A 72,089-nucleotide genomic window follows, 5' to 3' on the forward strand; every position below is an offset into this window, starting at 1 on the left:
AAGACCAAAAAAAGGGGGTGACTCCGAGAGAGTGCAGCCAGAACTCTCTGGCGGGAAATTATAGCCACTAGAAAGAGTCTTTTCTGTGAAAGATGAAACAAAGAAACCTCCCCAAGAGGCGCAAAGGGGGGTTTCCGGGAACCGGGAGGACCGGATTAAGGTCCCAGGTCTCCATATGCCGCCGGAAAGGCGGAATGATGTGAGATGCGCCCTTAAAAGGAGCGCACCGGAGCCAGCCGGACGATACGCCGCTGGCACATACTGACAGAGCCGAGACCTGTCCCTTAATGAGGGATAGTCCTAGCTGTAGACCGGACTGTGGAAGGGACAGGAGGGTCGGCAAGGCCAAAAAGGTCAAAGGACACTTTGGAGCTCGAGTCATAGTGGAGATGACTTCAGGACGGATATCAGAAGTCGCCAAGATCCAGGACTCAAGAGCTACGCCGTCAATCTGAGAATCCAGAATTCTGACGGGAAAAAACGGACCTCTTGAGAAAAGGTCTGAACGGTCCGGAAGATGCCATGGCAACCCCACGGACAGAAGGAGCAGGTCAGAGTACCAAGCCTGCTTGGGTCAGTCTGGAAGAATGACCCGACGGCCCCCTTTACCGATCTTGCGCAGGACTTTGGACAAGAGGTAGAGGGTGAAATTCGTAGAGACAAAAGCTGGGATCAAACATGAACCAGTGTGTCTACCGCAAAACCTGAGGATTGTGGACCACGGTTGGACAGCAGAAATAGCCTGCCTCGTAGTGTTCACATCTAGGATGTGGACTGCGGATACGGTGGACTAGGAGTCCCTTGTCCACTGAAGAATGTTGAGCCGCCAAGATTGCCAGGCGGCTGAGTGTCCCGCCCTGGAAGCTGATGTAGGAAAACGCTGTCACGTTGTCCGACTGGACTCAAATGTGCCTAGCCGCCCACAGATGGTGAAGGCTTAGAGAGCCAGAAATACAGCTCTGATTTCCAGCACATTGATCCAGAGGGCTGATTCGGACAGAGTCCAAGCGCCCTGCGCTCCACGGTGGAGATATACTGCTCCCAAGGCGGATAGGCTAGCATCCTGGTGAGGATCACCCGGGACGGGCCAGAAAGGAGCGCCCCTGAGACAGAGTGGCCGAAGCCACCACTGAAACGAGCCCCTGGTCAGAGGCGAAGCCACCACCCCGTGGGAGGAGTGAGTTCGCTTGTACAGCGGAAAACATCCAGTCTCAGAGGACGCAGGAGAAACTGGGCAAGGAACCGCTTCCATTGACGCCCTGAGAACCTCTGGTTCGAAGTCAGAGTGGACTTGGACAGAAAGACAAGCCCCCCGAATAGGTCAGAGTGGCGAGAGTGAGCGAAGCACTCTGCTAAGAGTCAGCACTGGATGAAGCCCCGACAAGAAGGCCGTCCAGGGCAAAAGATCACTGCCAAACCCTAGGGGGGCAGGACCCTAATCACAGCTGCCCCAATGAGAATACTCGAGGGGCCTTGGCTAACCCCAAGGGAAGAGCCACGAATTGGACCACTCCGATTGTCAAAACGTAGTCAACGCTGGTGTGAAACTGCGATTGACTCCTGCCGATAGGCATCTCTGATGCCGATGGCTGCTAGGGAATCTCCTTGGGTTCTTGATTGATCCGGTGAAAAAAAACACACGGAACAAAACCGAGACTCAATGTGAAAACGCCACACCTGGCTATGCTTGAAAGCTAAAGATCCAGGTCGGAAGGCACCGCCCTCTTCGGGGACTAGGAATAGATTTAAGCAAAAATCTCAGAACCGTTCCCAGTCGGGAACCGGTACAATTACTCCATTGGCCTGCAAGAAATGCCACGGCCTGTGAGAAGGCGGCGGCCTTGGAGCCGGGAGGAGCAAAAAATTTGTTTGGCGGGTGGACAGAAGTCCATCCTGTAGCCAAGGGAGATATAATCTCGCCCCCACTGAACGGAGACATGTTAGAACCCTACGTCGCCAAGTGGAGAGAGCCTGCCACCGACCAAGGAGGTGGTTGGCGTGGCTAAATAGCTCGGAGGAAGCTGACTCAGTGACAGCATCTCCTGCGGTCTTCTGAAGACGCAGCTTCGAGCCATTTGGTTCTATGAACCTAGGCCGAGCTAGAGGACGATCAGATGGAGGAACGGAAACCACCAAAACCTCAACTGATTCCTGCCCTGGACAGGTTCCCTGGTTTAGGTTTGTGGCAAGGAAGAACACTCCCCGCCAAGAGCTTCCTTAATTTCACCCAGTTGGTTCCGAGGAAACTGGTCCCACCAAGGGGGAGCCCAGCAAGGAACCTCCATAGAGGCATCTGCCTTCCAATTCCGAAGCCACAGGAGCCTGCGGATAGCGAGGAAGGTAGCCCAGACCACCGCCGTGCGGCGTCCAGCATGGCAGACCTGGCATAGGATGAAAAGACTGAAGACTGGAAGTTCAGGCAACCGTTTTGGGCATAGAGTCCCTGTGAGGGAATGCATCTCCTCCAGAGAAGCAGAGAAGGTATAAAAAAAAAAAAAAACCGCACTGCTGTAAGCTGAGGAGAACGAAGCTCCTGCCGCCCCCATACCGACTTGGCCAAAAGGACAACCGGGCGGACCGCAAAACCTTAAGTGAGGAGCCATCAGCCACTGACATAACGGTCCGGGCTGAGCCACCTGAGGTGAATGAGCCCACTTCTTGACCACCATTGGTGGACAGGGGAAACACAGTCCTCAGAATCACGCTTCATGGGAAGCGACTGTCAGAGCGGACCCTGGGCTAGTCACAGGGGCCTGAAAACTGGAGTGGTTAAGGAACACACGTTGTGTTCACCTAGATAAGGTAACACCGGCGGATTGAGGTCCAGTACAAAATTAATGTACCGTAGGATCCATATAGAGGTGCCGTCAGCCACTGATACAACTATCCGGGCTGAAAGTCTAGACACCGGAGTGGCTACCCTTGGCGAATGAGTACACTCCTTGACCACCTCTGATGGGAGGGGGAGACAGGCAGCAGAACCCCGCTGTGGGGTCTGCAGGATAGGCTGTGGGCTTGGACGCAGCGGGCTGAAAACTGGAGTGGTTAAGGAACACACTCCTCGTCCTGTTAAAGGTATACTGATGCCTTTCTGCCAGCGGGGAATATTCCCCTGATCAGGCGGATGGAGGTCCAGTACAAGAATAATGGACGCAATCCAATCATTCGCATCTGCGTCACCTACGGACGGATCAATGTACATAAAGTAGCGTCCGAGCCCGTGGTAGAGACATCCTCCTCGTCCAGTGAGTCAGCTCGTAATCGGAGCTGCGGGACGGGGAGGACAGGGGACCCTGCGTCTCCCTGTCAGGAGGACAGGGTCTGAGCCCAGAAGGAGAGTCCCTTGTGAGCTTTGCTGAGCGAAGCAGAAAACGCCCTAAGGGGGCTGCATGCTCAGCAGATGCCGGGACAGCCGACCCCTGGAATAGGATTCCCACGGGGGTCAGCCACCGAAACCGGAGCAGCTGGAGGGACCATTAATGAGCCCCGAAGCTGAGGGGCCACAGTGGTTATGAGCTCGGTATAGCCGTACGAGACTACCTGCAGTGGATAATAAAAAACAGCCTGCAGCCTCGCTCTGTGAGACATGCTGCAGAGGTGGGGGCTCACCCAAGACAGGGGTTCAGCCTGGGGAGACTGCCGGCTGAGGCATCTTGACCACCATCCACCACATAAGAACCCTTACAGTGTGCCGGTTCAGGCAATATGAGGTTACATGCAGAACATGTAGTGTACAGCCTTGGAGCTTTGCTGCTAGAGTGAGACATGCTGCTGAGGAGGAGGTTCTATGATAAAGAATTAACTCCTTCAGAATGCCCTGAGAGTGTATAAAAGTGCACAACCAGAGGTTGTGACTTATCAGGCCGCTATTATGAGTGCCATCCGAATTCCAAGCCTGGACCCCCAGCCAGATATTCACTCCCTCTGCACTGCAGAGCAGCCAGCGCCGACCAGTGTACTAAGACGCTGAGAAAATGGCGCCAGAGTGAGGGGGGGGGGGCGGGGGTTAACCCAGGAGCGGGAATCGGAGGGCGAAGGAGATGTACAGGGGAGGGAATCATCTCCTCAAAAAGGAGTGTCCTCCCCTGTGCAGAGCGGCCGGCGGGCGGCTCTGCAGTGTCCCCCTGCATGACTGACATGCAGGGGAACGAAACGAAACTAGGCCGCGGCTGAAGCCGGGGCCTAGAGTTATGCATGCGGCCGAGAATCAGGCATCATCGGCGCGGTTCTCAGTAAAAAGCGTGGAACCGGCCGGAAAAACAGTAAAAAAGCAACATTATCAAGCAATCACTGTCCCCCCCAATAAAAGTGCCCCACATTGCAGAAGGACCCTCTGAATAAACGTCTCTATACTTAGCTTTGAGACGCAGGGCCCAGTCCCTGTGGGGTGGGGGTCAGTGCTCCGTCCAGCAGGGTCCTGCAAAAGGGCTGCGGATGGAGGCCGGTCTCCTGCAAGGCAGTGAGAACCGTGTTGGCTCCAACTTCAAGCCAGAGCCCCTAAGGGATGGTGAAGGAGCGCGGCATGAAGGGCTCCTGCCCTGAAGTCAACCTTAACAGCACCGCCGCCAGGGGGGTGAGAAGGGACATGCCGGGAGTCCAGTGGACCCGCTTTTCTTCCAAATCTTTAGAAAAAATGAAAAATCAAAAAAGGATGCATGTGTGTGTGTGATCCTCCTGACACAAAGCAAGAAACTGGCTAGATCTGGCTAGCAGGGGGTGTATATGCTAGGAGGGAGGAGCTACACGTTTTTGAGTGTAGTAACTTTGTGTGTCCTCCGGGGGCAGTAGCTATACACCCATGGTTTGGGTCTCCCATAGGAACGATAAAGAAATTGAAGCTTCTTCACCAATGTTACAGACGACAAAAATCATGGACTAAGCTTCAAATACACAAAAAAGCAAACACTCTGCCATGTTTATTTGACATAAGGAATAGACTTTTTTTTAAACATACTAGAAAATAATATAGTAAGTATATGAATTAATCATGTTTATATTGTTAATCAGATTCTTCTGGTCTTCCCAAGAAAGGTGGGTTGCAAACAAATTAGTGCTCCCAAAGTTCCAAGTTGACTCAATGACCATACCTAAAAACAAAACACAAAAAAACAAAGAAAACAAAAACACACTATTAAAATACAAACTGCCACTCACCCAACAGGGGTGCACACATTTTCTGTCACCAGCAGCATTGTCAACACAAAACCATAATCATTTATAATGGCAAATTATAAAAAATTGTGAGGCTTAAAAGGGAGCCTGTCAGGTCCCCTATGCACCCAGAGCCACAAGCAGTTCTGGGTACAAGTCTAGAATCCCTGCCTAACCGTCCCTGTATACACTAGCATAGGTAAAGAGATTTACAGAAAAAGTGTTTCTAAGGTCCTGTGCGCACTAGGCGTTTCTACCCGCGGTTTTGCTGCAGAAATTTGAGAAATGTTTGAAATCTTTCTGCAGACATTTCCCAGTAAAACCTATGGGAAAAAAAATAGCTGTGCGCACACTGCATTTTTTTCTCAAGAAAATTCTTTGTGAAGATTTTCTTGAGAAAATGTGCATGTCACTTCTTTTCCGCAGGTATTTCACTCCATTCACTGTAATGTAATCGCGAAATACCGCAGGTAGCAAATGATGTGCGGTATACCCTCGGTATAGCCGCGATTTACCTGCGTTAATGTTAATCGCTGCCTGCGGTTTTGCAGGAAGTGATGTCATTATGCCAGGAAGAGGAAGTGGAGCAGAGTAAACACACACGTCACACTCCCTGGACGCCGCACAGAAGCACTTCCGTGTGACCTCCAGGTGCCCGTGCAGTCTGTGTCCCACTCCAGCCCAGCGGCTGCCCGCCCTGCAGTGTCAGTGTCTGCCCGCAGTATCAGCAGCTTGTCAACCTGCAGTGCGTGCAGCCGAGGGGATGACTGGCGCTGCTGTCAGGAGGTGAGATGAGATCATTACCTGCGGTGACGATTTCCTGCCTACTGACGTCACCGCTGTCACTGCCGTCTAAGCCCACGGCCCGAGACTGTAACTAGCGGTGATGTCACGGGCTCTCGCGATACTGCTGAGAACGCGGTGGGCATAGAAGGCAGTGATATTGCTGACGTCACCAGTGCAGGAGATCATCACAGCAGGTAATGATCTCATCTAACCACCTGATGGCAGCGCTCGTCATCCCCTGCAGTGACCTGGGCTGACCTATTGATGTTAGCTCAGGTCACTGCACTACTCTCCCAGCCAATGGGGAACATTCTGTTCTTCATTGACTGGGACAATGACAATTGTATGGATCGTCATGGGAACCCCTTATTGGATTACGCTGGACATGGAATTGATTGTTCTTTTCAATAAATTGGTGAAAGAGGGAATGTTTTTTCAAATAAAACTTTTTTTTTTGTCTATTTTTTTATTTATTACTGACTGGGTTGGTGATGTCTGGTATCTGATAGACGCTTGACATCACTAACCCCAGGGCTTGATGCCAGGTGACATTACAAATCTGGCATCAACCCCATATATATTACCCAGTTTGCCACCGCACCATGGCAACGGGACAAGTTGGGCAAAGCACCAGGATTGGCACGTCTAATGAATGCGCCACTTCTGGGGCGGCTGCGGCCTGCTATTTTTAGGCTGGGGAGTGTCCAATAACAGTGGACCTCCCTAATCTGGGAATATCAGACCCCCAGCTGTCCGCTTTACCTTGGCTGGTGATCCAATTTGGGGGGGACCCCACATTTTTTGTTTTAAATTAATTAATGTAAAATAACAGCGTAGGGTGCCCTCTTTTTTGGATTACCAGCCAAGGTGAAGCTGCCAGCTGTGGTCAGCAGGCTGCAGCCATCTGCTTTACCCTAGCTGGCTACAAGATACGGGAACCTCACGTCTTTTTTTTTTTTTTTAATTATTTATTTATTTTTTGGCTAAATACATGGCTAGGCACCCTTTAGTGCCACATGAAAGTCATTAAATGGTGCCAGCTTAGAATATGCAGGGGGGTGGGACATTATATAGGTCTCTCTTATCTATCTATCCATCTTACCCTCTATCCATTATCTGTCTATCGATCTATTATCTATATTATTTATTGCAGTTCAGCATAAAAAAAACGCAGGGACCAACCTGCAAAAAAACTGCGGCAAAAACGCATGCGTTTTTCCCGCGGTTTTGGTGCGGTTTTTTACCGCAGGTTCGGTAATCTTCAACTCCCAGAAGTTTCTCAAGAAATTTTCTTGAGAAAAATCACTTTTCTAGTGCGCACATAGCCTAAAGATCCCTTATGAGATGCCATTGAGCTCGGGGATTAGTCGCAAGGGTGTTATTTCCCCCAACTAGCTCTCCCTCTTAGCATGTTAACACGCCCCTGTGGGTGTACTAACATGCTATTCAATGCCCTGCGTCATCGGTATGGACACGCATGTGTACCTGTCAGTTGTCACCGCCTCAGTCTCTGTATTTAAGCTCGGTGTGCATGCTCAGAAGTCCTGGCACTTCCGGTCATACACACTAAAAGCCAGGTGTACATGTCCCAGCTTCAGAGAGGTCTAGTGCGCATGAACTGAGGTGCCAAGACTTCTGATCATGCACACTGAGCTTAAATCTGTGTTATGCGTCTGAGGCATTGACAACAGACATGTACGTGCGTCCATGCCGATGACGCTGTGCATTGAATAGCATGATAGCACACCCAAAAGGGCGTGCTACAATGCCAAGAGGGCAGACTAGTCAGGGGAAATCACGCCCATGCGACTAGCCTTAGCCCTCATTAACAACTCAAAGGATCTTTAGAAATACTTTTTCTAAACATCTCTCTATGTATAATGTATATATGTAAATGCTGGGACAGTTAGGCAGGGTTTACCGATATGCACCCAGACCTACTCGTGATTCTGGTTGCGGGCAGAGGGGACCTGACAGGTTCCCTCTAAGGCAAATTGGTTAATTAACAAAAAGATATTTTGGAAAATGGTCACTTCCTCTCCTTTATATCCAATTCTAAGAACTTCAATATTGGTGAATGGCAGCTTTTTTTTTTTTTTTAATTTTTATTATTAGGGAAAGGGGGGTGGGGTGGAAGATTTGGACTGATAAAATCAGATATAAAAGTATGTTCTGAAGTTTGGATAGCTGCCTATATGTGGTTTTCTTTAAAGAATGGGAGAGCTTTGATAGTATTGTATGAGATCTCATCAAATATTAAACCAACATGGCAGAAATGAGAAATATAGTTTTACATACTTCTGGAATTCCCATTCTCTGTTATCCAGTGGACAAACTTGCCGAGTTTTCAACCAACGCGAGATGCAATGGAAATGGAATGCATGCTATAGAAAGAAAAGGAAGATGACAATATCATTGGTATTTATTAGGTTAAAACAGTTGTACCCTTCTTCACACAGTACCATTTTCTTCAAATCTGAGAAGTCACTTTATGTAGTAATAAGACACTGCAGCACAGAACTGTTAGTGATAACTTCAGGTTGGTTATATTTGTTGTAAACCAGAACATGAATGAAAATAAACTAAAATGTTTGACACTTTATAATCTTTCAAGTTTTCTCTTTACTGCCTTTACCCTGTTTGCACTGCAGCCGGTGTTTTCATTTTATCCTCATCTTCTAAGAGCCATTACTATTTTCCCCTTAAGGCCAGAATCACACTTGTGAGAGACTCGCGCTAGTCTCGCATCGCATCACCCGGCACGGCCGCACACTCCCCAGACAGGAGCAGGTCGGCTGCATGTATTTCTATGCAGCTGAGAAGCTCCTGTCCGGAGAGCATCAGGCCGTGCCGGGTGATGCGATGCGAGACTCGCGCGAGACTCTCACAAGTGTGACTCCAGCCTTACAGTCATGAAGGGGGTATTTTTTTGCAGGACAATTTGATTATAAAATTACTTAAAGGGAAGGTGTCGGGTTTTTTTTATCTTTATATTAACCCCTTAACGACCGCAGGCCGTAAAATTACGTCCTAGCGGTCATAATGTTACTGCCCGCGGTCTGCTGGCGGCAGCATGCCGCGATCGGCACACATCTCAGCTGATTTTCACAGCTGAGATGTGTGCCTGCTAGGCACGAGCAGAATAGTTATCTCCTCGTGCCGTTTAACCCCTTAAATGGCGCTGTCAATATGTGACAGCGCCATTATAAGCGCGATCGCGGTAAACTTTTACTTACCGCCCGATACCGGAAGTCACGTGACGCGAGCACGTGACTTCCGTTAGTTGTCATGGTAGCACAGGGTCATGTGATGACTCCTGTACTACACATGGATTGCTTTCACTTTCGCTGTGCCAGCGTCACAGCAAAAGAGAAAGAGCGTATCTGCTGTTTACAGCTGTATAGCTGTGATCAGCAGATAGCATTCCGATCGCTCTGCACTGATCGCAATAGCCCCCTAGGGGGGAGTAGGAAATTTAAAAAAAAAAAAACCTAAAAAGTTCAAATCACCCCCCATTCGCCCCATTGAAAATTAAAGGGTTAAAAAAATAAAAAATACACACACATTTGGTATCGCCGCGTTCAGAAACGCCCGATCAAAATATAAAAATTAATCTGATCAGTATACAGCGTAGCGGCAAAAAAATTCCAAACGCCAAAACGACGTTTTTTTGTCGCCACAACTTTTGCGCAAAATGCTATAAGAGGCGATCAAAACGTAGCATCTGCGCAAAAATGGTACCGTTATAAAAGTCAGCTCGAGACGCAAAAAATAAGCAGTCACTGAGCCATAGATCCCGAAAAATAAGAACGCTACGGGTCACTGAATATGGCGTAAAACGTGCGCCACTTTTTTCGGTCAAACTTCCGATTTTTTTTTAACCCCTTATATAAAAGTAAACCTATACATGTTTGGTGTCTACGAATTCGCACTGACCCGAGGCATCACACCCACACATCAGTTTTACCATATAGTGAACACAGTGAATAAAATATCTCAAAAACAATAGTGCTATCGCACTTTTTTTGAAATTTTTCTGCATTTGGAATTTTTTTGCCGTTTTCCAGTACACTATATGGTAAAACTTATGGTTTCATTTAAAAGTACAGCTCGTTCCGCAAAAAATGAGCCCTCACATGACCATATTGACTGAAAAATAAAAAAGTTACATCTCAGAAAAAGAATGGCGAAAAAAAAAACGGAAAGCGAAAAATCGGCCGGTCATGAAGGGGTTAATAATAGTGATTATGAAATCTAGTATTTTTAATACAAAATTAAAAACTCCCTGTTTATTTAATTCTAGTTTTACTGAAGCCCTGGAGGCTGCCATCTTGGATTTGGTGTTTGTAACAACAGTTACTCACTCCTTTATGGCAGCCCTCAGGGCATAGAGGACAGTGGTCGGGATCCGACCCCATTTTATTACATACAGAAGGAGTGAAATGGACGCGCCCCCTGGGCTGTCCCGATCACAGCAGAGGGAGGAGATAAATGCCATCCTTGTGGAGTTCACAACGTGTGCACCTTCCCCGTCATCCGCCGGGATGGATGGGGGGAGTACCAGCAACGGGCAGCGGTGATTGCACTGTAACTGATCCTGGCGCGCTGCTCCCCATTTTCCCGTGACCCCCTCCCCCCAGCACTCTTCGACGAACCCCCCTCCCTGCGTGTGCTCACTTAGGGCTTCCGCTGCTCGTACGGCGATGTCTGACAAAACAGGCTTCCGAGGCGCAGGTCTGAGGTGAGTGCATGCGGCATTGGGATACAGTCAGTGAGCTGAGCGAGGCATTGGGAAACAGTCAGTAGGCAGTGTGGGGGCATTGGGATATAGTTAGTAGGCAGTGTGGGGGCATTGGGATACAGTGCGGCACAGGATACAGTGGCGCACTATGCAGCTGGCCTTAGTGACACTTTAGACATATTAGGGTCACTCTGTGGTCACCAACAAAATGGCTCTGCATTGTGTCCCTACATTTCATTCTCTGTTATCCTTTTGGAAACACCCAGATTGGGAGGGGGAGGAGACACCACACACAGGAAAGCAGATTCTGCCCACTTTTACTGCAGCTGTAATGTGAGCTATTTCTACAGTCGGATTTCAGCAGCTGCTCCCCCTAGTGTTTAAGAATATATCAAACTTTAAAAAAAATTTTTTATATTTTTCCTCAATTAAAAACAAATAATTTTATTAAAACATAACATTAAAACAATTAAATAAATTACATTTTTCAGTTATTGAAATTTTTTTTGTTAACAACATCTTCCCTTTAATTTTTACTATATGTGCTTAACCCCAGGCTTATGGAGATAAACGGCGGCAGAATAAGGTACTCATTCTGATTCGCTGTTTATAAACGGCAATCAGAAAAAAGTAAATAGCGCCCCCCATTGTTGGAAAATCTCTGGAGACCCTGGAGATCACTATTCGGGCCGGTTTTTCCGGTTCCCAGTCACGTGATCAATTGGTATACACCGTATAACGATGGTCATGTTACAGTAAATGGCGGCGCCGACAAAAAATGATTCATCTCCCACCTGCCATGATCAAACATGTCAGATGGGAGATAAATCACCTCCCCGGTCCCCTTCGGTGTCGCCAAAGTACCCCCCCACCCCCAATCCACTTTCCATAATCCAAGATGGCAATGTGCACAATCAGTGCTCCGGTCGCATTCTTCCTCCTCCTCGGATTTCTGTTGCATTTGCCACTGTGCTTTTCTCTGTAGCATAAACTGACCCGTGGCTTCCTGAGCCTCAGCATGTCAATTTATGCTGGGGAGACGAGAGTGTTCTCTGCAGGGAGAAGAGAGCTAAAGTCCGCAGCAGCCTGAACCCGGATCGTGGTACAGGCAGCTGTGTTCTCCCGTGGACAACATTCACATATCCGCAGGAGGGCTGGCACTATGCACTAGATGCAGTGTCGCCAGATCGTGGGCACATAGCCTAAAAGTGAGAAATTTGGCACTACAGTAACATTTTTAAGTAGCTGTGGATTCAAAATGCTCAATATAGCCCTAAATAAAATCCTTGAGGGGTCTAGTTTCCAAAATGGGGTCACTTGTGGGATTTCTACTGAATAGGTACCTAGGGGCCCTGCAAATGCGACATGGTGCCCGCAATTTATTTCAACTTTTCAAAAATTCAAAAAGGTGTCTTGTTTCCAGAATAGGGTCACTTGTGGGGGGGGGGGATCTCCACTGTTTAGGCACCTTTGGTGGCTCTCCAAATGTGACATGGCGTTTGCTAATGATTCCAGCCAATTTTGCAGTCAAATGGTACTCCTTCCCTTCTGAGCCCTGCCGTGTGCCCAAAAGGTTGATTTCCACCACATATAAAAAGGTATCAATGTACTCAGGAGAAATTGCACATTTTGTGTTGCTTTTTTTTTCTGTTATTCTAGTAAGAAAAAACAAAAAAAAAATTATATATTTTATATATAATTTCATTGAAGTAACAAGGCTATGGTATTTTTTTATATTTTCACAGCTCAAAATTATAAGCTTCCTGCAAATGCAACATGGTGCTCGCAATCTATTTCCGCCAAATTTGCTTTACACAATTCAAATATTGCACCTTCTGTTCTGAGCCCTCCCATTTGCCCAAACAAAGGTTTCTGACCACATGTGGGGTATCAGCGCGCTCAGAAGAAACTGGGTATCACATTTTGGGGTCCATTTTGTTGTGTTATTTCTTCTAAAAGTGAATAAATTGGGTCTAGAGCAACAGGTTTAGGTAAAAATTTTTATATTTATTTTCATTCCACATCGCTTTAGTTCCTGTGAAGCACCTGAAGGGTTAATAAACTTCTTGAATGTGTTTTTGAGCACTTTGAAGTGTGCAGTTTTCAGAATGGGTCATTTTGGGGTATTTTCTTTCACCTTGGCCTCTCAGTCATTTCAAACACGGCGTGGTCGCTAAAAAAAAAAAAAAATAAATAAAAAATGGGAAATTGCTGATGAATTTTGAACCCTTCTAACTTCCTAACCTCAAAACATTTTGTTTCAAAACTTGCACTGATGTAAAAGTAGACATGGGTTTGTATCCCACTTGGTGTTTACAGACAAAAATCCCCTTTGTTCAGGTTTTATTTTACCGTTTTCATTTTTCTTTATCCTGTTCTTATTCTCATTTTTGTCTACAACCTGAGAAAGTTTAATCAAATATGAAAATGTATTTTATATATGCATCAGACACTGCAGACTATATGCCCCTTTTCACCATTGTCATGTTTCTTGTTCTGGCGTTTTTTTTTTTTTTTTTTTTTTAAATAACCAGCAGTTTATTTATGGCCTGTTATTAACGTTGTCTGTCATTCTGGTGGATTTCCTGATTAAGTGGGGTTACACTTCGAACCGCGTTTAATTAAACCACCCTGCATTACACTTCTCCTGGATGTGTGTCGTATCCAGCAGCGCAGTGGTAGATCCACATTTTACAGTGTTTTGGGCTTTTGGGCTTTTCTAGCAAGTGGACTCTGCAGCAGCAGGTTACAGGCTTTATATCAAGTTGTGTAATACACAACTACATAAGGTGAGTATATTCCCTTATTTATTTGCACTTTATTTTTTGGCAAAACCCTATTGCGCTTTTTTTTCCCCCTCCAGCACTTGAGCCTGTACTGTGGACTCTCTGATGTTGCAATATGAGGAGCGCAGGGGCGACCTGGGTCTGTAGAGCCATCCACTTGTGATCCTGGTCAGCTTTACAGCAGTGGTAAAGAGCATTAAAATACTGCACTCATTGGGCCCAATTTATGACGACGTGGGCTTTGTCATGTGTCACTTTGTCTTGTGCCATTTAGTTTTTTGCTTATGCAACCTCAGAGGGATAGGAAGAGAAAAGAGGCAGGGAGAAATTAAAGAAGCACTTCCATTACATTCATCAAGAGGACAAAAATGTTAATCCATCATATTATATGACCTTTAGGCTATGTGCACACGTTGCTTTTTTTCCGTGGAAACGCTGGGTTTAGAACCGCAGCGTTTCACTGCCAAATTGCATGCGTCCTGCTTCCCCAGCAAAGTCTATGAGAAAGCCGAAAAATCAATGCACACGCTGCGTTTCTAAACGCAGCGTTTTGGATGCCAAAAATCGGTGCGGATAAAAAAGCAGCATGTCACTTCTTGTGTGTTGTAGCTGCGTTCTCCACCCGTTGAAATCAATGATGTGGGTCAGGACGCAGCTACACCGCAGTTCGCTGCATTTTTGTTGCGGTCCGCATGCTTTATCGGCATACAGAACGCAGGCATTTACCTGGAAGTGAGGTCAAGAGGTTTCCTGTTGACCTCACTTCCTGGCAAAGTTCAGGAAAGCCCCCGGTGTCCCCCCGGTATTCCGTACCTGTCCTGTCGCAGCGCTGATCCCACGCGGCCCCCTACTCCTTCACAGTGCATGACGGTCACATGTGCCGAGCAGCTGACAGCTCAGCACTGTGCTCAGACGCTGGCCGGCTGCTCAGCACACTGCAGCTGTGACCCGGGGAGGGTGGGTGCAGATTCTTTGCACCCACTCTCCGCAAATGGAGGGTCTGCACTCCTAGAAAATAGGGGACACGTTCCCCGAGCGTGCCCCCCATATTCTAGAAGGTCCGGAGTCGACATGGGACGTCCAAAATGGATTACAAGGACCCTTTTTTTTTTTTTTTCTTTTCAATAAATTGGTGAAAGAGGGAATGGTTCGGGAATGTTTTTTCAAATAAATTTTTTTGTTAGCAATTTTTTTTTATATTGTTTACAGTCAGTTATGTCTGGTATCAAATAGACGCCGTGACATCACTAATTTCTGGGCTTGATGCCAGGTGACATTACACATCTGGCATCAACCCCATATATTACCTCGTTTGCCACCGCACCAGGGCAACAGGATGAGTTGGGGCGAAGCGCCAGGAATGGCGCATCTAACTGATGCGCCAATTCTGGGGCTGCTGCGGCCTGCTATTTTTAGGCTGGGAAGAGTCCAATAGCCATGGCTCTTCCCATCCTGAGAATACCAGGCTGTCAGCTTCACCTTGGCTGGTGATCTAATTTAGGGGGACCCCACGCTTGTTTGTTTTTTTAATTATTTATAAATAAAAAAAAATCTTGGGGAGCCCTCCAAATTGATCACCAGACAAGATGAAGCTGCCAGCTGTGGTTTGCAGACTACAGCTGTCTGCTTTACCCTAGCTGGCTATCAAAAATAGGGGGGACCCCATGTCATTTATTTTATTTAGTTTTTTTTGGCTAAATACAAGGCTAGGCACCCTTTAGTGCCACATGAAAGGCACTAAAGAGCGCCAGCTTATATGCACGGGTGTGGGACGCTATATATATATATATATATATATATATATATATATATATATATATATATATATATATATATATATATATATATATATATATATATATATATATATATATATATATATATATATATATATATATATATATATATATATATATATATATATATATATATTATATATATATATATATATATATATATATATATATATATATATATATATATATATATATTATATAACGCTGCATTGTGCAGTAGAAGCACAGTGGAAAGATTTTTAGAAATTCCATGCAGCCTTAACCCAAATAGTGGGCATGAGCAGCTGCATTCTCCCGTGGACAACACTCATATCTCTGCAGGAAGGCCGGCACTGTGTACTAGACGCCGTGTCGCTGGATCATGGCCACATAGCCTAACAGTGAGAATATTGTTGCTACAGCAACATTTTTGTGAAGTACCTGTGGATTCAAAATGCTTACTATACTCCTAAATAAAATCCTTGAGGGGTCCAGATTCCAAAATGAGGTCACTTGGGGGGGGGGGTTCTGATGTATAGGTAATTTATTTCAACTTTTCCAAAATTCAAATGGTGCTCCTTCCATTCCAAGGTTTTTGGCCACATGTGGGGTATCCCTGCGCTCACAAGAAATTGGATAACCTGTGGGGTCCACGTTTTGTTGTTGCCTCTGAGTTCTCATCTATCTTTTATTTTCATCTCTCTATTTATCAATCCTTCAATGCTTTTCTTTTCTGTTTATCCATACTTATTATAGTTGTCCCTTTTTTTTTTTTTTTTTATTTTCCAGCACATGGATGTTATGATTTCATGTCCGTCACTATTTTCTGTTTATTAGGTGGAGTCTATGCCTTGCTTATGGCACTGATACCACAATGGAGAATGTAGAGAATGTGGAGAAGGAAATGACATTTAAAAGTTTTTTTTTTTCCCTAAAGTCTGTGTTCAACCAACTTTATTAATCACTGAAGAGTGTTCAAAAACGCACCTAAAAAAAACGCATGGAAAATGCATGCGTTTTTGATGCGGTCTTTATCAAAGCGCATTGTTTACAATTGTACCCTCTGCCAGAGGGTGCGTTTTTTCCTGCACTGAAAAAAAACACAACGTGTGCACATAGCCTTATACTACTCACCTAGGGGGACGGCCTGCTCTGACAGGTGTCACTGCTCTGTCCGGCGCCTCACATCTTGTGCGATAGTTTTCCTCCTGCCCAGCCTCGGAAATGACGGGTCCTATTTCATCCAAACAGAACGCCATTGCGCTCCTGTGCATTTTGAGCTGCCCGGCTGAGTGCAGATCAAAGTATTGTAGTGCTTATGTGTGGGCGGTCTGTGACCTTTCCTCGCGCCTGCGCATTACAGTACTTTGTGATGCCCTCTGCCGGGCAGATCAAAGTACGCAACGACAGGAGCGCAATAGAGGCCTTTGTGTGAATGACGCGTGATCCACACGGGGCTCGCCAGGAGGACGGCAACTGCACAGGATAGAGGAGCCGCCGGACTGTGAGCAGCAACCACCATTGGACCGGACCACCCCCTAGGAGAGTATGATAAAGGTGTTTTTTTTTTACATTATATAGAGCGGCCTGGGCTCTTTTATATACAGTATTCTAGAATACTGTATATACTGTACAAGTAAGAGCTCACTGGTGGTGGCTGCAGCTCAAAGGAAAAAACCTGGTGACAGGTTCCCTTTAAGATGATCAAAACAACTTTGGTGGGAGTACTTTAAGAAAGTTTGCATTTTTACTTGCTGTATGATGTCTACTAGCCTTTAATTCTTTATCTTTAAATGTGAAAATAACCATTATATGGTTAAAGGAGTGGTCTACAACCGCTGCTTAAAGGGAATATGCCATGAGGTTTTTTTCTACCTCATCTGAGAGCGGCATAATGTACAGACAGAGACCCTGATTCTAGCGATGTTTCACTTACTGAGCTGTTTGCTGTAATTTTGATAAAATCGATGTTTTCTCTGCTGCATATCTAACAGTTATACAGAGCTCATGAATATACTGGACTACCTGGCAGCATAACAAGTAGTCCTCTAATGATTATCTACTTCTGATTAAATCACTGATTTAATCAGAAGTACACTAAGCAGCACAGTAAAAGGTGCTTTAAACGCTGCGACATCGCTAACGATATATCGTCGGGGTCACGTCGCTAGTGACGCACATCCGGCGCCGTTAGCGACATCGTAGCGTGTGACGCCTAGGAGCGACGATCAACGATGGCAAAACCGCCAAAAATCGTTGATACGTCGCTCCTTTTCATAATATCGTTGCTGCTGCTGCAGGTACGATGTTAGTCGTTCCTGTGTCACCACACATCGCTACATGTGACACCACAGGAACGACGAACATCTCCTACATGCGTCAGTCAGGAAGGAAGGGCTGTTCCGCCCGCTCATCTCCGCCCCTCCGCTTCCATTGGACGGCTGCCGTTTGTACATCGCTGTGAAGCCGCACGAACCACCCCCTTAGAAAGGCCAGAGCGACGTTGCAGGGAAGGTAAGTCCGTGTGACGGGTGTAAGCGATGTTGTGCGCCACGGACAGTGATTTGCCAGTGTCATAACAACCAATGGCGGGGCGGGTACGCTCGCTAGCGATATCGATACAGATATTGCAGCGTGTAAAGTACCCTTAAGTGACACATCACTGGAATCAGGATCAAAAACCTGGTGACACATTCCCTTTAACCAATTCAGGACCAAATTATTATTCCAACAAATTACTTATGTAAAATTTTAACGAACTTTCAATATGTTGCAACCATCTTGTGCCACTGTGGGATATGGGGGTGGGGTGGGGTTGGGAGGGAGAACAACTCTGTTATGATGTCTCTCCTGGGTTTAAAAAAAAAAACAAAAACGTGCATGTGGTCTAAATCATCAGTTTGTGTATACATGGCAGGCCTCGGGGAAGAAAGAACACTACACACATTTTAGTGATTTACACAGCTTTGGGCCAACTACCTTTTTAAAAGCACTGAATAAAAGGGTTGTAGTGGTATATTAAAGCTATAAAATTGCCCGACATATTGGAACCACGCACCTCCAACTTAAGTAGGTTCTCCTAGGTCTACCTATGGATGTAAACCGTCATTATAAAGACACACCGAGGAGCTCAGAAAAGGACAGAACACCAAAGGCCCCTATTAAGCCTATAGTATGGGGTATGCTAGTAATAATGAATTTTATGCATTTTACTCCTGTACACCCCTTAACGCCTTCACCCCCGGGCGATTTTCTGTTTTTCTGAGGGGTTTTTTTCTCCCCTTCTTCTGAGAGCCATAACTTTATTTTTCCGTCAATCTTGCTATATAAAGGGCTGATATTTTGCGGAACAAGCCATATTTTTAAAATGAAACCATATGTTTTACCATATAGGGTATTGGAAAACAGCAAAAAACAGTGCGATTGCACAATAGTTTTTGAGATATTTTATTCACCATGTTCACTATGTGATATGTGATAAAACTGATGTGTTAGTGTGATGTCTCAGGTAGGTACGAGTTTGTAGACACCAAACAGGTATAGGTTTACTTTTATCTAAGGAGTTAAAACATTTTTCACAAGTTTGTCCAAAAAAGTCGCACACTTTTTGCACCATGTTCGGAAACCCGTAGCGTTCTTATTTTTCGGGATCTATGGCTCAGTGACCTCTTATTTTGTGTATAGAGCTGACCTTTTTAATGATACCATTTTCGCACACATGCTACGTTTTGATCGTCTCTCATTGTATTTTGCGCAAAATTTGTGTAAATAAAAAAAAAAAAGTGCTTTTAAGCGTTTGGAATTGTTTAATTTAATTTGATTAATTGATTTTATATTTTGATATATCAGGCGTTTCTGAATGCGGCAAAACTCAGTGTATTTTTTATTTTTTTAAACCTTTAAATTTCAATGAGCCGAATGGGGGGGGGGTGATTTGAACTTTATTTTTAAACTTTTTTCTTTTTCTTTTACTAGCCATCTTAGGGGACTTTAACGATCAGCAGTCTGATCGCTCTTCCATTTCTCCAGATCATAGCTACACAGCTGAGATCTGGAGAAAAACTGCTTGAGGGCTCTTTTCCACTTGCGTACCGCTTCTGAGGCAGGAGCATCGGAAGCAATATACTAATGACCCTCTGCTGCGGGTGTCAGCTGTGGGTCATGCGACTGATGTGATCTTCAGATCGCATCACAGCTACGGAGAAGATGGAGGGAGCACTTTCTCCCCATCTCCTCCGCTGACTGTCTCTGCATGCACCACACTGCGAGTGTAGTGCGATTTTACACACACGTGAGCCGATACTGTGTGCAAATCGCAGAATGCTGCGATTGTACCAAAAGCCCGATTCGTGTAGAGAAAAAAAAAAAAAAAAAAGAAAAACACGGGACAGAGGAAACTGTCTTATTGTTTAACACTGGTGCGAGTGCAATCCGATTTTTTATCGGATCGCACTCGCACCAGGAAAAGCGCCCTTACTCTCACACTGCAGTCTGCCGGCAGTGAGAGAAAGTGACTCATGATAGCTACAGGTGTTATCACATGACCCTGTGCTACTATGCCAACCACCGGAAGTCACGTGATCACGTCACGTGACTTCCGATGGGGCTGGGTAAGTTATGCTTACGGTGGCGCCCTGTTACGTCTCGCTGTTAGATTTTGACAGGGAGATGTAAGGCGTTAATAGGTGCGCGTGGAACATGATTTCACACGTGCCTGGCAGGCACACATGTCGGCTATTGAAATCAGCTGACATGTCTGCGGATTGCTGCAGACTGCCCACGGCAGGTGGTGGGGATTAACCTCACACGATCCATGACGTACCCAGTTCGTCATGTGTCATGAAGAGGTTAAGAGGTGCATGGCAGTTGTGGCGCATAAGGGCTCATTCAGACGTCAGTTTTCATGGATAGCGTGAGTAACTGTGTGTTACCGTATTTTTCGGATTTTAAGACGCACTTTTCCTCCCAAAAATTTGGGAGGAAAATGAGAGGTGCGTCTTAAAATCCGAATATAGCTTTAACGAGGGGGGCTGTCAGTGCGGCGACCGGGTGCGTGCGGCCGGGCGCACCTGGCTGCGTGCGCAAGGGCGGCCGGGCGCACCTGGCTGCGTGCGCAAGGGCGGCCGGGCGCACCTGGCTGCGTGCGCAAGGGCGGCCGGGCGCACCTGGCTGCGTGCGCAAGGGCGGCCGGGCGCACCTGGCTGCGTGCGCAAGGGCGGCCGGGCGCACCTGGCTGCGTGCGCAAGGGCGGCCGGGCGCACCTGGCTGCGTGCGCAAGGGCGGCCGGGCGCACCTGGCTGCGTGCGCAAGGGCGGCCGGGCGCACCTGGCTGCGTGCGCAAGGGCGGCCGGGCGCACCTGGCTGCGTGCGCAAGGGCGGCCGGGCGCACCTGGCTGCGTGCGCAAGGGCGGCCGGGCGCACCTGGCTGCGTGCGCAAGGGCGGCCGGGCGCACCTGGCTGCGTGCGCAAGGGCGGCCGGGCGCACCTGGCTGCGTGCGCAAGGGCGGCCGGGCGCACCTGGCTGCGTGCGCAAGGGCGGCCGGGCGCACCTGGCTGCGTGCGCAAGGGCGGCCGGGCGCACCTGGCTGCGTGCGCAAGGGCGGCCGGGCGCACCTGGCTGCGTGCGCAAGGGCGGCCGGGCGCACCTGGCTGCCTCTCTCTGTGTGTGGCCTGCTGGATGCCACTCTGTGCGTGCAGGCGGCTGTGCGGCAGGTGTCCCAGTGTGTCTGCGGTCCCAGTTACAAATGATGGCGCCGAGAGTCAGCGCGTGCGTAGATGGAGCCCTTGGGGGAAAGCTGCATCTGCGCATGCGCAGCTTCAGGCGCCATCATTTGAACCGGGACCGCGGACAGACTGGGACACTCACCACCGCTGCCACTACTGACCCGCCGCTGCTGCCAGCACACCCTCAGCCTCCTGTGACCCCGCTTCACCACCACTGCTGCCCCCCTCCGGTAAGACAACACTGGAGTATAAGACGGACCCCATTTTTATTACCTTTTTTTCTCTCTAAATTTGGGGTGCGTCTTATAATCCGGTGCGTCTTATAAAGCGGAAAAACACAGCATATATTTTTACAGTTACTTTCATTTTTTGGACAATACTGCCTAAATGGCTGACCAAAAAAGTGGAATAAAGCACTATCAAAAAGTCAAATGCAAATACAAAAATTGTATGGCCGAAAAGATCTTGTCCTGCAAAAAAAACAAGTCACCATATAGCTTTGTCAGCGAAAAAATATAGCTCTCAGAATAAAAGCAGTAGAAAATACGTAATTACTTACCGGTAATGTGTTTTTTCAGAACCCATGACGGCACCACGAGAGAGGGGATCCGCCCTTCAAGGACAGGAAACCTCCAGAATAAAAAGGTGCGGCACCTCTCCCCGCATCAGTTGATTACCGAGCATGACAGGCCCTCCGAAACAAGGAACATCGTTAAAAACATATCCCGCCACCATAACCGCCCAGTGAAGAGGAGTGAAAAAGGAAGCAAACTAGCAACCCCCAAGTGCAGGGAGGGAATGTAAGGGTGCCGTCATGGGTTCAGAAAAAACACATTACCGGTAAGTAATTACGTATTTTTCCAGCACCCATGACGGCACCACGAGAGAATTACAGAGAGGAAGACCTAGGGAGGGACAACAGTTTGTAGAACCCGCCTCCAAAAAGGTGATGTCGGTGAACGACAAATCAAGGCGATAGTGATTAAAAAAAGGTGGACGGAGAAGACCAAGTTGCCGCCTTACATATCTGCTCGATGGAGACCTCCAACCTCTCCGCCCAGGAAGATGCCATCGCTCTCGTGGAGTGTGCCTTCAGACCAGGAGGTATGGCGTCACCCCCGGCCGTGTAAGCAACAGAGATGGCATCCCTGATCCACCTGGCCAAGGTGGATTTAGAAGCCTTAAGCCCCTTCCTACAACCCTGGAAGACTACAAACAGAGACTTATCCCTCCTCCCTTCTGAGGTGACCAACAGATACCGTAGAAGACAACGCCTAACATCCAGGCAGTGCCATCCCATCTCCTCCGGAGTAGAAGGGTTGGCATAAAAAGAGGGGAGCACTATTTCTTGTGATCTATGGAAGTGGGAATGCACCTTCGGCAAATAGGCAGGGTCAGTTCTTAAAACCACTCGGTCATCAAAAAACTGGGTATACGGAGGAGAAATGGATAAGGCCTGAAGGTCACTAACCCTACGGGCGGAAGTGAGCGCGACCAGGAGAATCGTTTTGAGGGACAGATGCTTGAGTGAGATAGAATCTAAGGGCTCAAACGGGGGCCGTCTTAAAGCTGAAAGGACCAAGTTAAGGTCCCAGGACGGGAGTGGCATGTTGCCCCGAGGCTTAGACCTAGTACAGGACCTAACGAACCTAGACACCCAGGGATCTCCGGCCAGGGCCTGGTTATACAAGGCGCTCAGTGCGGAGATTTGCACCTTTGGGGTACTAACCAACAGACCCAGTTCCCACCCCCTCTGGAGGAATTCTAGGACAACCGGGACAGAGGGTGGCTTAGTAGGATCCGCACCCGTAGAGGTCAGGAATTTGGCCCAAATGCGCTCATAAATACGAGTAGTGACAGGCTTTCGGCATTGCATCAAGGTGGAGATCAGACCCTGAGAAAACCCCTAGTTGCCTAACAGTGACCGCTCAAGTGCCACGCCGTCAGGTGTAACCTGGTGTTCTGCGGGTGGAAGGCTGGATCCTGGGATAGGAGATCCGGTAGGTCCGGGAGAACCCACGGATCGGTGATGGACAGATGCGTCAGCCAATAAAACCAAGGTCTCTTTGGCCAAAAGGGTGCTATGAGAATCACGGCTACTTGATCCTCCCGTATCTTCCTGAGCACTGCAGGGAGGAGGATGATCGGAGGGAAGGCATATGCGAGGTGGAAGTCCCATCTGAGTAATAGGTCGTCCACAGAGTGGGGATGATCCCTCGGGATCCAGGGAACAGAATCAGGCCTTCCTGTTGGTTCGTGTTGCAAAGAGGTCTATCTCGGGAACCCCCCATATCTCCGTTATCCTGTCGAAAACGGACTGATTTAGAGACCATTCACCTTGGTGAAACTGGGTGCGACTGAGAAAGTCCACCAAATTGTTCTCCTTCCCTCGGATGTGCACTGCCGACAGGGAGCCCAGATGAGCTTCTGCCAGAGACATGATCCTGCTGGTGATGGACATGAGGTGCCTGGAGCAAGTACCCCCCTGGTGGTTGAGATACGCTACTGTCGCTTGGTTGTCCGACAGAACTTTCACATGGCGACCCCGTAACAACGGCAGGAAACGACCTAACGCCTTTTCCACCGCCAGCAATTCCCTTGTATTCGAGGAATTTTGAGCTTCTCCTCCAGACCATCGTCCCTGAATGAACTGAGTGTCCAAGTGTGCACCCCAACCGTAGAGACTGGCGTCTGTGGTTACCACCACGGGCACCGGCGCCATCCAAGGCACCCCTCTGCCCAAGTGGACCGGATCTAGCCACCAATAGAGGGACTGCAATGTGCGATGGTCGAGAATGATGAGTCTGTCCAGATGATCTCCGTGAGCAGTCTGATGCTGCAAGATATTCCACTGCAGGACCCTGGTGTGTGCCTGAGCCCATCAGACGGCCGCAGTCAGGGAGCCCAGGAGGGACATCGCACCCCGGAGAGACATGCGCTGGTGCCGCAGAGTCCGGTCTATCTGGGTATGGAAGGCTTCCACTTTGGAAGGAGGCAACCGACATAGATGAGTGTTGGAGTCCCAAGTGAGTCCCAGAAACAGCTGAACCTTGGATGGGATTAATCTGGACTTCTCCTCGTTGATCAACCAGCCCAACTCCCGCAGGGAAGCTTGCACCTGCCGTAGAATGGCCGCACAATGTCGAGCTGAGGCGCCCACAATCAAGAAGTCGTCCAGATAAGGAATCAGAAGGACCTTTCTCTGACGCAGATATGCCGACATTTCTGCTATTATCTTCGTAAAAATTCTCGGGGGCGATGGCCAGACCGAAGGGGAGGGCTTTGTATTGAAAGTGGCAGACCCGACCGTCCATGTGGAGGGCTATTCTGAGGAAGCATTGGAAGAGAGAGTGGATTGGGACATGATAATATGCATCGCGCAAGTCTATGACAGCCATGTGACAATGGGGATACAGATATTTCACGATGGACCGCACGGACTCCATCTTGAAGCTGTCTATTAGAAGGAACCGGTTGAGGGCTTTCAGGTTGTTTGTGCGATAGGAACCGTCGGGCTTCCCCACCAGAAAGAGGGTGGAGTAGAATCCTTCTCCTTGTTCCCAGTGCGGGAACTTCCATTAGAACCCCCTTGAAGAGGAGGTGACGGACCTCTGCTTCCAAAGCCAGCTGTTCCGCCGGAGAACGACGCAGAGGGGTAACCAGGAATCGGGGAGGAGGCGGGGGAGCCGGAGGCCTGAGCGTATGAGGCCCAGGATCCATGCACTGGATGAAATCCTTTCCCAAGCCGGAAGGAACTGAGAGAGCCTCCCTCTGACCTGGGAAAGCGAGTCACTTGGACGACTTATTCTGATCTTTTGAGGGGCCCTTGAACATGAACCCCTTTCCCGGATTCTTTCTATCGGACCAGGTATTCCGATCCCGTGGCCGGGTGGGACGGCGAACTGGCTTCCTCCGAAAGGACCGCCGTGAAAAAGGAAACGATGGAAAGGGAAAGCCGCCTTTCTTGTCGCTAGCTTTTTCCAGGATGTCATCCAGGACCGGCCCGAACAGATATTCACCTTGACAAGGGATATTGCAAAGTTTAGACTTAGTTTGCAGATCCACCGGCCAGCATTTCAGCCAGAGAGCTCTTCTAGCCGCATTGGAGAGGGACGCTGACTTTGCAGCCAACTTAGTGGAGTCCGCTGAGGCGTCAACAAGGAAGGCCGCCGCCCCCCGCAATTTGGAGAAGGAGGAAGCAAACTCCTCCTTAGGTGCTCGTGATCTAAACTGGTCTTCCAGTTCGTCTATCCATATAGTCAGGGATCTAGCCGTACATGTAGCCGCAATGGCGGGTCTCAGTCCTCCGGCAGAAGCTTCCCAGGTATTCTTCAGGAAGTGATCAGCTTTCTTATCCAACGGGTCTTTCAAGGAGCCCATGTCCTCAAATGGCAAGGCAAACTTTTTGGACGCCTTAGCGACAGCCACATCCAATTTTGGCGCCTTATCCCATGTGGAGCAGGAGGCCTCCTCAAACGGATATTTTCTCTTAAAAGGCGCCGGGAAGGGAATGCTTCTTATCAGGTCTCTTCCATTCCCAGGCAATTAAGGCCTGTACTTTATCCACCACCGGGAAGGAGCGACGTTTTTTCTGCTCCATGCCCCCGAACATCCTATCCTGGATAGATTTTTCAGGTTTCTCATCCGGGAGACCCATAGTGGTCCGCACCGCCTTAACCAACTTCTTCATATTTTCGATTGGGAAGCACTGGCGACCCCCTGAGTCGCTATCTGAAGAGGAGCGGGAAGTAGAGCCAGAGGAATCACATTCCCCATCAGACCTATCAGAGTCCTCGTGGGTAGGCGAAGGGGGCCTAGAACCCCCAGCACTCTGCGCCCCCGACAGGGATCGGAGGGAGTCCCTGACCTCTTCCCGTATGATGGACCGGAGATCGGAGGCAAATCCCGGCTGTTCCTCCGACAAAGTCTGCTGAATGCAGCCTCTTAGTCCAGGAACCAGAAAGTTCTTTACAGCACAAGGCACATTCCTTATGTCTGGCTTTAGATAAACACTTCTTAGGTTTACTGCGATCCTATAAAAAAAAAAAAACAGACAAGACGACCGCCGGTTAGAAGCGGAACTCATGAGGTAGCACTTACCCACAGATGCAAGAGGCTATACCGGGTCAGCAGGGACATCATCTGACTTCCCTCCTTTAGAGGGCCTTTTTCTGTCAGGAGAGTCAGGGTCCTTCCGCTTGGAAAACCGGTCATCAGTCATCCCATGCTTGACCCCCGAGCCGGTGACACTGTCATCCTTGCCACCTCTCTGCTGCCGCTTCAGGGAGGCAGTATCATGATCAGAGAGGCTTCGGGGAGGAGGGAGGCGAAGGAGACGCAGCTGACTGTTTGTCAGCCATGGTACCGAGCACAGGTACCATAGAGAAGATTGCCGCTCTGATTTTCAAAAGAAACCTTGGCAACTCCGCCCCCTATTTCCGGTGGATGACGACCCATCCGTGCGACCAATAGGAAAAGGCGCGCTGCGCATGCGCACAGCTCGGACATCCCCACCGCCACACACAACATGGCGCTCCGTTCCGGAAGCGCCATAGCATCTGCCGCCATGAGGACGCCCCGCAGGGAGCGCAGCAGCAGCCACCCTCCTCCCAGCCCCTGGTGCCGGTACGACGTGGTAAGGAGGGGGGGGGGGGGGGGACGGGAGTAGGGAGGGAAGGAGCCCGCGCACAGACAGGACCCCCGTGGGTATGCTGCGTCGGGAGAGCCCTGCGGCCGACCGGACTTACCTGGTCCCCGCAGGCTCCTGGCGCTCCTATCGGGCGCGCTGCACGCAATCCTGACCCCCATGGGTCCGCTGCGGCAGCTCCACAGCACCTCGGCCGACCGCAGCAGGACCCGTGCCGCTGCCAGAGTCGGCCAGCCGGGCGCCGGACTTGAATCTTCGGCCCATCAGGACCTTCTTGGATCCAGTGGATCCCTGGAGGCTCCCTGTTCAAGGATAGGAAACCAACTGATGCGGGGAGAGGTGCCGCCCCTTTTTATTCTGGAGGTTTCCTGTCCTTGAAGGGCGGATCCCCTCTCTCGTGGTGCCGTCATGGGTGCTGGAAAAATATCTATTTTTTTTTATAAAAAGTTTTATTATGTAAAAGCGGCAAAACGCGTGCAAACAAAAAACAACCACACTGTATAAATGTGGTATTGCTGTTTTCATAGTGACCTGAAAAATTAAGTTGACAGTGTTTACAACAACAGTGTATATAAAAAAAAAAAAAAAAAAAAAAAAAAAGAACATACTTCTAGTATTGCTATAATCATACTGACTTGAGGAATAAAGCTGCCCTGTCACTTATACCGCAAGCCAATTCTTAATCTGCTGTTTATTTGTTCATTCTGCCTCCCAAAAATAGCTGTGAGGCTCAGCTCACATTATTCTTGCACTCCACAACGGCGCGTTTAGGTAGGGGTTTCCGTATAATTCTCTGAAAAACCGTAATTCAGACAAAATTCACAATGCAAAAAACACTGTAATGAGGCAGAGGAAGTTGCTGAATGTCTGTCTGGCTTGTAGTCTGGTGGTGTTCATCATTTTAAGGGTCTTTTTAGGAGTGCACAAAAGTGGAGCAACAGTTTTGCGCAACTTTGAAAAGAAGGACACTGTTGAACAGAGGCCAAATGGACTCCAGAATAACTCTGCTGCCTCATTAGTGAGTGGATCTTTCTGGGGTTTCACCTGAATCACGTATTTCGAAGATGTAACTGGAAACCCTAATGTAGGTGCTCACATAGAGAACAGGACAAATGTTAACAGATTCAAAATGTTCTGTACCTCCAAATTGCCACCAATAGCATTCAACTCGAAAATAATAATATATATAAAAAAAAAAAAGAAAAAACCACACACACACACACACAAACACACCAAACAAACACACACCCACACACAAACACCACACGTCCGTCTTCTGTACTTTCAATAACGTGGAAGCCTCCCTATATTTCTGTTAGTCTCTACAAAAGCGCTGTGGCTCCTCGCCCCTCCTCTATCCCGAAGAGGAGAAATCCGACAAAATCTGCACTACTAAATCCAATATGCCACCAATGACACCAGGCATTTAATAGCATGTTAGCACGCCCCTGTGGGTGTGCTAACATGCTAAGAAAGCAAAGTGACCGCATTAGCATGTCATAAAGGATCTTTAGAAACACTGAAGGATCCAGCTGCCAGATATTATATCATCCCACATCATGTTCCCTGAGACCAGTGTGACATTCCCTTGTGAAGGCCTCTTCTAATGAATATGTAGCTTTTCAAACACCAGAAACATTTATGCAGTCCCATCACCATCTTTCCCTGTAGGCACCGTGCATTTTTCTAAATTCTTTTTTCTAAATATGTGGTCCCTAAAGTGGAACATGGTAGTGGCAGTGTCGTCATGTGGAGCTACATTTCATTGATGGCATCATGAACTCACAGATGTCCTACTCTATACGAAAAGAGAAGATGCTACCTTCATTTCACTCTGTGCCCTTGGTTGTACACGCTCTCAACATGACAACAATCAAAAACCCAAATTTTAAGCCAGTGATGCAATTCTGAAGAAAAAGGCGAACGTGATTCAGCAGCCAAATAGATCTCCTGATCAGAATGTTATAATAATGTTAAGCCGTGGGAAAAAAAATAAATAAATAAATACCTTTTTGACCACAAAACTGTTTCTTTATCACCAAATCTTATTTTCACAAGGGTAACAGGAGAAAATGCACCATAAGTGGTGGAAATCTACTGTTTGGGCGCAGAGCAAGGCTCGAAAGAGAAGGAGTGCCATTAGATTTTAGAGCGCAAAATTGTCTAGCATAGATAGCTGACAGCATATTGCGTTTGGAGACCAGAAGAGGTGCCTAAACAGTGGAGCTCCCCCACAAGTGACCCCATTTTGGAAACTAGACCCTTCAAAAGAAATCTAGATGGTTGGTGAGCACCTTGAAACCCCAAGTGCTTTACAGAAATTTATAATGTTGAGCCATGAAAAAAAAAATAACCCCAAATTTGTCAAATTCACTGGGGTAACAGGAGAGAATGGACCCGATAATTTGTTGTGCAATTTCTTCTGAGTACTCCAATACTCCATATGTGGTTGAAAACTAACTTTTGAGGGACAGTACAAAGTAAAGATGGCTAGGAGCAACATATTTGAGGTCAGATTTAGTTGGAATGTCTTGCAGGTACCATGTCACATGGGCAGAGCCCCTGGAGGTGTTAGAACAGCAGACACCCCCCACAAGTGACCCCATTTTTGCAAACTGGACCCCTCAATGAATTCATCCAGGGATGCAGTAAGCATATTGACAATGCAGATGTAAAAAAATGTTATACTATGGGGCGGTGAACAAAAAATAAATTACATTTTTACCACTAAAATGTTTTAACCCCAGATTCCCAATTTTCACAAAGGGAATTGGGGGGAGGGGGGGGGCCTCCATAATGTGTTACACAATTGTTACAGAAAGTGTTATTGTACTGTTTGGCCGCACCACAGGGTTTAGCAGGGAAGGAGCACAATTTGATTTTTGGAGCACAGATTTTCCTAGAATAGTTTGCAGACTCCATTTGCAGAGACCAAGTGCCAGAACAGATGAAACCCCTTAAGTGACCATATTTTGTAAATCATGCCCCTCTGGGAAATCATTTAAGGGTATAGTGCCGATTTTGTCTTGGAAAAAAACACCCATGGTGTCAAACGCAGTGAATGTTCCAGAATTAAAAAAAAATTGCAAATAAGTCCTTGTTGTGCCAGAGCTTTATCTGGATTATAAGATGCATCCCAATTTCCCCCCTCAATTTTTGGGGAAAAGGTGTGTCTTACCAGAAAAATATGGTACATCTATGGAATACGCGATTCAGGTGAAGCGCCCGATGAAATCATTCACTAATGAGGCAGCAGAGGTAATCCAGAGTCCGTTTTGCCATTCAGTGGTGTCCATCTTTTCAAAAGGTGAACAAAACTGTCAATGACCGCACTTTTGTGCACGTCTGAAGAGAGGAGCAAAAAGATGGACACCGCCGGACCACAGGCCAGATGGTAGGTCAAAGTGACTCCCTCTGCCTCATTACAGTGAAATTTCCGTTGGGAATTTTGTCGCAATCACGTTTTTCAGAGCTTTACATGTAGTCCCCGATGTAAGTGCTCATACGAGCTGCACCACACTGCGATCTTTGGGAGGCACAATAAACAAATGAAGAGCAGTTAAAATATTGGCTTTAATTTTTATCTTTTTTTATGCTGTTCACCTTATGGTATACGTAATTAAGCGGCATTATTCCTCAGGTCAGTACAATTACAGCGATACTAGATTTATATAGTTTTTTTTTTAGATTTGGCAACTATCACACTAAATGCTTTTTCACAAAATTCACATAATCAAATTTTGAAGGCTATAGTTTTTCGTATTTTCTGTCGAGTCATGGGAGGGCTTGTGTTTTTGCGGGATGAGTTGGAGTTTTTATTAGTACCAGTTTGGGCCACATAATACTTCTCTTTTTAGTCTTCGTTTTGTGAGGCAGAATCAAGAAGAGACATATTCAAGTCAGGATCCCCCCCCCCCCCCATAGTTCACCGTGTTGTACAAATGATAAGACAGCTGTATTCTTCCCGTCTGCATGGCAGCTTGCTTTTTGCGGCACAAAATGATGTTTTCAGAGATACCATTTTTATTTATATATCACTTTCTGATCGCGTTTTATTCCACCTTTTTTGTCAGCTGTTTAATGAAAAGCTTTTTTTCCTGTGTTTTATTATTATTAATTTATTTTCGTTTCCCGGTGTTGACTAAAGGGGTGACAGTTTTATAGATTGAGTTGTTACGGACACAACAATACCAAATGTGTTCACTTTTTGTTTATTTTTACACAAATAACTACTTATTGGATTATTATTTTTTGGTTCTTTATTTTGTGATTTTTTTTATTTACATTTTTTTTTTTTTAACTTCTTTTTACTTCGTCCTTTTATGGGACATTACCCTACAGTGCTCTGATCGCAGATACACTGTACGGCAATGAGTGATCCCCCTCAGGATTCCTGTAGTCCGGTCACCAGGAGGTTGTCATGGCAACCTTGGATCATCATAACAACGATTGGGCCTCTGCAATTACATTGCAGGAGTTCTGATCGGAGGGGAGAGGGAGCATCCCTTTCCCAATCCTTTAAGTGCCGTGATTGATATCGATAGTGGCATTTAGAATGTTAAACAGCCAGGGACGGCACGGAGCCTGTCCCTGGCTGTAAGGGCCTGGGCTCAACCGTCAGGAAAGCAGAGTCCCCGTAGGCGATCGTGCCGCGCACAGCACCCATGCTCGCGCAATTGCTAGGACGTACATATATGTCCTAGGTCAGCAAGCACCTCCAATCTGGGATGTACCAGTACTCATCGGAGGTCTGCCATTGTGTCCTGAGGGCCAGTGAAAGTCAGCGTAAGCACCCCAGCAACCACTTTACTGACGTGCAGCTGACAATTTGTTAACCATTTAATGAGTCACTTTTTTAATGCAAGTATGCTTCAGATGTGATAAACATCTACATTGACAATCTAAAAGGCAAGAAGTTTGTTGAAGTGACAGGAACCACTCATGGTACTTACATTGCACACTCCCCATGCCACAGTGCACTCCTCTGAAGTGGCCGACGCTTGGTTCGCTTGACATTCTATACCTAGAAGATATCACAACACTTATATTAACAAGTGGATTTTGTAGTTCTCACACCAAGTTACGCATCATAAAACTTTATCCATTAAATGGAACCTGTCACCAGGTTTTTCCCTTATAAGCTGCAGCCACCACCAGTGAGCCCTTATATATAGTATATATAGTATTTTAGAATGTGGTATATAAGAGCCCAGGTCGCTCTGTGCAATGTAAAAAGCACCTTTATTATACTCACCTAGGGGGAGACTGGTCCAATGGGTGTCGCTGGTGTCGGGCCTTCTCTATGCTTTGCAGTCGTCATCCTCCTTCTCAGCTCCGTGTGGATGACATGTCCTACATCATCCACACAGAGGCCTCCATGGAGCTCCTACGAATGTAGACTTTGATCTGTCCTGCTGAGAGCATAGCAAAGTACTGTAATGCACAGGAGCAAGAAAAGGTCAAAGATCGCCTGCGCACTACAATACTTTGTATCCACAGAGGGTTGGCCAGAAGGACAACGATCACACAAGATGGAGGAGCCAGACCAGAGAGCAGTGATGCCCATTGGACCGGTTGCCCCCTAGGCGAGTATTATAAAAAAGAGAATTTTGTTACTTACCGTAAATTCTTTTTCTTATAGTTCCGACATGGGAGACCCAGACCATGGGGTGTATAGCTACTGCCTCCGGAGGACACACAAAGTACTACACTAAAAGTGTAGCTCCTCCCTCAGAGCATATACACCCCCTGGATGACAAATCCAACCAGTTTAGTGCAAAAGCTGAAGGAGGACATCCACCCATAAGTAGAGATAGAGTAAAACCCGGAATAACCGGAACCTCTGTCTACAACAACAGCCGGTGAAAAACACACGGAACAAGAAAACTGCCAACAGGCAACAGGGAGGGTGCTGGGTCTCCCATGTCGGAACTATAAGAAAAAGAATTTACGGTAAGTAACAAAATTCTCTTTTTCTTCATCGTTCCTTATGGAAGACTCAGACCATGGGACGTCTCAAAGCAGTCCATGGGTGGGAAATAAACAGAAACTGAGAAATAGGTAAAACCTAACTTCACAAATGGGCGACAGCCGCCTGAAGGATGCGTCTGCCCAAGCTCGCATCTGCCGAAGCATGAGCATGCACTTGGTAGTGCTTCGAAAAGGTGTGCAGACTAGACCAAGTGGCAGCCTGACAAACCTGCTGAGCCGTAGCCTGGTGCCTGAAAGCCCAGGGTGCACCGACAGCTCTGGTCGAGTGTGCCTTAATCCCTGGCGGTGGGGGCACCTGAGAACATTGGTAGGCATCGGATATGGCCGACCTAATCCAACGAGCTAGGGTCGGTTTAGAAGCCGAGACCCTTACGCTGACCCGTGGTTAGCACAAAAAGAGAGGTGCACCGCCTAAGAGCGGCGGTGCGTGACACATAGATCCGAAGCGCCCGCACCAAATCCAAAGTATGCAACGCTTTCTCAAAGCGATGCACAGGGGCCGGACAAAAGGGAAGGCAATGAAATGCCCTGGTTAAGGTGGAAAGGAGACACCACCTTAGGGAGAAAGCCCGGAGTCGGACGGAGAACCACCTTGTCTTGGTGAAAAAAAAACAAAAAGGGTGACTTCGAAGAGAGCACAGTCAAATCAGAGACTCTCCTGAGAGAAGTTATGGCCACCAGAAAGACCACTTTCTGTGAAAGACGAAACAACGAAACCTCCCTAAGAGGCTCAAAGGGGGGTTTCTGTAAGGCCGTGAGGACCAGATTAAGGTCCCAGGGATCCAGAGGCCGCCGGTAAGGCGGAATGATGTGAGATGCGCCCTGCATGAAGGTGCGCACCTGGGCCAGTCGGGCGATACGCCGCTGGAACAACACTGACAGAGCCGAGACCTGTCCCTTGAGGGAATTGAGGGACAGTCCTAGCTGCAGACCGGACTGTAGAAGGACAGGATGGTCGGCAAGGAAAACGGCCAAGGAGCATGGCCGGAAGAGCGACACCAGGACAGGAAAATTCTCCAAGTCCTGTGGTAAATCCTGGCCGAGGAAGACTTCCGAGCCGGAGTCTTAGTGGAGATGACCTCGGAAGGAATGCCTGAAGCCGTAAGGATTCAAGGCTCAAGAGCCACGCCGTCAATCTGAGAGCCGCAGAATTCTGGCGGAAAACGGACCCTGTGAGAGAAGGTCTGGGCGGTCCGGGAGATGCCACGGCATTTCTACGGACAGACGGAGCAGGTCTGGGAACCAAGCTCGCCTGGGCCAGTCTGGGGCGATGAGTACGACCCGACGGCCCTCCATTCTAATCTTGCGCAGGACTCTGGGCAAGAGAGCTAGAGGGGGAAACACGTCGGCCAGACGGAACTGGGACCAATCCTGAACCAGCACGTCCGCCGCCAAGGCCTGAGGATCGTGGGAGCGAGCCACGTAAACCGGGACCTTGTTGTTGTGCCGGGATGCCATTAGATCCACTTCCGGCGTGGCCCACCTGCGGCAGATTGACCGGAACACTCCCGGATGCAGGGCCCACTCGCCGCTGTCCACGGTTTGACGGCTGAGATAATCTGCCTCCCAGTTTTCTACGCCTGGGATGTGGACTGCGGATATGGTGGACTTGGAGTCTTCCGTCCACTGAAGGATGCGTTGAATTTCCAACAGGGCTAGGCGGCTGCGAGACCCGCCCTGGTGATTGATGTAGACAACTGCTGTCGCGTTGTCTGACTGGACTCGAATGTGCTTGCCCGCCGACAGGTGGTGAAAAGCTACGAGAGCTAGGAGCACAGCTCTGATTTCCAGCACATTGATCGAGAGGGCTGATTCGGACGGAGTCCAAGTGCCCTGTGCTCGGTGGTGGCCCTGCTCCCCAGCCGGATAGACTGGCATCCATGGTGAGAATCACCCATGACGGGGCCAGAAAAGAGCGTCCCTGGGACAGAGAGAGGGGCCGAAGCCACCACTAAAGAGCTCCTGGTCTGTGGCGACAGAGCCACCAGCCTGTGCAAGGAAGAGGTCCGCTTGTCCCAACAGCGGAGAATGTCCAGCTGCAGGGGACGCAGATGGAACTGGCAAAGGGAACCGCTTCCATTGACGCCACCATCTGACCCAGCACCTGCATGAGGTGCCTGATGGAATGACGGCGGGGCCTCAGCAGAGAGCGAACCGCCAGATGAAGGGACTGCTGTTTGACTAAGGGCAGCTTCACAAGTGCCAGCAGAGTCTTGAATTGCATCCCTAGGTACGCAAGTTCCTGGGTCGGGGTCAGAGTGGCCTTGCAAACGTGGCGAGAGTGAGCGAGACACTCCGCTGACAGTCTGCACTGGATGAAGCCTTGACTAGAAGGTCGTCCAGGTAAGGAATCACTGCCAACCCCTGGAGGTGCAGAACCGCAACCACTGCTGCCATGACCTTGGTGAATACTCGAGGGGCCATGGCTAACCCGAAGGGGAGAGCCACGAATTGGAAATGCTCCTCTCCGATTACAAAACGTAGCCAACGCTGGTGTGAAACTGCGATTGGCACATGCAGATAGACATCTCTTATGTCAATGGATGCTAAGAAATCTCCTTGGGTCATTGACTGATCGCAGAGATTCCATGCAAAAATGCCGCACCTGAACATGCTTGTTGAGAAGCTTGAGATCCAGGTCGGAAGGCACCGTCCTTTTCGGGAACTAGGAAGAGATTTGAGTAGAAATCTCAGGACCGTTCCCAGTCGGGAACTGGTACAATTACTCCTCTGGCCTGCAAGAATGCCACGGCCTTCTGTTTGGCGGGTTGGAAAGAATTCTATTCTGCAGCCGTGGGAGATGGTAACCCACACCCACTGATCGAAGACGTGTTGAAACCACACGTCGCCCAAGTGGGAGAGCCTGCCACCGACCAAGGACGTTGCTGGCGCGGCCAGATAATCAAGAGGAGGCTGCCTTGGTGGCAGCAGCTCCTGCGGACTTCTGAGGACGCGGCTTCATGCACCAGTTGGTTTACGGACCTTGGCTGAGTTAGTGGACGAGGCCGAGGGCTTAGAGGACGACCAGTTAGAGGAACGAAAGGAACGAAACCTCGACTGGTTCCTGCCCTGGACAGGTTTCCTGGGTTTGTGGCATGGAAGTACTCTTCCTGCCAAAAGCTTCCTTAATAATTTCATCCAGTTGTTCACCGAATAGACTGGTCCCAGCAAAAGGGAGCCCAGCAAGGAACTTCTTAAGAAGCATCTGCCTTCCACTCTCGAAGCCACAAGAGCCTGCGGATAGCGAGGGAAGTAGCCGAGGCCACCGCAGTGCGGTGGCAGTCTCCAGCATGGCAGACATGGCATAGGATGAAAAGACTGAAGCCTGGAAGTTAAGGCAACCATTTCGGGCATAAAGTCCCTGGTGAGGGAATGCATCTCCTCCAGAGACGCAGAGATGGCTTTGAGAGCCGCACTGCTGCAAAAGATGGGGAGAACGAGGCCCCTGCCGCCTCATATATAGATTTGGCCAGAAGGTCAACCTGGCGGACAGTGGGATCCTTAGAGAGGTGCCGTCAGCCACTGATACAACTATCCGGGCTGAAAGTCTAGACACCGGAGGGTCCACCCTTGGTGAATGAGCCCACTCCTTGACCACCTCTGGTGGAAGGGGGAAACAGTCATCAGAACCACGCTTTGGGAGCGTCTGTCAGAACAGGCTCTGGCCTTGGTCACAGTGGGCTGAAAAACTGGAGTGGTTAAGGAACACACTCCTTGTTCTCTTAAGGTATACTGATGCCTTTCTGCCAGAGGGGGATGCTCCCCTGATACAGGCGGATTGAGGTCCAGTACAAATATAATGGACGCAATCAAATCATTAGCATCTGCGTCACCTTCGGACAGATCAATGCATGAAGTAGCGTCCGTGCCCCTAGTAAAGACATCCTCCTCGTCCTGCGAGTCAGCTCGTGAATCAGAGCTGCGGGACGAGGAAGGACAGGGGACCCTGCGTCTCCATTTTAGGAGGACGGGGTCTGAGACCAGATGAAGAGTCCTGTGAGCTTTGCTGAGCGAGCCGTAGCAGCAGAAGCGCCCTGAGAAGGGGGCTGATACATGCTCAGCAGAGTCCGGGACAGCTGTCCCCTGGAGAGAGGGATTCTACCCAAACCGGGGGTTCAGCCACCGGAGCCGGAGCAGCTGGAGGGACCACTGATGAGCTTCCAGGCTGAGGGACCACTGTGTTAGAGCAAGCATCACAATGTGGTTATGTGCTCGGTACAGGCAGTACGAGTCTATATGCAGTGCATATTAAGAACAGCCTTGCTCTGATGTGAGACATGCTGCAGAAGTGGGGGCTCTGTCCAGAATGAACCCCAGCAGAGTATATAAACAGAGTATATAAGCAGCTGCACAACCGGAGGTTGTGGCTTGCCAGACCGTTTAACATAGAGACATCTCTGTGCCCTCCAGATCCCCCAGCCCAGGCCCCCATTTGTCACAATGTGATTATGCAGACATTGAGAACGCTGATAAAATGGCGCATGTGTGTGTGTGACCTCCTGAACACAAAGCATTGAACTGGTTAGATTTGTCATCCAGGGGGTGTATATGCTCGGAGGGAGGAGCTACACTTTTAGTGTAGTACTTTGTGTGTCCTCCGGAGGCAGTAGCTATACACCCCATGGTCTGGGTCTCCCATAAGGAACGATGAAGAAAGGTGCTTTTTACATTCTACAGAGCGGCCTGGGCTCTTATTTACAGTATTCTTGCAAGGCGTTCCAGCAAAAATGCGTGTCGAGGAGAAAGCCGGACCCCAGGCAGACTCATTCCAGCAAGTCCCCTATCCCCTACGATTTAAAGGGAACCAATTACCAGGATTTTCGTATATAACCTAAACACAGTGCTATACTGGCACTATCAGGCTGATTCAATACATACCTTTAGTGGTCAGCTCGGATGTTTAGGCTTTGAAATACAAGAAAACAAAAGTTCCTAAAATCATCAGCTTGTTGCGTGACAGCAGCTGAAGATCAGATAACAGCTGGGGGGTATTCATAGTTACTCCCTTACTTATGCTAATTCTAACAGGGTATTTCATTTTTCACTTGCAGGACCTGTGCTGAGGTCATACCCATGTTACCAGAAGGGGCGGGGCTTCAGCCAAGAATGCTGATACCAAGAAGCAACATTTTTCCTTTGGCTGAGGCCCCGCCCCTTCTGGTCACATGGGTATGACCTCACAGGTCCTGCAAGGGAAAAATTAAACTGATTCTATAATACTTATGCTAATTCTAACAGGGGGAGGGGATAACTATGAATACCCCCCAGCTATTATCTGATACTCAGCTGCTGTCACTCAAGAAGCTGATGATTTTATAAACTTTACTTTCTTGGATTTCAAAACATATACAACCGAGCTGACCACTAAAGGCATGTATAGAATCAGCCTGATAGTGCCAGGATAGCACTGGCTTTAGGTTATATACCAAAATCCTGATGATTAGTTCCCTTTAAATATAATAGGCTGCTCCTTCTTTCACATTGTGAATCTGTGGACAGGTATAGGATTTGCATGTTTTATACATTAAGATAGTGACTCTGTTTAGTCTGGGCATATATTACATCAGTTACATATGCACCTTATTGATAGCTTACAGTGCCAATTTTTGCCCAGCCGTACATATAGGTTATTTATAATAGTTTTTTTGGTTCTGTAGCATGCAATCACTTCTTTGCATACACTTGTTATATCCACCTTTAACCTGCAATTATTTATATTTTTCTGTTGTCCAGCACATCACATGTGGTTTTTCATCCTTTGTGGTTTTACTTCAAGCACCTGTCATTTTATTATTGATTAAATAATTTATTTCTTTGTATTAGTAGGGTTTAGGTCTGGAGATGCTTTGCCAGTCCAGCATCTTTATCCTCAGTTTCTTTAGCTCGGAAGTGGTAATCTTGGAGGTGTATTTGGAAACAGGGTATTCCAACAGAATGACCCCAGAAGGAGGGGCTCATGCCCTGCCTCAGTAGGTCATAGTATATGTTGGCATTCATGGTTCCCTCAATGAAATGTAGTTCAGCACAGCCGGCAGCCTCATATGACACTCCCACCACCAAGGTTAACTGTAGGCAAGACACACTTGTCTTTGTACTTCTCACCTGGTTGCTGCCACATACTCTTGACACCATCTGAACCAAATAAGTTTATCTTGCTCTCATCAGATCACAGGAGATGATTCCAATAATCCATGTCCTTAGTCTTCAGCAAACTGTTTGTGGGCATTCCTGTGCATCATCTTTAGAAGACGCTTCCTTCTTCGATGACAGCCATGCAGACCAATTTGATGCAGTGTTTAATCTGAGCACTGACAGGCGGAGCCCCCCACGCCAACCCCTTTAATCCCTACAGCAATGCTGCCAGCACTCATACGGCTATTTTGAAAGGATAACCTCTGGATAGGATACTGAGCACGGCACATCATCTTAGGTCGACTATGGTAAGGCCTTTTCTGAGTGAATCCTGTCTGGTTAAACTGCTGTATGGTCTTGGCCACTGTCTCAGTTTCAGGATGTTGGCAATCTTCTTATAGGCTAGGCCATCTTTAGGTGTAGCAACAATTCTTTTTGGGAGATTCTCAGAGAATTGTTTGCCATGAGGTGCCATGCTGAACCTCCAGTGACCAATATGAGATTGTGTGAGCGATAACACCAAATGTAACACACCTGTCCCCCATTCACACATGAAACCTTGTAACACTAATGAATCACATGACACTGCGGAGGGAAGATAGCTAATTGGGTACAATTTGGCCATTTTCACTTAGGGGTGTACTCAGTTTTGTTGCCAGTTTTTACATTAATGGCTGTTTAGAGAATTTACACTCTTATACAAGCTGTACAGTAACTACTTTACATTTTATCAAAGTGTCATATCTTCATTATTCAGTATAAAATATTTAAAAATGGGGAGGGTGTATTCACTTTTGTGATATCTTGTACCATATAGGTTACAAGCTACTACCAGTGATACCTGTCCATTTCTTTTCACATCAGAATTTCCCACTGGTGACTAAGAGGTCACTAGCAGTGAACAAAAATATTTCTTCACATCACAGCACAGCACGTACTTGTCATTTATTAATATATGTGAAGAGGTGGCCACAGACTAAAGACTATTGGTTCAATGGGCATAGAGCGGACTTTCAACCAGCACGGAGCGTCTGTTTCCTTGATTTTATTGTTGTGTTTGATTAGAGATTTACTTGCTCTCAGTCAAGAGCATGTTATACACTTGTCTCCGGGGAATCCATTAAGCCATTGCCCTCCATGTAACAGAACGTCAACCTAAGCCTGTCTCCATGAACTCGATTATAAATCAAGCATACTATAGGATTCATTGTCTTGCATCTGGTAGGGGGGGTTGTGAGCCTCTGAAAAGTTGTGTATTGGGGAACCCCCTGAAAAGATGAACAGACTGGGCTTCTGGAATCTTCTCCATACTTTGAGCTACATGTTGAAGATGTTTGTGGGGATGTGCGCGAGCACTTCTGCCAATGAAGGTGGCTGATCCCTGGAGAAGGAACACAATTAGCCACATGTTTAAGTCAGTGAGTTGGTTCTATGACGTGGAGGGGCAAGGAGCAGTTGCCTATGAATGGACTAAAGAGATTGGAGCTGGATACACGTGTTATGGTCGTGATAGCCATTGTGTGGATTTGAGGAACTATCCTCAGGACTGTTGCAGACTAGAGCTGAACACAAGTGCTACAGTAGTGGACTCAGTCAGGAGGAGCATAGGTTGTGAGTACAGACTATACCGGCGGGGGAATACAGAAGTTTGGAGACACGGTATCGCATGGTACAGGGGCAGTGGAACTACTTATCACATTGTGGCCATCCACCTGAAGTTGCAGTAGCACTGTATACCGAAGAAATAAAAATTGTTGCATCATTAACCTGCCTAGATGACCAAGTCAACCCACAATATATATTAAAGGGGCTGTCCACTACTAGGACAACCAATTAATTTCCAAGTTTGGCACCATAAAAAAAAAAAAAAAAAAAAAAAGCTTATAATCAGCTACTTTGTCAGCTCCATGCCAGCACTCAGGTAAGGTTGTTAAGCTGCACAAGCCTCCACCCCACAATCACTGCCGGCTTCTGACAAACCGGAAATGAGTTTCAGCCACATCTGACTTCCTGTGGATTATTTTACGCTGGAAAGTAGAGAAAGAAACCAGTGGTAATTGGGGGAGGGATTGCGTGACAATTACCTTACGTGACCACAGGAACGTCAGCGCTGGTACGGTGCGGGCACAGGAGGAGAGTGTAAGCTTTTTTTAATAGGGCCAAACATGGTGAATGAGAACGGGTTGTCTAAGTGGCGGATAACCCCTTAAGGAAAAGAATCCCTCCTGCATTAAATGTTTATATTCCATAGTACTGAAGATAAATCAGAGCAAAATTACTGAAATGTTTGTGCCAAGAGAATAAATTTGAGGATGAAGAACTTTATTTTTTTTATTATAATACACTGAAATATAGATACTTACATAAATCCATGATGTGGTTTCTGCAAATAGCACAGTTATCAACTACAATATCCCAGGCCCACAGAGCAACTGCATTCCACTGAGCATGAAGGAAGAGACAAAGAACACATTAAATCCAGATATATGGAGAAATAGCCATGTGAGCAAAGAATCACAACACGCAGCTTAGATTTTGCTAATGTTACTGCTCACTAGAAGGCATTTTGGAATCAGGTTTCTAGATGTGATCTGAACTTCTGCAGATCTTAATGATTTACAGACGGCTTGAATCTTTACAGTCTGCTAAAATGGAAAACTATAATCCTATAATCCCTATGACACTGCAGTCAGAAACACTAAAGAGAATCTGTCAGTAGGATCAATCCTCCGAGAGGGGTACACTTGCTCCTTGAGTTCTGGGATCTATACTGTTTCTTGCCCCTGTGAATTATTTTACGTTGGAGAAATAATGGAGATTCAGGCTTGTAATAGCAAACTAAAGAGCACCATCAGGACTGATCTTGTGGATTTGCTGTTTCTGAAACATTTTTTGGAAAATAGACATTTGGTGAATCAGCTGAGGCTTAGGATCATTGACTGTATATTTGTACAGATGAAAGTCAAGACACTAAGGCTATGTGCGCACGCTGCGTTTTTTTGACGCTGCGTTTGTGCGTTTTTTTGGCCGCTAAAAACGCACAAAAACGCACCTGCGTCGAAAAAACGCATCAAAAAAGGCATTTGGTGCGTTTTTGGCTGCGTTTTTGATCTGCGTTTTGCTGCGTTTTTCCAATGCATTGCATAGGCGGAAAACGCCAAAAAACGCAGGATAGAATTGACATGTCCATTTTTTTTTTTAAAGCTCAAAAACGCAGCTTAAAAAAAAACGGTTGTGTGCGGACAGCAAAAATGAAAACTCAGACCTTGCTGGGGAAGCAAAGTCATGCAGTTTTGAGGCCAAAAACGCACCCGAAAAAACGCGCAAAAACGCCGCGAAAAACGCACTGTGCGCACATAGCCTAAAAAGGACCTGCCCTTGATTAGCTCTGGCCTCTCCATGCACCGATTACCTGTCAAAGGCGCGCTTTTTTTTAACTTTCTAGGTTATTTTCTGTGGTGATGCTAGACCTTGAGGGTTGAATTTGGATTCAAGTTGATGGACTAGGGTAGCATTATCCTGCAGATAATAGTTATGTTATTGTATTTAGCCATCTTGTGTACCCTTACCCCTCCATCCTTCCCCTTCTGTGTATTTGCATGTATTATAACCAGGGTACACCTTATTTTCTTCTATAATATGCTTCTGTATGTCTTTCTGTGACCATATGATCACTATATTGAGATCATGAGTGCAGTTCCCATGACAATGCAAAGCTATGACCAGGATTGGTCAGCTCCATCCAGGGCAGTGAGTGGTGGGCATGTGACCACCTCCCCAGTGGCGGCTGGGAGACCACCCTTACAATTGAACTTTGCTCATGCTAGCGTTCCGCCCACGGGGGTGGGCTGTGTTTTGGTCAGTGCAGAGTTGTGGTCATGTGTCCGCCTCTCCGGTGACGCCAGGATGCTCCCATTGGATTATGCGCATATTAACGCACCACTGTTATTCTATTCGATGATTGTTCCCTTGGTTATACTATTGCTCGATTGGATGATCGCCGCTGTGGACTTCCTTCCATTGATGGTACTTTTAGGCCTTGTGCGCACTGGGAAATGGAATTTTCTTGAGAAAATTCCACATGCTCTCAAAGATTACCGCACCCGCGGTAAAAACCCGCGGGAAACCGCACCCGAACACCGCATGCGGTTTGCTGCGGTTTTATTGCGGTATTATTCGCGGTTTTGCCGCGTGCGGGTTGGGATGTGCTTTATTGCATTCAATGCAATAAAGCACATTGAGAAAAAAAAAAGTCATTTAATTCTGAGATAGTAGATAGACAGAAGAATAGATAGAGGGATAGACAGACAGAGGGATAGATAGATAGATAGATAGATAGATAGATAGATAGATAGATAGATAGATAGATAGATAGATAGATAGATAGATAGATAGATAGATAGATAGATAGATAGATAGATAGATAGATAGATAGCTGCATTTCCCACGGTCGGCAGTGAGTTCACATTACCGGCCGTGGGAAATGACCGGTAATTACCTCTGCTGTTTGCTGCTTTCATTCAGCGCTGTGTCTGTGACAGTCGCGGCTGGATGGAAGCAGCGCAGGACCAGTGGATTACGCCGGAGCTTTGGTGCGGGAGGGGTTAATAAAATGGTGAACGAGGCTAGTTTGTTTTATTTAAAATAAAGGATTTTTCGGTGTCTGTTTTTTCACTTTACTTACGGGTTGATCATGTCAGCTGTCACATAGACGCTGCCATGATCAAGCCTGGAGTTAATGGCGGTGATCCGCCACCATTAACCCCTTGTATTACCCTGCTGCCACTGCTACACGGCGGCAGGAAGAGCCGAGGACACTCCGGTAGTGCCGCATAATGCATGCGACAGTGCCGGGGCAGCTGCGGCTGATATTCTCGGCTGCCGGAGGGGGGAGTGAGGCGGGGGACATAAACCCTGCCCCTCTCCCTCCCCAGCCTGAGAATACCGGGCCGCCGCTGTGTGCTTACCTCGGCTGGACGGTAAATATGCAGCGGAGCCCACGTTCTTTGTTTTCTATATTTCCGTTTTCTTTCTATGTGTGTTCTATGTCTGTGATGTGTGTGTGTGAGTGTGATCTGTGTGTTTGTTTACTCTCTGCTTTGCTTCCTCTTCCTGTAATGACATCACTTCCCTGCAAACCGCAGACAAGCGATGTACATTACCGGAGGTAAACCGCGAAATACCGCAGGGAATAACGCAGGAAAACGCAGTGAACCGCACAGAATTTGCTGCCTGCGTTATTCCCTGCGGGATTTCATGATTAACACTGGAGTCAATGGAGTGAAATCCCGCAGCGATGTGCGGAAAAGAAGTGACATGCACTTGTTTTTGCTGCGGGATTCCCGCAGCAAAACATGCAGCTGTCAAATTCCGCCCAGTGCGCACAGGATTTTTTTTTCTCCATAGGATTTGCTGGTGATTCACTGCAGAGATGTTATGAACATTTTCTGCAGCGAAACATGCAGCAAATCCGCGGCAAAATCCGGTAAGTGCGCACATAGCCTTATTACTACATATGGGGACTGTGCTGGGGTGACATTTCTTTGTACATATGTAAAGTTATTTTGGTGTGAGGAGCCATGTAGTGATTGGTGTATGTCTGTAAACCACACTGTATAAGCACTCCATACTGCTCCACCTTTGTACTTGATCAAGACCTTTATGACAATTTTTCGACCTGCTACCTTTTTGTATGGCAAAATAAACTTTTGGACTACTTTATAACCCAGGATTTGGATGGCGACTACTTTTACCTATTGAACCCTCTTAACCCGTCTATGTGGGCATGTAGGTCAAAGGAAGCCAAGTAAAAAGATACCTTCAGATCTGCAAACCCATGTCTTTAAAAAAAAAAAAAAAAAAAAGTGGGGATTTCTCTGGAATATGCAAATGAGCTGCTAAGATCTATGGGAGGGACACAGTTCTCCCCGAGAATTTTAACCCGTTCACAACCAATAACATACATGTACGTCAGTGGCCAAGTTACTGCCTTTGATGCAGGTTCATAAGCTGAGCCCACATCTTTCCCCACACTTGATGGCTGATTTAATCAACCATCAAGCACCTCTAAGGGTAAGACCGCACTTTGCGTTCTCCTACTTGCAGTTCTAACCTCACATTTTGGGCTTAATTGATTTGACCAACGTTGTCTTTTTCAGAACTTTAGCGCTGAAAACGTATGCGTATTTACCGCGTTTTTAGAGCTTTTTACATGCTTATTCACCTGCGTTTTGAACAGCAAGACAGTTTAAACAGTCAATGAAAAAAAGAAAAAAAAAAAAAAAAAAGGATCATATCTATATGATTGGGAAAAATAATTAAAATCGATATTTCATAAAATTATAGCAGTAATATACATTTTATCGCTAAAATAGCAATAAATAAATATTTTTCTTAAATTTAATTGTCAGACTGTGTGTGTGTAAAGGGACATATCAAATCATTATTTTGATGTCCAAAAAGCATGCGTTTTGGTAGTCCAAAACGCATGTTTTCTGCACTGAAAAAGCAGGTAAAACGCAGGAATTTGAAGGAATCTTGGTTTTTGCCATTTCTCATTGACTTCAATGTTACCAAAACACACCTAAGGCCTTGTGCGCACTAGGCGTTTTCGCCGCGTTTTTAGCGGAGTTTTTTACCGCGTTTTTGTGCTGAAAACGCAGTGACATTGCTTCCCCAGCAATGTCAATGGGTTTTCATAAGTTCTGTCCGCACACAGCGTTTTTTTTAGCTGCGTTTTTGTGGTGACCACAAAAATGCAACATGTCAATTATTTTGCGTTTTTCACTCATTGAATTCAATGAGATGTTAAAAACGCAATGAAAAACGCATATAGCCGCGTTTCTATGACTAAAAACGCAGCTATAAACGCAAGGGGTGGGCAGTACAGTGACGTGTACAGGAAGAGGATTCCTTCTGTTGGTAAACACAGAAGCGTGAATCCTCCCGGTACCGTCACCGCTGCCTCCACCTCCCGTCCGGTGCCATGTCAGCTCCGTGCGGCGCCATGTCTGGGCGGGAGGTGGAGGCAGCGGCGAAAACCAAAGTGAACAGTAGAAAAAAAAATGTCATATATACTCACCTGTCCGCAGGGTCCCGGTGCCATGCCCGCTCCCAGCTCCTCCCGGTACCGCCGCTCTGGCTGTGTGCAGTCTCCCCGGGGCAGGACCTTGCTTGCAGGACCTGGCGGTGGATCACCTGATGCAGTCACCTGACGCATCAGCTGATCGCGGTGTCGCCGGCTTTTTCGCGCCCGGCCGGCTATCAGCTGATCCTGCCATCAGGGGACTTCATCAGCTGATTACCGGCAGCTGCTGCAGCGATGGGATAGGATCAGACTCCAGTCCAAGCGATCGCGCCAGGAGCTGCCGGTAATCAGCACATAAGTGAGTATTATTTTTTTTTTTTTTTCTACTGATGCATCAGCTGATTGTATAAAAGCCGGTTATACAATCAGCTGATGTGTGATGGGATTCATGCACTTGATCCTGACACATCATCTGATCGCTTTGCCTTCCAGCAAACCGATCAGATGATATTGGATCCGGATTGGACGGCGCGGGACCCTAACCCATGATTACTGCGGAGGGGGGTTTATTTCAATAAAGATGGAGTCACTAATTGTGTTGTGTTTTATTTCTAATAAAAATATTTTTGTGTGATGTGGTTTTTTTTTATCATTACTAGAAATTCATGGTGGCCATGTCTAATATTGGCGTGACACCATGAATTTCGGGCTTAGGGCTAGCTGATAATATACAGCTAGCCCTAACTCCATTATTACCTAGCTAGCCACCCTGCTTCAGGGCAGCTGGAAGAGTTGGATACAGCGCCAGAAGATGGCGCTTCTATGAAAGCGCCATTTTCTGGGGTGGCTGCGGACTGCAATTCGCAGTGGGGGTGCCCAGAAAGCATGGGCACCCTGCACTGTGGATTCCAATCCCCAGCTGCCTAGTTGTACCCGGCTGGACTCAAAAATTAGGCGAAGCCCACGTCATGTTTTTTTTTTAATTATTTCATGAAATAATTAAAAAAAAGGGCTTCTCTATATTTTTGGTTCCCAGCCGGGTACAAATAGGCAGCTGGGGGTTGGGGGCAGCCCGTACCTGCCTGCTGTACCCGGCTAGCATACAAAAATATGGCGAAGCCCATGTCATTTTTTTTTTCTTTTTGGGCAAAAAACTGCATACAGTCCTGGATGGAGGATGCTGAGCCTTGTGGTTCTGCAGCTGCTGTCTGCTCTCCTGCATACACTAGTGAATGGAGGATGCTGAGACTTGTAGTTCTGCAGCTGCTGTCTGCTCTCCTGCATACACTAGTTCTGCAGCTGTCTGCTCTCCTGCATACAATGAACATTTTGAAGAAGGAAATGACAGACCTTTTTTTTTTTTTTTCATCAACAATCTTTAATGGCATTGTGCACTGATTAAAAACGCAGTGAGTAAAAACGCAGCAAAAAACGCACCAAATCGCGGCAAAAAACGCATGCGTTTTTGCCGAGTTTTTTAGCCGCGGGTGCGTTTTTTTTTAGACAAAAACGCACATAAAAACGCAGCGTGAAAAAAACGCCTAGTGCGCACATACCCTTAAATGGCAAAAACAATTGACATGCTGCTTCTTTGAACGTATGGTTTTTGCCACAAAATATGCAAATTTAACGCAGAGTTTAGAAACGCAAAGTGCGGTCTAGAAATCCCCATTTTCCATAGACTTTGCTGTGAAATCAAAACGCATGCGTTTTGGCATGAAAAAGGCGCTTCTCAAAACGGACCTAAAAAGCAGCTGAAACTCAGGTGGAAACGCAAAGTGCGGTCTCACCTTAACAGTCACAAGTGGATTGGAGATCTACTGTCAACTAGTTAAATACCGCTGTCGATCTCTGATAACAGCAATTGCTATCCACGTACTCATATTGACCTGGGGAACCAAACTGCCAGGTCAATTTTGCATTATAGTGAACTTAGTAAATAAAAAAAAAACCAAAAACACATATCAGTGTGGAGTTGCACTTCTTTGCAATTTCACCACACTTGGAATTGTTTTCCAGTACTCCATGCGGCAAAATGATTGGTGTCATTCAAAAGTACAACTAGTTCTGCAAAAAACAATACTCATATGGCTATATTGACAAAACAATTAAAACGTTATGGCTCTTTGAAGAAAAAAAAAAAAAAATCACTTGGGGGAAAAAGGGGGTGTTGCCAGTTCAGACTGTCAGTCATTACATGTCTTTTCTCCTGACCAACGTGTCTTATGGTGGTGTCACACACACAGCGACGACGACAACGACGTCGCTGCTACGTCACCATTTTCTGTGACGTTGCAGCGACGTCCCGTCGCTGTCGCTGTGTGTGACATCCAGCAACGACCTGGCCCCTGCTGTGAGGTCGCCGGTCGTTGCTGAATGTCCTGCTTCATTTTTTCGTAGTCGCTCTCCCGCTGTGAAGCACACATCGCTGTGTGTGACAGCGAGAGAGCGACGAAATGAAGCGAGCAGGGAGCAGGAGCTGGCTTCTGGCAGCTGCGGTAAGCTGTAACCACTGTAAACATCGGGTAACCAAGGGAAGACCTTTCCCTGGTTACCCAATATTTACCTTCGTTACCAGCCTCCGCCGCTCTTGCTGCTAGTGCCGGCTCCTGCTCTGTGCACACGTAGCTGCAGTATGCATCGGGTAATTAACCCTATGTGTACTGTAGCTAGGAGAGCAAGGAGCCAGCGCTAAGCAGTGTGCGCGGCTCTCTGCACATGTAGCGACGTTATGATCGCTGCTGCGTCGTTGTGTTTGACAGCTAAGCAGCGATCATAACAGCGACTTACAAGGTCGCTGTTACGTCACAGAACATGGTGAAGTAACAGCGATGTCTTTGTCTCTGTCGCTATGTGTGAACCCACTCTTACACTGGTCAAGTCCCTTTTCATGAAATATAAGCTCTGGGGCAGATTCTAAGGGAGATTATGTGCCAGACATCGATCTCCCCAAGCGCTCATTTACATAAAATAAAAACAGGAATTTCTTGGGAATAAGATTTCGGATCGCATATATCAAGGTATCATTTTACTCAGCTTCCTATGTGTTACATGGCCATGTAGACGGCTTCAGAGGGTTGATCCTACTCAAATTCCCTTTAAAAAAAAAAAGAGAATGAATAAAAAAAAAAAAAAAAAAAAGTTGCAGTTTGTAAGCAAATATATATTTTTGAGCAGTATAAAATAGGAAAGATTCCTGAAACAAAAAAAAAAAAAAAAAAAAAATTTGATAATTATAACTTTTAAACACTAGCAGCTTGCTTATTGAGTTCAATTTGGAGAACACAAGTCATATACACATTTTATACATATATAATTATGATAGGGATTTTATAAATATGTCCGCGTGCAGCCCGGTAAGTGACATCGCTGGAATCAGGGTCTCCGTCGCCACAATATGCTGCTCTCAGATGGGGATGGGAGTGGGGGGCAAATCACCATGTTTCTAGAACAGATACAATTAGAATAATTTGAGAACGCATCTATTCCTGGGACAGATGAGTGGCACGTTCCACAGGAACAAGTTTTTCCACTGGTGTTTTTTCCCTGTTCCTGGAGGAGCGTGCCACCCATCTGTCCCAGGAATAGATGCGTTCTTCAACTGCTGCTATGCGTTTTCTGTTACTGGGAAAGCTGGGTGGTGACAACTTTCTCCATATGAAGGTTACGGGGCAGTTAGCCATCCCTGCTCACCATTAGGCTCCTTTCAGACATCAGTTTTTAACATGGATGCAACACGTACCCATGTTATTCTCTGGAGGTACTCGCACGGACCGTGTGACCCCTCATGGCCCCGCACGCAGACATGTCTGTTTCTTTCTCTGACAACACGGGTTTCACACGGATTGCACACTGATGTGATCCGTGTGGCATGTACCAGAGAAAACACCTATCTGTGAAATAACCTGTATCCAGCGCTGTTTTCTTCGGCTCTGCTGCCTCCCGCTCCTGACCACCGCTCATTATATTCATTGATTATTCACTGCCCGAGGATCTGGAAGCCGGAGCATTGCGGGGACAGCATCGCCGGGGACATCAGTGACGTCAATGGAGTTCCCAATGAACTCTGATGAACCTGTGAAGTCACCGTGGCGACACCCGCTGTAGCCCGGGTGTCATCAGAGTTCATTGGAAACTCCAATGACCTCCTGGACATCAACACACACACACACACACACACACACACACACACACACACACACACACACACACACACACACACACACACACACACACACTGTTTGCTGGATACTCACCTGTCCAAGCGATGCTTCTTCTTCCAGATCCTTTTGTACAGTGCATAATCAATGAATATAATGACCGGGGGTCAGAAGCGGGAGGCAGCAGAGCCGAAAAAAAAAACCAGCGCTGGGTACAGGTGAATATAGAAAATCTTTTAATTTCAAAGTCCCGTGTTTTCTCCGGTACGTGTGCACACGTATGCACACACAGATGTCACATCTGTGACACACCAATGACCATAGTGATGCATGTGGCTTGTACCTGATCAAACAGGGATGTCTGAAAGGTGCCTTACATAGAGCGATTAAAGGAAAGCAAGCACATTACTGTAATTAGTGGTGACAAGGTCGGGGCACCAGCAGAGCCCCGGCCCCCCGACATGCTGTCAACCCCCTGCAATGCCACAGCCGCTCTGCTCACTACGGTAGTAATGGTGCCTGGCTGCACCTACAGATGGGAAATGGGAAGCCCGCAGGCTGGCAGCCACAGCATAGAAGACTGCACTCTCTGCCCAAGTCCACCTTCTACAGCATGGTCAGCCATTTTTCACGCAGACACAAATGCTGCTAACTGTTTTATTGTGCCCTCCTCAAAAAGCAGATTTCTGAAACCGATGTCAGATGGCGCCCAGCGTCCGCTTCATCAACGACTATGGCAGACTTAGCAGATTGGCCTGAAACTCATTTTTCAAGGCTTCATAAGGAAGCGCTAATGGAGCCGCTGACGTGTGGCTGAAATGTGATGTGAACAGGGCCTTAGCAGCTAGAAGACATTCGTGCTCAGAGTACCACAGGCTCAGACTCCTTATCCACTGCCACAACATGGAATGTATCCTTAATGAGGAGTGGGGGTCCGACACCCATCAGCACAGATTTGCTGTTGCCCAACGCTGTTCTGTACGGAGTGGACCAACTCAGTGTTTTTACCCTGTTCAGTAGCCACTCCAGGGTAGCTGATTATTTTTAAGATAATGGGCTTTTTTTATGAATTAAAGGGAACCTGTCACCTAGAATATGCGTTCTGACCTATCAGCAGACGCATGTATGCCCTAATTACACCTCCCTACCCATCCCTGTGTTATAAAATTGTATAATATGAAAGTAATAAACATTTTACTACCTTCATATTTCCTATGCAAATTAGAGAGCTTTTGGTCACAGGGGTGTCGCCTTCCCTATGGACGTCTGCATACTTTCCGTGGTATCATGCCCCTGTGGGCGTGATACCATGGAGTCACATGAGCGACGTCCCCGTCGCTCATTTTATCATGCGCACATTTACACTTACTGTTGTGGCAGGCTTCTCTTCCGGGTTCTCCTTGTCAGTTTCAGACGTGCACTGCGCATGCGCAGTGTGCGTCTGAAGCCGGCAAGTGAACACCCGGAAAAGAAGCCTGCCACAATGCGCGCAGGATAGAATGAGCGACGGTGACGTCGCTCATGTGACTTCATGGTCACAGGGGCGTGATACCACGGAAAGTATGCAGGGGTAAGGCGACACCCCTGTGACCAAAAGCTCTTCAATTTACATAGGAAATATGAAGGTAATAAAACGTTTTTTTACTACTTTCATATTATACAATTTTATAACACAGGGATGGATAGGGTGGTGTAATTAGGGCACACATGCGTCTGCTGATAGGTCAGAACGCATATTCTAGGTGACAGGTTCCCTTTAAGAAAATGTTGTGGGGCCTGGTCTGATGGGTCTGTACATCATTTAGAGGTAAAGCCCCCATACAGTCAGCCACAACCTGATACAGGGGCTCTGCAGGCACTATTGTGAATAGAGCCGCCGACTGCCCCAACAGATGGCCGACTGTGGACTGATGAGCCTTTCATATTCTTAATCCCCCATACACCTTTCCCACTCCAGACACACACACACAACCCCCACCAGACATCTAACCTTCCCCCCCACCACACTGCCCCATACCCCCACACGCAGACATTAACCCCCCCCCACCAGACTGCCCCATACCCGCAGACATTAACCCCCCCCCACCAGACTGCCCCATACCCGCAGACATTAACCCCCCCCCACCAGACTGCCCCATACCCGCAGACATTAACCCCCCCCCCACCAGACTGCCCCATACCCGCAGACATTAACCCCCCCCCACCAGACTGCCCCATACCCGCAGACATTAACCCCCCCCCACCAGACTGCCCCATACCCGCAGACATTAACCCCCCCCCACCAGACTGCCCCATACCCGCAGACATTAACCCCCCCCCACCAGACTGCCCCATACCCGCAGACATTAACCCCCCCCCACCAGACTGCCCCATACCCGCAGACATTAACCCCCCCCCACCAGACTGCCCCATACCCGCAGACATTAACCCCCCCCCACCAGACTGCCCCATACCCGCAGACATTAACCCCCCCCCACCAGACTGCCCCATACCCGCAGACATTAACCCCCCCCCACCAGACTGCCCCATACCCGCAGACATTAACCCCCCCCCACCAGACTGCCCCATACCCGCAGACATTAACCCCCCCCCACCAGACTGCCCCATACCCGCAGACATTAACCCCCCCACCAGACTGCCCCATACCCGCAGACATTAACCCCCCCCCACCAGACTGCCCCATACCCGCAGACATTAACCCCCCCCCACCAGACTGCCCCATACCCGCAGACATTAACCCCCCCCCACCAGACTGCCCCATACCCGCAGACATTAACCCCCCCCCACCAGACTGCCCCATACCCGCAGACATTAACCCCCCCCCACCAGACTGCCCCATACCCGCAGACATTAACCCCCCCCACCAGACTGCCCATACCCGCAGACATTAACCCCCCCCCCCCACCAGACTGCCCCATACCCCCACACGCAGACATTAACCCCCCCCCCCCACCAGACATTAACCCCCCCCCCCCACCAGACTGCCCCATACCCCCACACGCAGACATTAACCCCCCCCCCCCACCAGACTGCCCCATACCCCCACACGCAGACATTAACCCCCCCCCCCCACCAGACTGCCCCATACCCCCACACGCAGACATTAACCCCCCCCCCACCAGACTGCCCCATACCCCCACACGCAGACATTAACCCCCCCCCCCACCAGACTGCCCCATACCCCCACACGCAGACATTAACCCCCCCCCCCCACCAGACTGCCCCATACCCCCACACGCAGACATTAACCCCCCCCCCCACCAGACTGCCCCATACCCCCACACGCAGACATTAACCCCCCCCCCCACCAGACTGCCCCATACCCCCACACGCAGACATTAACCCCCCCCCCCACCAGACTGCCCCATACCCCCACACGCAGACATTAACCCCCCCCCCACCAGACTGCCCCATACCCCCACACGCAGACATTAACCCCCCCCCCCCCACCAGACTGCCCCATACCCCCACACGCAGACATTAACCCCCCCCCCCCACCAGACTGCCCCATACCCCCACACGCAGACATTAACCCCCCCCCACCAGACTGCCCCATACCCCCACACGCAGACATTAACCCCCCCCCCACCAGACTGCCCCATACCCCCACACGCAGACATTAACCCCCCCCCCACCAGACTGCCCCATACCCCCACACGCAGACATTACCCCCCCCCCACCAGACTGCCCCATACCCCCACACGCAGACATTACCCCCCCCCCACCAGACTGCCCCATACCCCCACACGCAGACATTACCCCCCCCCCACCAGACTGCCCCATACCCCCACACGCAGACATTACCCCCCCCCCACCAGACTGCCCCATACCCCCACACGCAGACATTAACCCCCCCCCCACCAGACTGCCCCATACCCCCACACGCAGACATTAACCCCCCCCCCACCAGACTGCCCCATACCCCCACACGCAGACATTAACCCCCCCCCACCAGACTGCCCCATACCCCCACACGCAGACATTACCCCCCCCCCACCAGACTGCCCCATACCCCCACACGCAGACATTAACCCCCCCCCCACCAGACTGCCCCATACCCCCACACGCAGACATTAACCCCCCCCCCCACCAGACTGCCCCATACCCCCACACGCAGACATTAACCCCCCCCCCCACCAGACTGCCCCATACCCCCACACGCAGACATTAACCCCCCCCCCCACCAGACTGCCCCATACCCCCCACACGCAGACATTAACCCCCCCCCCACCAGACTGCCCCATACCCCCACACGCAGACATTAACCCCCCCCCCACCAGACTGCCCCATACCCCCACACGCAGACATTAACCCCCCCCCCACCAGACTGCCCCATACCCCCACACGCAGACATTAACCCCCCCCCCACCAGACTGCCCCATACCCCCACACGCAGACATTAACCCCCCCCCCCACCAGACTGCCCCATACCCCCACACGCAGACATTAACCCCCCCCCCACCAGACTGCCCCATACCCCCACACGCAGACATTAACCCCCCCCCACCAGACTGCCCCATACCCCCACACGCAGACATTAACCCCCCCCCACCAGACTGCCCCATACCCCCACACGCAGACATTAACCCCCCCCCACCAGACTGCCCCATACCCCCACACGCAGACATTAACCCCCCCCCACCAGACTGCCCCATACCCCCACACGCAGACATTAACCCCCCCCCACCAGACTGCCCCATACCCCCACACGCAGACATTAACCCCCCCCCACCAGACTGCCCCATACCCCCACACGCAGACATTAACCCCCCCCCACCAGACTGCCCCATACCCCCACACGCAGACATTAACCCCCCCCCACCAGACTGCCCCATACCCCCACACGCAGACATTAACCCCCCCCCACCAGACTGCCCCATACCCCCACACGCAGACATTAACCCCCCCCCACCAGACTGCCCCATACCCCCACACGCAGACATTAACCCCCCCCCACCAGACTGCCCCATACCCCCACACGCAGACATTAACCCCCCCCCACCAGACTGCCCCATACCCCCACACGCAGACATTAACCCCCCCCCACCAGACTGCCCCATACCCCCACACGCAGACATTAACCCCCCCCCACCAGACTGCCCCATACCCCCACACGCAGACATTAACCCCCCCCCACCAGACTGCCCCATACCCCCACACGCAGACATTAACCCCCCCCCACCAGACTGCCCCATACCCCCACACGCAGACATTAACCCCCCCCCACCAGACTGCCCCATACCCCCACACGCAGACATTAACCCCCCCCCACCAGACTGCCCCATACCCCCACACGCAGACATTAACCCCCCCCCACCAGACTGCCCCATACCCCCACACGCAGACATTAACCCCCCCCCACCAGACTGCCCCATACCCCCACACGCAGACATTAACCCCCCCCCACCAGACTGCCCCATACCCCCACACGCAGACATTAACCCCCCCCCACCAGACTGCCCCATACCCCCACACGCAGACATTAACCCCCCCCCACCAGACTGCCCCATACCCCCACACGCAGACATTAACCCCCCCCCACCAGACTGCCCCATACCCCCACACGCAGACATTAACCCCCCCCCACCAGACTGCCCCATACCCCCACACGCAGACATTAACCCCCCCCCACCAGACTGCCCCATACCCCCACACGCAGACATTAACCCCCCCCCACCAGACTGCCCCATACCCCCACACGCAGACATTAACCCCCCCCCACCAGACTGCCCCATACCCCCACACGCAGACATTAACCCCCCCCCACCAGACTGCCCCATACCCCCACACGCAGACATTAACCCCCCCCCACCAGACTGCCCCATACCCCCACACGCAGACATTAACCCCCCCCCACCAGACTGCCCCATACCCCCACACGCAGACATTAACCCCCCCCCACCAGACTGCCCCATACCCCCACACGCAGACATTAACCCCCCCCCACCAGACTGCCCCATACCCCCACACGCAGACATTAACCCCCCCCCACCAGACTGCCCCATACCCCCACACGCAGACATTAACCCCCCCCCACCAGACTGCCCCATACCCCCACACGCAGACATTAACCCCCCCCCACCAGACTGCCCCATACCCCCACACGCAGACATTAACCCCCCCCCACCAGACTGCCCCATACCCCCACACGCAGACATTAACCCCCCCCCACCAGACTGCCCCATACCCCCACACGCAGACATTAACCCCCCCCCACCAGACTGCCCCATACCCCCACACGCAGACATTAACCCCCCCCCACCAGACTGCCCCATACCCCCACACGCAGACATTAACCCCCCCCCACCAGACTGCCCCATACCCCCACACGCAGACATTAACCCCCCCCCACCAGACTGCCCCATACCCCCACACGCAGACATTAACCCCCCCCCACCAGACTGCCCCATACCCCCACACGCAGACATTAACCCCCCCCCACCAGACTGCCCCATACCCCCACACGCAGACATTAACCCCCCCCCACCAGACTGCCCCATACCCCCACACGCAGACATTAACCCCCCCCCACCAGACTGCCCCATACCCCCACACGCAGACATTAACCCCCCCCCACCAGACTGCCCCATACCCCCACACGCAGACATTAACCCCCCCCCACCAGACTGCCCCATACCCCCACACGCAGACATTAACCCCCCCCCACCAGACTGCCCCATACCCCCACACGCAGACATTAACCCCCCCCCACCAGACTGCCCCATACCCCCACACGCAGACATTAACCCCCCCCCACCAGACTGCCCCATACCCCCACACGCAGACATTAACCCCCCCCCACCAGACTGCCCCATACCCCCACACGCAGACATTAACCCCCCCCCCACCAGACTGCCCCATACCCCCACACGCAGACATTAACCCCCCCCCACCAGACTGCCCCATACCCCCACACGCAGACATTAACCCCCCCCCACCAGACTGCCCCATACCCCCACACGCAGACATTAACCCCCCCCACCAGACTGCCCCATACCCCCACACGCAGACATTAACCCCCCCCCACCAGACTGCCCCATACCCCCACACGCAGACATTAACCCCCCCCCACCAGACTGCCCCATACCCCCACACGCAGACATTAACCCCCCCCCACCAGACTGCCCCATACCCCCACACGCAGACATTAACCCCCCCCACCAGACTGCCCCATACCCCCACACGCAGACATTAACCCCCCCCCACCAGACTGCCCCATACCCCCACACGCAGACATTAACCCCCCCCCACCAGACTGCCCCATACCCCCACACGCAGACATTAACCCCCCCCCACCAGACTGCCCCATACCCCCACACGCAGACATTAACCCCCCCCCCACCAGACTGCCCCATACGCAGACATTAACCCCCCCCCACCAGACTGCCCCATACCCCCACACGCAGACATTAACCCCCCCCACCAGACTGCCCCATACGCAGACATTAACCCCCCCCCCAGACTGCCCCATACGCAGACATTAACCCCCCCCACCAGACTGCCCCATACCCCCACACGCAGACATTAACCCCCCCCCACCAGACTGCCCCATACCCCCACACGCAGACATTAACCCCCCCCCACCAGACTGCCCCATACCCCCACACGCAGACATTAACCCCCCCCCACCAGACTGCCCCATACGCAGACATTAACCCCCCCCCACCAGACTGCCCCATACCCCCACACGCAGACATTAACCCCCCCCACCAGACTGCCCCATACGCAGACATTAACCCCCCCCCCAGACTGCCCCATACGCAGACATTAACCCCCCCCACCAGACTGCCCCATACGCAGACATTAACCTCCCCCCCACCAGACTGCCCCATACGCAGACATTAACCTCCCCCCCACCAGACTGCCCCATACGCAGACATTAACCCCCCCCCCCAGACTGCCCCATACACAGACATTTAACCCCCTCATCACATACACCCCTTCCCACCCCTTTTCTCACACGCACACAGCTTATCATTCCCCCCACATCACCTGTCAGGGCCCCATACAAAGAAGGTATCGTCGCCGGCAGCGGCCATCGTTAATGTGTATGTGGCATTAGGAGGTGACAGCGGCTAACATGGCGCAGGGCCGCCCCCTGTGTGCGGGGAGCCGGGGCCACAGCTGTGTGCACTCTATAGGCCGCAGTGCACACAGCGCCATCCGCAAGGGATTTGCGGCACGGCCGGACGGGTCTGCTGTCATAGGACTGCCACTTTATGTGCAGACACAGGGGAGTCACATACAAGCGCCACCCTCACCCGCCATCCTGGAAATAAAAGGCCGGCATGGTGGCGGAAACACAACCGCCAGTTACCGACAAGAAGCCCTCCTCCCGGGGAAGCTTCTCCTACCTTCTTCACCTCGAACCGCTTCTTTCCAGCGCTGTTGTTGGCTCCGCTCGGCATGTCTACATCCATCGCGGCAGCCATTTTGCAGGAAAATATTCGGATTATAAAGCGCGCATGCGCGAGTGAGAAAAGCCGCACTGTCGTCATTTCCATGTGACTATTTCTTAAAGGCGTTTGTTTGCGGCAGTGATCTAAATGTGGGCGGAGTGTAATAGGGAGGGGAGGAGCCTATGAAGGAGGGCGGAGTGGCTGGTGCACATTGTGTTTGATGACTGTGACTCTGGGTTGTGTGCACACAGGGGTATGAGTTGGACTCTGATCAATGTTATTCAATGAGCAGAGATAGATCTGCAGGTTTTTTTTCTAATGCCAATGAGCAAGAAATCGCTGCATGTGTCCGACTGTCACAGGAGACTCTGAGGACAGTGATGACTCTCAGATGAGTACAGTGGTCTGAGCGACTCTCACCCTATCGCAGCTCTCCCCTCAGAGACCACACCCCACTGTGACCCCTCAGAGACTTTACCCCAGTGTGACCCCTCAGAGATCATACTCCAGTGTGCCCCTCAGAGACCATACCCCAGTGTGACCCCTCAGAGACCATACCCCAGTGTGACCCCTCAGAGACCATACCCCAGTGGACCCCTCAGAGACCATACTCCAGTGTGACCCCTCAGAGACCATACCCCAGTGTGACCCCTCAGAGACCATACCCCAGTGGACCCCTCAGAGACCATACTCCAGTGTGACCCCTCAGAGACCATACCCCAGTGTGACCCCTCAGAGACCATACCCCAGTGTGACCCCTCAGAGACCATACCACAGTGTGACCCCTCAGAGACCATACCCCAGTGTGACCCCTCAGAGACTTTACCCCAGTGTGACCCCTCAGAGATCATACTCCAGTGTGCCCCTCAGAGACCATACCCCAGTGTGACCCCTCAGAGACCATACCCCAGTGTGAACCCTCAGAGACCATACCCCAGTGTGACCCCTCAGAGACCATACCCCAGTGGACCCCTCAGAGACCATACTCCAGTGTGACCCCTCAGAGACCATACCCCAGTGTGACCCCTCAGAGACCATACCCCAGTGGACCCCTCAGAGACCATACTCCAGTGTGACCCCTCAGAGACCATACCACAGTGTGACCCCTCAGAGACCATACCCCAGTGTGACCCCTCAGAGACCATACCACAGTGTGACCCCTCAGAGACCATACCCCAGTGTGACCCCTCAGAGACAATACCACAGTGTGACCCTTCAGAGACCATACCCCAGTGTGACCCCCTCAGAGACCATACCCCAGTGTGACCCCTCAGAGACCATACCCCAGTGTCACCCCTCAGAGACCATACCCCAGTGTGACCCCCTCAGAGACCATACCCCAGTGTGACCCCTCAGAGACCATACCCCAGTGGACCCCTCAGAGACCATACTCCAGTGTGACCCCTCAGAGACCATACCCCAGTGTGACCCCTCAGAGACCATACCCCAGTGGACCCCTCAGAGACCATACTCCAGTGTGACCCCTCAGAGACCATACCACAGTGTGACCCCTCAGAGACCATACCCCAGTGTGACCCCTCAGAGACCATACCACAGTGTGACCCCTCAGAGACCATACCCCAGTGTGACCCCTCAGAGACAATACCACAGTGTGACCCCTCAGAGACCATACCCCAGTGTCACCCCTCAGAGACCATACCACAGTGTGACCCCTCAGAGACCATACCCCAGTGTGACCCCTCAGAGACCATACCACAGTGTGACCCCTCAGAGACCATACCCCAGTGTGACCCCTCAGAGACAATACCACAGTGTGACCCCTCAGAGACCATACCCCAGTGTCACCCCTCAGAGACCATACCCCAGTGTGACCCCCTCAGAGACCATACCACAGTGTGACCCCTCAGAGACCATACCCCAGTGGACCCCTCAGAGACCATACTCCAGTGTGACCCCTCAGAGACCATACCACAATGTGACCCCTCAGAGACCATACCCCAGTGTGACCCCTCAGAGACCATACCACAGTGTGACCCCTCAGAGACCATACCCCAGTGTGACCCCCTCAGAGACCATACCCCAGTGTGACCCCTCAGAGACCATACCCCAGTGTCACCCTTCAGAGACCATACCCCAGTGTGACCCCCTCAGAGACCATACCCCAGTGTGACCCCTCAGAGACCATACCCCAGTGTGACCCCCTCAGAGACCATACCCCAGTGTGACCCCTCAGAGACCATACCACAGTGTGACCCTTCAGAGACCATACCCCAGTGTGACCCCTCAGAGACCATACCCCAGTGTGACCCCTCTGAGACCATACCCCAGTGTGACCCCTCAGAGACCATACCACAGTGTGACCCTTCAGAGACCATACCCCAGTATGACCCCTCAGAGACCATACCCCAGTGTGACCCCTCAGAGACCATACCACAGTGTGACCCCTCAGAGACCATACCCCAGTGTGACCCCTCAGAGACCATACCACAGTGTGACCCCTCAGAGACCATACCCCAGTGTGACCCCTCAGAGACCATACCACAGTGTGACCCTTAAGACCATACCAGAGTGTGACCCTTCAGAGACCATACCACAGTGTGACCCCTCAGAGACCATACCACAGTGTGACCCCTCAGAGACCATACCCCAGTGTGACCCCTCAGAGACCATACCACAGTGTGGCCCTTCAGAGACCATACCCCAGTATGACCCCTCAGAGACCATACCCCAGTATGACCCCTCAGAGACCATACCCCAGTGTGACCCCTCAGAGACCGTACCACAGTGTGACCCCTCAGAGACCATACCCCAGTGTGACCCCTCAGAGACCATACCACAGTGTGACCCCTCAGAGACCATACCCCAGTGTGACCCCTCAGAGACCATACCACAGTGTGACCCTTCAGAGACCATACCCCAGTGTGACCCCCTCAGAGACCATACCCCAGTGTGACCCCTCAGAGACCATACCCCAGTGTCACCCCTCAGAGACCATACCCCAGTGTGACCCCCTCAGAGACCATACCCCAGTGTGACCCCTCAGAGACCATACCCCAGTGTGACCCCCTCAGAGACCATACCCCAGTGTGACCCCTCAGAGACCATACCACAGTGTGACCCTTCAGAGACCATACCCCAGTGTGACCCCTCAGAGACCATACCCCAGTGTGACCCCTCTGAGACCATACCCCAGTGTGACCCCTCAGAGACCATACCACAGTGTGACCCTTCAGAGACCATACCCCAGTATGACCCCTCAGAGACCATACCCCAGTGTGACCCCTCAGAGACCGTACCACAGTGTGACCCCTCAGAGACCATACCCCAGTGTGACCCCTCAGAGACCATACCACAGTGTGACCCCTCAGAGACCATACCCCAGTGTGACCCCTCAGAGACCATACCACAGTGTGACCCTTAAGACCATACCAGAGTGTGACCCTTCAGAGACCATACCACAGTGTGACCCCTCAGAGACCATACCACAGTGTGACCCCTCAGAGACCATACCCCAGTGTGACCCCTCAGAGACCATACCACAGTGTGGCCCTTCAGAGACCATACCCCAGTATGACCCCTCAGAGACCATACCCCAGTATGACCCCTCAGAGACCATACCCCAGTGTGACCCCTCAGAGACCGTACCACAGTGTGACCCCTCAGAGACCATACCCCAGTGTGACCCCTCAGAGACCATACCACAGTGTGACCCCTCAGAGACCATACCCCAGTGTGACCCCTCAGAGACCATACCACAGTGTGACCCTTCAGAGACCATACCCCAGTGTGACCCCCTCAGAGACCATACCCCAGTGTGACCCCTCAGAGACCATACCCCAGTGTCACCCCTCAGAGACCATACCCCAGTGTGACCCCCTCAGAGACCATACCCCAGTGTGACCCCTCAGAGACCATACCCCAGTGTGACCCCCTCAGAGACCATACCCCAGTGTGACCCCTCAGAGACCATACCACAGTGTGACCCTTCAGAGACCATACCCCAGTGTGACCCCTCAGAGACCATACCCCAGTGTGACCCCTCTGAGACCATACCCTAGTGTGACCCCTCAGAGACCATACCACAGTGTGACCCTTCAGAGACCATACCCCAGTATGACCCCTCAGAGACCATACCCCAGTGTGACCCCTCAGAGACCGTACCACAGTGTGACCCCTCAGAGACCATACCCCAGTGTGACCCCTCAGAGACCATACCACAGTGTGACCCCTCAGAGACCATACCCCAGTGTGACCCCTCAGAGACCATACCACAGTGTGACCCTTAAGACCATACCAGAGTGTGACCCTTCAGAGACCATACCACAGTGTGACCCCTCAGAGACCATACCACAGTGTGACCCTTAAGACCATACCAGAGTGTGACCCTTCAGAGACCATACCCTAGTGTGACCCCTCAGAGACCATACCACAGTGTGACCCTTCAGAGACCATACCCCAGTGTGACCCCTCAGAGACCATACCCCAGTGTGACCCCTCTGAGACCATACCCGAGTGTGACCCCTCAGAGACCATACCACAGTGTGACCCTTCAGAGACCATACCCCAGTATGACCCCTCAGAGACCATACCCCAGTGTGACCCCTCAGAGACCATACCACAGTGTGACCCCTCAGAGACCATACCCCAGTGTGACCCCTCAGAGACCATACCACAGTGTGACCCCTCAGAGACCATACCCCAGTGTGACCCCTCAGAGACCATACCACAGTGTGACCCTTAAGACCATACCAGAGTGTGACCCCTCAGAGACCATACCACAGTGTGACCCCTCAGAGACCATACCCCAGTGTGACCCCTCAGAGACCATACCACAGTGTGACCCCAGCCTCAGACCAAATGTAACACTTACAACTCTGAGAAGCTCGCACATCTGCTCTGCCTCATGCCTCCCATTGTTGTGAGTGTGATGCCATGTTTCCTCACATTGCCCTCATCCTGTTCCTATACTAAGGCCTCGCTCCCACTCCTGCATAAATCTGGCCAGTGCAAGACGAGAAACCCCCATATTGCACTCGCACCGATGTTACTCATGGGGCAGAGCAGATCTGCGAGTTTTTCCTCAGCTGCACTCGAGCTGAGGAAATAAATCACAGCATGTCGCATATGGCCGCTTATACAGTTGTGCTCAAAAGTTTACATACCCCATTATTTGCTTTCTTGGCTTTTTTATAGAGAATATGAATGATAACACACAAACGTTTATTCCACTCATGGTTAGTGGTTGAGTGAAGCCATTTATTGTCAAACTGCTGTGTTTTCTCTTTTTAAATCATAATGACAACCAAAAACATCCAAATGACCCTGATCAAAAGTTCACATACCCCAGTTCTTAATACCATGTATTGCCATCTCTAACATCAATGACAGCTTGAAGTCTTTTGTGGTGGTTGTGGATGAGGCTCTTTACTTTCTCAGATGGTAAAGCTGGCCATTCTTCTTGGCAAAAAGCCTCCAGTTCCTGTAAATTCCTGGGCTTTCTTGCATGAACTGCACACTTAAAGAAGTTGTCCAGTTCCCAAAACTGATTTATTTTTTTTTCTAATAAATCTTGCTATTATGTGCCTCTCCACACATCTATTATGCTTTTTCAGCAATATTGCCTTTTATCGTGCTCTAGCAGCACATCCTCATTGCTGGCTCCAGCTCTGATGGGGTTAATCTCTCTTCTGACTTCCTGGGTTCAGTTCCTACAACTCCCATAATTCTTTGTGGCTCTAGGGAGGTATCTTACACACCCACTGTATCTAATACACCCACTCTGCTCTCCTCTCCACCCAAAGTCCAAAGCCTCCTCCCTGCCTCTTCCCTGTGGATGCACAGAGAGCAATCACACAGAGACAACAGCAGCTGCTGCACAACGAAAGAAGGAAGAAAGCGGCTATCTTCTGCTTGTTCTCATATAGTCCATAGTGTGTGTGTGTGTGTGTGTGTGTGTGTGTGTGTGTATAGTGTGTGTGTGTGTGTGTGTTTACAGAAATTATAATTGTTAGCCGGCGCAACATGTGAAAAAAATAATTGGGGAAAATAAAATGAAGGGGTCATGAGATTGCTTTTTTCCCTCTTGCCTAGTCTGTGTGTCGTCCGTATCATCCGTGTGGCATGCATTTTGCAGGCTACTTTCACATCCGCATTTTTTGCCTGTAGGCAAACAACCGCAAACCGCATATGACAGGATCCTGTGGATTAAATGTGCAACCCATGCAACCGTTATTTTACCGGATCCTTCTGCATCGGGGCACAGAATTTATCGGTCAGCACTGGAGTCAGCTGACTCCTGATCTCACAGCCCGCACACGCTGCAGTAGCTGCAGGTTAACAGCAGTCACTGCCTGCTGCCGATCACATGTGACCGTGTGCGGGCTGTGTGTACAGGAGTTCAGCTGAGTTCAGATCAGCAGACTCCAGTGTCAGCCGATCAGGCTGGGGCCACACGTGGATTACTGCGATCCCCTCGCATGACACTCGGCTCACGCTCAGTACAGCAGAGCCGAGTGTCATGCGTGTGTCCCTGCGACTGAGGTCCGACTGTGCGAGCAGACCTCAGCTGTGGGGGGCAGGCCGGCTCTGAGGAGGGGTGGGAGGGATTTCTCTTCCTCTTTCCTCCGTTGCGGCTCTCGCGATTCTCGTTCTGCACTCGCGGTAGTGCAGTGTGATTTTTTTTCTCTCACCCCATACACTTGAATGGGTGCGAGAGAAGAGAGTCTTGCATTACAGTTGCAGCATGCTGCGATTGTTTTCTCGGTCCGATTACGGCTGAGAAAATAATTTCTCACGTGCGCTGACACACAGGCTAGAATTGGTCCAAATGGAATGCAATGTTTTATCGCACTCCACTCGCACTGTTTTTCTCGCCGTGTGGCTTAGGCCTTACTTGTTCTGTGATTCCCCTGCATCCATCGCAGCGTGTGCGGGCTGGAGTTCAGCTGAGTTCAGATCAGCTGACTCCAGTGCTGGACTGAACTCAGGTGACCTCATAGCCCGCTTACATAGTTACATAGTTACTAAGGTTGAAAAAAGACCTAGGTCCATCTAGTTCAACCTTCCTCCACCAGTTCTACATTTGGTCACAAAGTCATTTATAACCAACAATGTTGTGTGTACTGAGGAAATCATCCAGCCCTTTTTTGAAAGCTGTTATAGTATCTGCCATTACTACCTCTTGTGGTAGGGCATTCCACAGTCTGACTGCTCTAACTGTAAAGAACCCTTTCCTATTTAGCTGTCGGAATCGCTTTTCTTCCACTCGCAGTGAATGCCCCCTGGTCCTTAGTATTGTCTTCGGAAGAAATAAGTCATGTGCCAGTCCTTTATATTGACCACACATGTATTTATACATATAAATGTGATCTCCTCTGAGACGTCTTTTTTCTAAGCTAAACATATCTAACTTTTTCAACCTGTCGTCATATGGGAGGCCTTCTATTCCTTGTAGTAGTGTTAAGGTGAACTCTTAATCAGAGATCACTAGTTGCCTACTGCCTGGTCTAAATGGTGTGGATCGAGTGCATGCTTGAAAAATGAGATCAGACACAGTCGGATATTCATCTTTCCTCGACAGAAGTCAGCCCATGCTCTGCCTTTATTACAACTGAGCTTGCTCTGATATAACCTTGCAAAGGGGCATGTCCGGATGTGTTCATTGGTCAGTGGGTCGAACAATGTGTTAGTCCATGAGCTGATTGGTGGGCGTCATTGTAGGCAGGTCTATGACATCATTGGATGGATCCATGGTGATGGTGATGGGAGGGACGTCATCTGGTGGATTTATGCTGATGGTTTGGTCTGTGATGTCATCTGATCTTTGGGTTGGTCTTCTAGCTTGACCAGGGGTCTTCCCTTATATGGTATCTTCTTACACCTGGACATTCCTTGCATTCCAGGCAAGGTGTGGAGAAACAGGCAATGGCAGCCATCTTTATATCTGTGTCATGTATATGATCTGAAACCTGAATTATGTAAGGCAAATCGACATATTTCCCACAATCCCTTGTCAAGAAGTTAATTAAGTATTTCATCTTATGGCTCTCCTCAACAGTCCCCCCCTAAATACTTTATTAACCTTCTGACCCTACTGTGGTCCTCTAACACATCAGCTCTAATGCTTTAACTGCAACCTTTTTTCGTTTTGCTATCCGCTATACAAGCAATACTAAGCCTTTGCCCCCACTGATACAGACTGCTGATCAGATAGTTGTTTTTTTTAAATCAGATACTTTTTTATTAAAACAGAGTACATACAACAGAATAACAAATCGGCATCCAAATTAAATTTATCACATCTATTACCCCTTTAACTCCCCCTCCCGCCCCCTCCCCCACCCCGGCAGCAACACTTCTCCCCGATACTACATCCCATATAGTACACACTTATAATACCCTTCAACTGTAGTATAGCAACCATCCCGTTGTGCAGGAGGAACAACTAGTAACACAAATAAAACAAAACACACACATCAGAGGTCTCAGACGGCTATCCCCGTCCCATATCCGTTTACTGGTCCATCACTCGTCCTATCCGCATTGCAGCCAAGGAGACCAGAGCTTTTCAAACATTTTAACATTCCCCCTTCTTTCATACACTCCCTGTTCCAGCTGAAGAATACATTTCACCCTTTTAATGTACTCTCCCCTGGTCGGGGGGTCTTTTTTAATCCAGGACCTGGCGATTAGCTTTCTTGCCGCATACAGCAGCCTAGCAATGACAATTTTCATAGTATTTTCCACCCCAAGCTCCTCAACATATCCCAATAGGCATATCACTGGTTCCCTGGGGAGGACACACCCATATGTTCTTCCTATCTTGTGGATAACCTTAGTCCAAAAGGAGACCAGTCTCGGACAAGACCACATCATGTGAAAAATACCTGCGTCAGATCCCTGACACCTTGGACACTCCGAATTCCTTTTCAACCCCATTTTAAACATCAGTAAGGGAGACCTATATACCCGGTGAATCACGTATAGGTGAGACAGTCTGGCCGGTTCGCTCATGGAAAGTTTAGGGATATACTCTAAGATACTCTCCCACACCTCCTCCGTTATCGGCCCAACTTCCTCCTCCCATTTAGATTTAGCTTTAATTGGGTATTCTAACAGAAAGGTATGTAGTATATCTTTATACGTGCCAGAAATGATCCCTTTAGTGCTTCCTCCGCCCTTACACACATACTCCAGTACCAGGTCAGTCTGTATGGCCACACTTTGTTTAGCCGCTTGGGCTGCAATCGCATGTTTTAATTGTCTGTAGTGGAGCCAGCCGGACGCCGGTAACTGAAACTCACTCTGTAACTGCGGGAACGATTTCACAATTCCTCCGTCCAATATCTGATGCATGTATATCACACCCTTGCGTCTCCACTCCTCAATATTCCCCATTTTCTGAATCTCCGGGAGATTACTGTTATCCCAGATAGGTGTAAACTTAGTTAACCGGGTCACCCCTCTCACCCTTTTCAGCCTATCCCAGGTCTTATTTATAAGTGCCATTGTAGGAGATGTTCTACCCAGGAGCCCCACCGCACCATCCTCTAGTCCCATTACCAATGGACTTCTACCCACTATGTATTCCAGTACTTCTTTAATGCCCCCATCTTTCTCTCGATCAGACCAGCCCCTGAGGTGTTGACATTGCGCCGCTATATAATACAATTCCGGATTTGGGATTGCTAGACCCCCCTCATCCTTCGGCCTTTGTAAAGTCTCTAATCGCACCCTAGGCTGCTTTTTACCCCACACCAGGTCCCTAAACAGCGAGTTTATCCCTTTAAATCTTTTCCTTGAAATACAAACAGGGGCATTGTGCAGTATGTATAGGAGTTTAGGCATTACTACCATCTTTAGTAAATTAACCCTTCCAACAACTGACAAATGTAGCTTGTTCCAGGCATCCACCTTGGTTCTCAATTTTTTAAGGAGCGGCCATAAGTTCACCTGTATGTATTTTTCTACTGGCAGAGATATCTGGATACCTAGATATTTAAATTCGTCCACATTCTTCAATTTGTTAGCCCCAGTATCCTCATTTGTCCAGGCTACTTCCCCATCCACCTTAAAGAGGCTCGATTTAGACCAATTAATGGTCAGTCCCGAAACTTCTCCAAATTTCTCTATTATCTGCATGGCATGATCCAATGAGGCTGATGGATCCCCCAAGAAAAGTAATAAATCGTCAGCATAAAGAGCTATTTTCTCCTCTAAATGCCCATACTTAAATCCATGGATCTCCTTTGTTTTCCTAATGGCCGCCGCCAGAGGCTCTATTGCAATAGCAAATAGAAGCGGCGATAGTGGGCAGCCCTGCCTCGTTCCCCGGTGCAACTCAAACGCTGAGGAGGTCATACCGTTAACTCTAACTTTAGCAGTAGGCCTATTATACAACAGCTGCACCCACTTTACAAACCTTGGGCCAAAACCCATATGCTGCAACACTTTCCACAGATACCCCCACTGAACACTATCGAACGCTTTCTGGGCATCTAACGAAGCGATCACCCTCCGGCCAGGGTTGTCAGGCGGCAACTGTAGATTAAGATATAATCTCCTGATATTAGCAGCTGTCGACCTATTGGCCATGAACCCTGATTGGTCCATATGGATTAGGTTAGATATAACTCCAGTCAGCCGGTTTGACAACACCTTAGCCAGAAGCTTCACGTCCGCTGTTAATAACGAGATGGGTCTATATGAGTCTGGAAGCCTCGGATTTTTATCCTCCTTAGGAATTACTACTATTATTGCTTCTCTCATAGATTCAGGCAATACACCTTCCCCCTCCGCCACCTCAAAGACTTTCAATAGTTTGGGTAATAGGATTTCTTCTGTTTATACATTTCAACTGGTAGCCCGTCTGCTCCCGGTGCCTTGTCATTGCTCATGCCATGCAGAGCGCCCTCCAGTTCATCAATAGTAATAGGTGACTCCAGTTTATCTCTATCCGCCACAGACAGCACCGGAAGCTCACCTCGCTCAAGAAATGAGTCCACCTCTTCCACCCTCATCTCTCCGCTAGAAGAATATAGCGTGCGATAGAAATCTTTAAAGACCCCAAGGATCTCCTCAACCTCAGTGACCTGCGTCCCCTCCACCGTGTCCATACCATGCACAAATGAACTACTCCTTTGAGCTGCAGCTATGACCGATAATAGATGACCAACTTTTTCCCCCTCCTCATAAAAATGCAATTTTTGGAATGCCTGCTTCCTTGCCGCCTTCTCCAAAAGCATCTTATTAACCTGTTCATGCGCCTGCCTAAGATTTTGCTTCGCGTCCGTAGTAGTACTCCGGATTGCTTCCAGCTCTGCCTTATCTAAGGCCTCCAGGCTATCTTTCTCATCCTGCCTCGTCTGTGTTTTACGTTTACAGATATCCCTGAACAGGAGCCCCCTGAGGTATGCCTTCATCGCATCCCATACCACCAGCGGACCAGTGCTACCCTCGTTGTGGATAAAGAAATCCCCAAGATCCCGTTCTATATTCCCCATATTAATATGACGGATCCATGTTGGATGAAGCTTCCACTCTCCCCTCCTTCCCCCTGTCAGGGTCCCCCGTCGTATGGACACTAGAATTGGGCTATGATCTGAAATCACTCGTGTCAGATATTGCACGTCACTTATCATTGCATCCATCAGATCACTAGCTAGAGCCATGTCAATGCGGGACAGAGTGTTATGCGAAGCCAAATAACAAGAGAAGCAGGATACCCTCCCATTCCTCACTCGCCAGGCATCCACCATTCCAAGTTCCCCAATAAGAGTGCCAAACGAAGTCATACAACTATCCTGAATACCTGGAGGTCTACTACTCCTATCCCAGTACAGGTCTATCACATTATTGAAGTCCCCCACCAGTAAAAAAGGGATTACTCCCCCCTTCTCAGAGAACTCCCTTATCTCCCTTAGTTTGGTGCACTTATATGGAGGTGGTATATATATTGCAGCTATACACATGAGTCTGCCAAATATTTTACACTTGACGGCCACACACTGTCCCTCTTTATCCACATACACTTCTATCTCTTCATATTGCACAGAGTTATGGATCAGCAGTGATACACCCCTTGCATAGTTGGAAAAGGTGGAGTGATAGGCCTTCTGCACCCATCTCCTATTTAAAACATGTGTTGTCTCCTTTGTGAGATGCGTTTCTAGTAGACATATTACTGACGGGTTCTGGTCTTGAACATATTTAATTATTGCCGCTCTCCTAGACCTATCTGATAACCCTCTAATATTCCAACTCAACACCGTAATTCTATCCCCCATTATCCCACCCAGTAAAACCATCAAACCTTGTAGTATCTCCCCATGCTGCCTCTACCCTACCCCTTTCCCCCCCTCCCCCCCTGCTCCCCTCCCCTCCTACTCCCCACCACTTCCTGTTTTCGAGTACTCCCGTGAAGCATCGGGTTTTCCAAACCTGGTCCATAATCCCTACTAAATTCCCCCCTACCTCCCTCGCCTTCCCCTCTTAGACACATTTTAAAACTCGTCCCTTTTCCAACAATTCTCCACTCCCCCCCTTTCTATGTATAATCATATTCCACTCAACCAATATAACAGTAAAATGGCGAACAGTAATTAAACTGGAATCTCAAATTGTAAATACCACCACCGCGCCAAATTAGGCAGTCCCCATGTCCTGCGAAGCTCACATCAAACCCTTCGCATTCCCCCTGCAAACTACCTCAATCCCAAAGGGAAGGAGAAAAAAAAAAAAAAAAGAAAAAACAAGAAGGGTCCCCTGTAAGCTCCTAAGGATGTCGTAGAGCCTCAGCCGGCCTTCTCCAACACACTGCAGATTCAGACAGCTCATTCCTTCAAACGGATCCGCTTTTCGTTTGCGTCCAACCACTGCATGGCTTCCTCTGGAGTTGTAAAAAAGTGCACCCGCTCCAACGCCGTCACTCTTAGCTTTGCCGGGAACATCATTGAGTATTGCACCCCCATCTCTCGCAGGCGCCTCTTTACTCCTGTAAAAGTCATACGTAGTTTTTGAACAGAAATGGAGTAGTCCGGGTATATGGAAATTCTCTGGCCGTCAATCATAAGATCCTCCATGTCTCTTGCCTTTCGCAGTATAGTGTCCCTGTCTCTGTAGTTGAGGAGCTTGGCTAGCATAGTGCGAGGGCCCCTGCCTGCTGGTTGTGGCTGCATCGGGACTCTGTGTGCACGTTCCACAGCATAGAGCTTGGATAAGACATTAGCACCCATTTTCCCCCTGAGCCAGTCTTCTACATATTCAGTGGGGTTTCTTCCTTCCGCTTTCTCAGGGATGCCGACAATTCGGATGTTATTTCTTCTAGAGCGGTTCTCTAAATCATCATTTTTTGCCATGATTTCAGCTATCTGCTGTGCAAATGTTTTTTCAGACTTTTGTAGTTTTGTAATATGATCCTCTATTATCCCCACTCTCTCCTCTACAGCCGTTGTTCTCAGGTCTGCTTTCTTGAGGTCTTTCTTAATGTCAGCAACCTCTGCCTGTAATCCCTTAACTTGCTTCGTCAGGGAAGTCAGAGCCTCTTTACAAAAAGACACCACTGCAAAAATGTCCTTTAAAGTGGGGTTTTCTGGAGCCTGGTCTGCACTATGTGCTTCCTCTACTTCTCCTGTCTTATCTTGCTGCTGTTCACCATCCCCCATCTCCTCAGAGCTGGCATTATCTTCTCCCTCCTCACCTCTGTTATCTATATGCTGATGTGATTTCTCTGAAGTCCGGGCAAATTTCTCCAGCCTTGCCGCGACCTGCATCCTCTCCTGACAGGCTGCATTAACCTTCTCAGCTTCCTGC

General features: G+C 49.3%; 1 protein-coding gene across 1 annotated transcript; it reads right to left on the minus strand.

The window, feature by feature from the left end:
• Positions 1-4,887: 4,887 nt before the first annotated feature.
• On the minus strand, positions 4,888-58,383 carry RBX1 (ring-box 1). The gene is made up of 5 exons (XM_075320896.1): positions 58,275-58,383; positions 41,097-41,175; positions 31,563-31,633; positions 8,236-8,321; positions 4,888-5,087 (listed from the first exon to the last, which is right to left on the minus strand). Exons 1-5 carry the CDS (start codon positions 58,350-58,352, stop codon positions 5,075-5,077), a joined length of 327 nt encoding a protein of 108 aa, XP_075177011.1. The 5' UTR covers positions 58,353-58,383; the 3' UTR covers positions 4,888-5,074.
• Positions 58,384-72,089: the final 13,706 nt, after the last annotated feature.

The sequence above is a fragment of the Anomaloglossus baeobatrachus genome, chromosome 8 (genome assembly GCF_048569485.1).
Source record: "Anomaloglossus baeobatrachus isolate aAnoBae1 chromosome 8, aAnoBae1.hap1, whole genome shotgun sequence".
Taxonomy (NCBI): Eukaryota; Metazoa; Chordata; class Amphibia; order Anura; family Aromobatidae; genus Anomaloglossus; species Anomaloglossus baeobatrachus.

What these genes read in the sequence shown, in the direction of transcription:
- RBX1 (XM_075320896.1), bottom strand. Translation starts at nt 58,352, where the DNA reads ATGGCTGCCGCGATGGATGTAGACATGCCGAGCGGAGCCAACAACAGC. An exon ending in AAACCACATCATGGATTTAT is followed by an intron (nt 31,634 to 41,096) that starts GTAAGTATCTAT and finishes GATATCTTCTAG; the next exon opens with GTATAGAATGTCAAGCGAAC. An exon ending in TGGCATGGGGAGTGTGCAAT is followed by an intron (nt 8,322 to 31,562) that starts GTAAGTACCATG and finishes TTCTTTCTATAG; the next exon opens with CATGCATTCCATTTCCATTG.